General features: G+C 41.6%; 3 protein-coding genes across 3 annotated transcripts; all 3 read right to left on the bottom strand.

Moving 5' to 3' along the window:
- Nucleotides 1-827: 827 nt before the first annotated feature.
- LOC139464375 (ORM1-like protein 2) lies at nucleotides 828-8889 on the bottom strand. Its single transcript, XM_071245905.1, has 4 exons — nucleotides 8808-8889; nucleotides 7209-7399; nucleotides 3367-3518; nucleotides 828-2471 (listed from the first exon to the last, which is right to left on the bottom strand). Exons 2-4 carry the CDS (start codon nucleotides 7380-7382, stop codon nucleotides 2336-2338), a joined length of 462 nt encoding a protein of 153 aa, XP_071102006.1. The 5' UTR covers nucleotides 7383-7399; nucleotides 8808-8889; the 3' UTR covers nucleotides 828-2335.
- A 6196-nt stretch (nucleotides 8890-15085) lies between these two features.
- LOC139464890 (uncharacterized) lies at nucleotides 15086-30412 on the bottom strand. Its single transcript, XM_071246465.1, has 6 exons — nucleotides 30217-30412; nucleotides 23708-23930; nucleotides 20907-21387; nucleotides 19282-19348; nucleotides 17802-18124; nucleotides 15086-16868 (listed from the first exon to the last, which is right to left on the bottom strand). The coding sequence occupies exons 2-6, from the start codon at nucleotides 23923-23925 to the stop codon at nucleotides 16788-16790; spliced, it is 1170 nt and encodes a 389-aa protein (XP_071102566.1). The 5' UTR covers nucleotides 23926-23930; nucleotides 30217-30412; the 3' UTR covers nucleotides 15086-16787.
- Nucleotides 30413-33166: 2754 nt separating this feature from the next.
- Nucleotides 33167-60607, bottom strand: LOC139464376 (PMS1 protein homolog 1-like). Its single transcript, XM_071245906.1, has 16 exons — nucleotides 60458-60607; nucleotides 59391-59550; nucleotides 58198-58323; nucleotides 56446-56726; nucleotides 54222-54344; nucleotides 53676-53816; nucleotides 51593-52474; nucleotides 49608-49733; nucleotides 48108-48210; nucleotides 46439-46553; nucleotides 45372-45432; nucleotides 44168-44313; nucleotides 40011-40211; nucleotides 37205-37335; nucleotides 36352-36509; nucleotides 33167-35595 (listed from the first exon to the last, which is right to left on the bottom strand). Exons 1-16 carry the CDS (start codon nucleotides 60605-60607, stop codon nucleotides 35392-35394), a joined length of 3108 nt encoding a protein of 1035 aa, XP_071102007.1. The 3' UTR covers nucleotides 33167-35391.
- Between the last annotated feature and the right edge of the window lie 11482 nt (nucleotides 60608-72089).

Genomic DNA, 72089 nt, shown 5'->3' on the forward strand with positions numbered 1-72089 from the left:
TGTCTCTATCCATCTAGTTCAGTGGTAAAGATACATACTCTGTATTCTTGAACATTAGGATCGAGGCCAGGATGAATTTAAAGGATAATAAGGATATTGTAATTTAATGATAGTGACTTTGTTCAACAACTGATCCTGCCATCGCCCCTTGTCTGAGTGAGTGAGTGAGTTTGTTTTTTTCGCCGCTTTTAGCAATATTCCAGCAATATCATGGCGGGGGACACCAGAAATGGGCTTCACACATTGTACCCATGTCGGGAATCGAACCTGGGTCTTCGGTGTGACCAGCAAACGCTTTAACCACTAGGCTACCCGACCCCCCCACCCCTTGTCTGAGATCTGCCTGATGTTTTCAGATAGTTCAGGAGGGATGGGGAAAATCTATGCTGAGTATTCACAAGTATTTAACAAAACTTACTGCAAATTTCTACAATACCCAAACATAACAAATTACACTTTTCCCCCAGACATAGTATACCGGTATTTGGAAAAGCACTCACTTACAAAGATTGTTAAACATTCCTCAGGTAATATGTGGAAAGCCAATAGATCCAACAATGTGTTAATTTAACTAATAAAGTTCACGCCTAGATTTACAAGGCCACTGATTCAGTGATAGAAACTAACATTTTTTGTCCTTATATAATGATAACATATAGCAAAACCCTTCAAAATAGCAAATTTCTACTAGTCCTTATGATACCTTAACCATTGGGCAGTTTGGCAAGGACTACAGGACTAGTGCCAGTTTCTATCGCCCTGATTCCAAACACCACGTGAAGAGACCGGTTTCCTTACTGTCGCCATGGTGAAACATCCTTAAACAAGTATCTGGAAACATCTCTAGACAGTCACTGGATACAGTTACCGGTATAACAATTTGTAACGCTAAGAACGAGCTTCTACCCCTGCAGTAGCTGATACCATTCAAAGGCAAGATAACTCTTCATATCTTTGACAATCTTTCCACATATCCAATTATGTCTCCCTAAATAATTAAACTGTTCTCATTCCCTTTTTTAATTTAATTGTTGAATACAATGAAATAAAATTGAATTCGCTGCTCAAGAAAATGTGTAATGTGTTAAAACATCTTAAAAATATAAAAATGAAAAAAAAAACTCAAACCATTCAATATGCAAAGAGCTGTACCAGAGCTCATCAAAATGCTAGTGCAACTATATTCTCAAAGAAACAAACATTTCAAACACTTTCTCTTTTAAGCATTTATAATTCTTCACATATACATAATGTTATCATGGTCACAAGAAGTTGATAGACTAGGGCTGACATTACTTGGACATTCCAGCATCAATATATCAACTGAAAAACATTGTGATATACATAAATATCAACACAACATGTACCATGTACAGTGATGTACACAGAGGAATGATACCAGAGAAGATTATAATAACAATTGAAACTATAGTAAACCTTTTCGGTTTGAGATTAAGCTTCTACAAACTCAAATTAGCGGAAATATTTTCATAATTATTATCAATGCCTTTCTTATTCTATCATGTCTTTACGAAAAAACTCTTTATTACTAGAATGAATGGTGCCACTTTAATACAGAAACATGGCTCAGGTTTAGCAAATACATTCAAGCTATGAGTAAGTGAGTATGGTTTTTCACAATATTCCAGCAATATCACGACAGGGGACACCAGAAATGGGCTTCATAAATTGTACCCATGTCGGGAATCGAACCCGGGTCTTCAGCCTGACGAGTGAACGCTTAAAACCACAAGGCCCCTTCTAGCTATATCTGGAGCATATTTTTTTTATTGTGTATCAGTCTTTCTTACGAGTGAGTGAGTATGGTTTTACGCCGCTTTTAGCAATATTCCAGCAATATCACGGCGGGGGACACCAGAAATGGGGCCTTTCTTAGGAGACATATTGCATCAATATTTCAATAATCAGATGCTCAATGACAGAACTGACAGGACCCGATATTCCTTAACATTGTAGGATTGAGAGCAGCTCTCAGATCAGATCATTACAAATGATTTCCTTCCACACAACATTTCTGCAAGAGGCACATTTTGGGTAATGAATTCTCAAATATTCACAAGTGAATGTTACCAGTCTCAAAAACATAAACACAATGGATTCCTTCCAAGTCAAAACAAATCCCATAAAACAGACACTTACAATTTCATTTACAGCCACAAGCTAAAAAAATATATCACACAGGGTGAATGTCCATACCGTTCTCAAGTGCAACTAAAATACCATAAATGTGAAGATAGAATATATGTGGTATCCATGACGACTTTGTATAGCATCAGTGTTTGCTTGATCGGGAAGAAATGGGTCACATCTTCAACTAATATTTGTTGATACCAAACAGACGAACCCCGTGAAACATTGGCAGTTTGGGAATAATACTGAGTCCGAGGCAAGCTGCATTCATCATAAAATGATACCTGTCGTATCTTGTATAAAAACTTGCCAAGAAAAATCTGAAATAATAAAGAAAAAATAATTAGCTATGCCGTAAATACTTCCAGTTCAAATGTCAGTCATGTGGATTATCTGTAACATCATACTAATTACTACACACGATAATGTACACAGATGTGTTCTGTGAGTGAGTGAGTAAATATGGTTTTACTCCGCCTTTAGCAATATTGCAGCAATATCACGACAGGGGACACCAGAAATGGGCTTAACACATTGTACCCATGTTGGGAATCGTAATTCCGGACAAGTGGTTATGTAAAATAACTAGATTTTGGGATAAAACAACTAGTCGTTACTAGTCTCGGACTAACATAATAATCATGATAATGGCCGTCTCCATCCCTGGACTTATGACAATCGTAGCCCTAAGATCAGGTCCCTGGAGTTTACAATTAGAGCTTCATCCATATTCTGCCAAGTCATCATTCAGCACCTGCACTTTTCTAGCCTGGTGACATGAACTTTGAACACCATAATTTTGACAGCTTTGGATAATCATACCTTTAACTGACATTACTTTATCACACATGTACTAACTTTTGTGTAAGCACAGGTCACACTATTGGCACTAAGACTGTCATGGTGCTAGGAGCACTTTATCTAATGAACACTGATCTCTAAATAATCATGGATTTACCTATGTCTATTTTGAAGTCCATGGGACTCTAGGTATTACTTTTGATGGGTTCAAGGTATGAAAGCTTTTGCTCTTGCCTTGCAACATGTGGCATTCTTCACTTGATTTTCATGACGTTTATGGATCCCATGTCATTAAACATGCTCTGAATACTTTACAGTCTGTGCCAACAACTTTGGAGACTACTAACGTACACCGACATTGAGCAGACTGTCTTGTAATCCTGACAGGACTTATCTGAACAAACAGGTACTTACAATGCAATAGGAACCATAGTGAGAAATTTTTTAGTTGCTGTAAACTGCTTTCCATAGTCAATCTGCTCCCACTGGGTCTCCATCCGGGCATCTCCCTGGTCAGGCGTCTCCCACGGTGTGCCCTTCGTCACGTGCAGGATGCAGAACATAATCTGCAAGAAACAGAGAACCCTTCAGAGTTACAAACTAACTCACATAACATATAGAAGTCACTGGTCATTACAAACATTACTATAGCCAAACATGTATTTTATTAGAGTGAAAATATCCTTTATCCTGACTCATACTGTTGCTTATCTCACCCCATTTGCAAAATGTAGTGGAAACTTCCTCAACTGTGTTCCCGGAGAACAAAAAATCCCATCTCACCTGAACACACACCTTGTCTGCTCATGTGCACTGGAAACATGTGACCAGGCTAATAATCTTCACTCTCTTTTTACCTAATGCCCAAATCAGGGGAAGAGTGGTCGGCTGGATGGGTGCTCACTTTGTAAGATTGATGTTCTGAAGTGATTGAGTGGGTTTGGAGTTGGGTTTAACGCAGATTTTAACAGTAATCCAGTAATATCAGTTTAATGGCTGAAAGGTACATCTTAAAGGGTGCCTAGGTTCGTGTCAATTCGCAGACCCAGGAAGCTAGATTCAAGCCATTAACTCAAATGTTATGACTCCATCAGTAGAGCAGTAAGCTTGGTTTATGCTTACAATAATAATAGAGACACAATGTTTACAATGGTCTTAGTTTCACACAATTAGTATACTTTCAAAGAGCTTTCAGGTGCCAGGGAGGCTGATGTTTCTTAAATGTTAAGGTTTGTTTGACATTTCTTTCTTGTTTAAAGTGTTTAATGCCACACTCTACAATATATGATGGCAGCCTGTAAAAAAAAAAAAAATGTGTGGACCAGATAATCCAGGAGTGGATATTGTAAACAATAACCCAGTCAGTGTACAATGACATGCAGTCAACCAAGTCACCGAGTCTGACCGGTGACTATCCCATCCTCTTATGACCAGAATGTTGTTGGGAAATCCCGAAGGCTTAGGATTAGGAGTTATTACTAGGGCTGCAACGAATACATTATGAGGCGAATACAATTCATATCACCAATATAGGGTAAAGAATATGAATATTCATTCACGAATACAATAACAAGTCAGCAGTTGATGTATTACTTATTATATTCAGTGAAACAATGACAAAATAAATTATTTGACATGGTTTGTTGATTATTAATATATTATACATTTATATACTGTACTTATCCAGGTACTAGTATCTGCTCAAAAATGACAATGACCAGTGACCGCAATACTGTCAAATTAAATTTTATAAGAGTGTTGTCTTTGAAAGAAATCTATGCATATGATATGTTCTTATGGATATTTTTAGGTACAGGGTATGTAAATACACATCACTGCATATTCATAAATATTCGATTCTAGTAGCCACGAATAACGAATTCAATTCATGAATGGATACGGTTCGATTCACCGAATATGTGATCACCTATCATCCTGAACTTTAAACAATTTATACCACTGCATACATATAGAATCTCACCCAAGTGCCATTTGATATCAAACATAGCAACACAGGATGACTAAGTTAGGAAAACTATGAAGGCTACTGAGGAAGTTATCTACTCTTATCAACCAGTGTTGACATATCTCATCTCAAGAGACTCAAGAAGCATATTCATCATCCAATATCAGAAACACTACATGTATTAACACTAATTTGAAAATCAAGTTAGTGTTTGAGACCATCTTAAAACTTATAAGGCAATGTTGGGATGATCATAATACAAGAAAATCTGCCATGCCTTTTTTTCACTCAACTTTGGTATCCTACCCATCCTACTTTAAAAGTTACATGTAGCAAATCTAAATGACTGACTGACTGACTGAGTATGGTTTTATGCCGCTTTTAGCAATATTCCAGCAATATCACGGCGGGGGACACCAGAAATGGGCTTCACACATTGTACCCGTGTCGGGAATCGAACCCGGGTCTTCGGCGTGACGAGTGAACGCTTTAACCACTAGGCTACCCGACCACCCCGCAAATCTAAATGAAATCACAACCCATATCATGATAATCATGATGATGTAGTTTTTGCATGTGATCATGAGTAAAAATCACAAAGAAGAACTAAATGTCTTTCTGTGTGTGCTTTGCCATGGCATTGTGTTGCCGGTGGATATTGCAATAAAATACCACAAATTACGGCATAGGGTATTGTGACGTGAATGTAAACTTTGTGGTTCCACAAGGAGATCGTATTGTAGCGCAACGGCCGCCATAAATTTCTGTTAAAGTATTTAAGTTACCTTATGATAACCTTAGCGCTACAATAACTTTGTGAATTCTAAAGGTGGGCCGTTGTATGGTATTAAATTAATATGTGTCAACGTTTGACTTGTTTGAAGTGTGATTCTGTTAAAGTTAAACTCAATTGCATTATGTTGTGGATCATGTAGATGTCTGCCTGTTCATACACACAACAGTGAAATTCTAAAAAAGTTATAAATGGCAAGTCATAAATAAAATACTAAACTCGCCCCCATGTAATACCAATTTTAATAAACCTGTGAATAGTTCTGGTATCTTGACTTGCTTTTGCTCATCAAATAAATAAAATTGGTATTGCACGGGACCTCGTTTAGTATACTGTATGTAGGAGAGGCAAACTTCCTATCTGATGTCACACTGAATCATTTCTAGGTAGAATACATAGACTTACACCTGCTCAGATTCCCAATAGCTAAACAGTCATATGTTTGACTGCACTGATAATGTTAACAAAACCTTCAAAATAATTTGTTTCCAAGTAGAAGGTAGTATATAATAAAATCTGTGGACAGGTGGAGTTAGATTCGAACATTTACATCTTATGTAAACGATTATCATTGTGCTCAGGATACCAATCAGGCAACCAATCAAAATTCAGGATAATACATCTCTAACCCTAGATATGAAGAAATATCCTACTGTGCACATCTATAGAAGCAAGTACTGGATAAATAGAAGATAAACATACTGTGTTTTCAATGTAGAGCTAGGTTACCTGTAAATTTAACAGCACTAAATTGAATTTGGAACCGAAGGTGCAAGGTGAGGTTTCAAATGTTAAATTTAGCATGGTAATACTTCACTCGAACATGGGACAGGCATTGACAGCATATAAGCACAGCAACTTGGAAAGCTAACATGAGGTTGGCACCCCTAAAGAAAACTAAGCAAGCTTTGCAAAGCTTTCGTTCTACACCAAACATCACCATTATGGCGTCATATCGCTCATTGTGACGCAAAAGATGTGACGTTACAGTCGTACATGTATGTAGAAGAGTGCCAAATCCCAAGCTCTCTGTTGTCCCCAAAACTTAAAATACACTCTCTTTGTTGATTTCTATCATTTTTTTCTGCACGAATTGTATTGACACACATCCTTTGAATTTTGTAGAAACGGTAACTTTGCAATTTGTAAGCTATAATTGTAGGTTTAATTACTTAAATACGCTTACTGACAATGATTGAAAAAAAGTTCTATTCTATGAATATTAGCTTCCGTGATGTGGCCGTCAAACCAGCTGTTTTAAATAGAGGGGGTTTATTGTGATTTAATAGCCTCTGATTGACCAATCAGAATCGAGCAATTTCCAAATTCATGGTAGAATGAATATTAACAAAGCGTCTCAAATCACTACTGTAGCCACCCACTTTTTCCAGTGATTGTAGTGAGTGAGTATGGTTTTCACCGCTTTTAGCAACATTCCAGCAATATCACGACAGGGGACACCAGAAATGTCCAGTGATTGTAACCATGGTAACCTACCACATCATGAAAGACATTGGTGAGAGTCCAGGCCACTGCTACAGAGAAGAAGGGGACACTGAGGATGAGTAGGTGAGCAGTGAAGATGATGATGATGTATGTGATCCATATCCCCTTGCTGTTGAGGTACGAGTGGGTGGGATTAGCGTCACTGTGAGCCACACCCACATTCATCTTCAGCTCTTGGTAATCTAAAAAGAAACCACAGCCATGGCGATAATACATGACAAAACGTGATCATGTCTGTGAAAGGGGTCATGATTTCTACTGATTCAGTTATAAAATCTTCACTCAATATTTACCATTGATATTCACATATCAAATTTAAATATAAAAACTGAGGTATAAATTCATGCTTTTAACATGTTCAAATACAACTAAACAAGGTAAATTTGAACTTGATAATTATTATATAGCACAGTTCTGGTCTACACAGAAATGCAAAGTGTATTTGCAAGCTCACATTTCAAAGCTAATATTGGCAATTGTTGACAAAACAATAGTACGTGCATGGATTGAGAACAGTTTTAGGCTTCTTTTTTCTAGTTTACCATATGGTCCAAACAATATCACAATAGGGGGCACAAACACAGGCTTCACACATTGTAAACATTTGTGGAATCAATCTCAGGCCTTCAGCATACAAGTTAAATGGACAAAAGAATGAAGCAGTTATATGGACATTTGAATGTTGAGTAACAGAAGTATACAAATGCATTCAAAGATCCATGACTAAACCCAACCATTGATGTCACATAGCCAGTCTGCTGCTCATCCAGTAGCAGCCTTCCTATTCAAAATAATGGTTGGCAAGATGGTAGACAGATATTCACTATACATTCTGTATTATTTGGGTAACATATGCCTATTTATAAATTATGCTCAAGTAACTTCCTTAGTTACTTTCACACAAACGCTAAAGAATAGCTTTATATCTGAACCTGTTGGCATGAAAATTCTAATTATTTTCAGTAACGATAATGAGCAGCCATCAGTTTCAATAAATAATTATCAATCATAGTAAAGAATTATAAGAAAACTTTGTAAACATCATGAACATAGAGGAATTTCATTTGCAGACACATATTCAGTCGGTGGCGAATAAGGACTTTCTTAATCTTAAGTCTAGTAAACATAACGTAAAATGTAACGAAAATAATGTCTTATCTGAAATGTAGGCCAAAAAAAACCCCAAAAGGATATGTCACTGATATGCCACAATACATTCACCATGTATACAGATGGCAGTGCAATATTTTTTTAAGTTTGGACATTACATACCTGCGACTGAGAGTAGGCCTGTTTCTAAGGCAAAAACACGGCAACGATATTGAAAATTTCACACTTAATCAAACATGGTCTCAAATAGTGACAAGTGTGAGTGTTCTAATAACTAATACAGCGATACCATCACATAGTTGCAGCATGGCTGGGGTTTTCGTTCCGACATGTTTTGATTTGCATGAGCGTTTTGACGTCTGCACTGTCCCAAACAATGTCAAACACGATCAAATACTAAAACAGACACTACTACTATTGTCATCATTCAATAACAGTAACAGCTGTCTGTTGTTTAGGGACATCCATGTGGTTAATTACCTGCACTGACACCAAAAATATGAACGGAAACTTTGTTTATTTCACTGCGAGACCGTAGATTTGTCAAACCGGATATGACAATCACTCCTCACGACTGCACATGCGCCAAACGTGGTTTCACGCAAAAGAATACTTCATGTATTTGTGGAATAGGATTTCCCAATATTACGATGCGTCAGGAATGAGTCATGGCAACAGTGATCGCCCTACGTGATATGTCGAACTTTATTGGTTGTTTGATATGTCGAACTGCATAGATTGTTGATAAAAAATGGTTCATAATCAACAAGAATGTCTAGTAGAAATGAGCATTCTTAAAAATAGAAGATCTTATTATGGATTCAGAACACCTGTCGAATATATCATTTCATTTTGTTCGTGTGGAAATGACAAATCACGTGGTTGCCTAGAAAGTTTGATTACAAGTATTAAAAATAGGAGTACCAGTCATGAACTTGTTTGAATCTTTGAATCATTAGAGTGCAAGGCAATATTTGTACATGTCATCATGTACATCACTTGTCCCCAACTCGATTCAAATAAAACTGTTTTCTATAAAAAAAAAAAGTTTAAAAAATCCGGGTGAGGGGGGCTGGCTACGGCACTGGAGTGTAAATTAGAGATGGAAATATATTATTTAAAAGATAGTTGATAGTTTGCTTGTTGACAGTGAGGTTGTATGTCGGCCTGTCAGCTTGATGTGGGAGGGTGGACGTTAACCACTCATAAAACCCATGAGCACGAGGGAGTTGCTGACAAACCTAGAAACATGATCTGGGAGAATCTATAATTCGAACTCATGATAATCGGATCCTGCTCCACTAGGGGACACAACGCTGCACAGATAATTGCGCGAGGAGTCTTTAATAAAGAGACAAGGCAACCCAGTATCCCATAGAAAATCTATTGGTCGCGACCGTGTGTAGGTTAAAGAAGAACGGGTATAGATTCAGTTTTAAAATAGACTTGGCTGATGATTACTTACTTTTTTTGTGCGGTGAAATTCGATAATACATATACCATCGTTCTGCTATGCTGTCTACGGCGTTAAACAACATTCATTCATTCTCTCACTCACCCGTTATTATCACGCCTGATGCTGTTGCTGTCACGTGGTAATCGAATGATCGACTCGCACCAGAAAATGACGATAGTGAGTGAAGCGCACCACAAATATCCGTAAATGTTAGCTTATTTCACCTCGCAGTCGGTGAGGTTGGTTTCTTTGTTTGTTTGCCTCTTCAATACGTAAGCGTTTAGGGCCATTTTTTTTTATTTGTTGTCTTGAAATTTCAAGATACTCTTTTGAAATTTCATGAAACTAACTTGAAATTTCAAGATACTAATTTAAGAGGCGACTAACGGGATCGGGTGGTCAGGCTCACTGACTTAGTTGATGCATGTCATCGTATCCCAATTGCTTGGATCGATGCTTATGATGTCAATCACTTGATTGTCTGTTCCAGACTCGACCATTTACAGACCGCCGTCTGTTGGAATATTTCCAAAAATCTTCAAAGAGAATGTATTTCAAGTTTTGTGGACTACTCCAGGCAATCTAGGCCATTTTTGCACTCAACTTGGAACAAATTGCAACCGAATTTATTTCACCACAATGCATTTGGACAAGGTCCCGAAAACAACATACTAAAAGTCCCAAGCAGTCCTAGTTTGGGAAATATGTCTAATTTGCATGATCCAATATGGCCACCAATTATCAATATATTTTCCATATATCAGATGAAGTTCAACGTTTTGATGAAAAAATGCATATGTTGTATTGCGAAATAGCCGTATTATGTTTCTAAAAGATATCCACAACCGTGCTGAACGTTATCGACTATTGACGAAATCTACAAACGTTCAAGATGGCCGCTAAATTCAAGATGGCTGACAAGTTTCCTAAATGTGTGTTTACATTGCTGAATCTTTTAACTCTAAAACAGTGTGCTAGGACTTATATGCATATGACTTCGCACACTAACTCACTGAAGTATAGTTTACACTTTTAGATAGAAACTCCGTCACCAGAGACCCCTGGTGGCCCCAAATTCCATGATGGCCGTCAAGAGTTTGATGGTTAGACATAGAATATCAATACACTGTTGGTCTCTGATGACATATTGAGTGATTTGAACTTCTACATTGAGGTAAACAGACCCAAGGATGCATGTAGAATACTCAAACATTTGCATAAATCCAATATAACCACCAAATATCGAGGTAAAGGGTTCAATATGAATATTGACGTCATAATAGTGACGCGCGGTGTTTTACGAAACCTTTGCCAGGCTTACTAATTTTTCTTCATGGGTGCCTACCTCATGTTGCCGCGCTACATGCTTTCAGTGCCTGTCATAAGTTCTTCTAAAGTATTACGGTGTAAACAAACGGCGCCATATTTTGTTTAAAGGCTGTTGTCGGTGATTAAATAATTCAGATCGACAATTGGACTCAACCCATACCTCTCCACTCAATATATTTGCGGGAGCACGGATGGCCCAGTCGTCTGAGTCGATTCGCTGTGCAGAGTTGCGTCCCTTGGGCACGCCAGAAACCTATGATTGTTGGTTCGAATCCCGGTTCGCCCCGATTATGTTTCTAGCTTTGTCAGCACCATACCCGTGCTCGTGGGTTTCACCGAAGTGGTAAACGTCTTAGACCTGCATCACTTCGGGCTTTTCTCCCACATTAAGCTGACACGCCGCGATATAACTGGAATACTGTTAAAAGTGGCGTTAATCCTAACTCACTCACTCACTCAATATATTTGCTGACACCAAAGAGTTCGCGTTTTATACAGTCATGGTAGAATGGAGATAAACATACTGTGTTTTCAGCGTAGAGCTGCCCGTTCGCTTCCAAATTCAATTAAGCACGGTTAAATCTATGTACAGGTAACTATAGCTAGCTCTTGAAAACACAGTATGTTTATCTCCTAATTGGTTCGTTTTAGATATAGTATTTTAATTTTTTTATTTCTCAAATCGTTTTTATCAAACCGCATGTGAAGAAGTTGTATTAAAGTGTTCACGCAATTGTGTCTACCAACCTGTGCATTGTAGAAATGAACGGTTTAAATCGACCCAACAATACACACACACGTACATACACGAACATAGCCCCAGCTGTCGAACGCCAACAACCTGCAAGATTGTGTGTGTATATATTAAAGTGCCATTCTACCTTAATATTGAAAAGGTATTAATTCGGAATAAAAGTGTCAGGTCACATTTCCAAGATTTTTTTTAAATTGTCATTAGTTTCCCAATAGAGTGTTCGTAGATGAGGCACGTCTCGCCACTCTATGTTTACACATAGCGAAGACGCGGGTTAAAGTCAACATGTGACCCGTGCTGGGAACAGTAACACACAAACACAGATTGTGTTGGATCGAAGGTGTCTTTGACCGTGAAATCGTAACATAACCAACATGTTATAATGTCTGTTTCGTAGAATTTGTTTTTTACTTTTCGTTTCGAAGATCTTGATGGAAGATTCACACTATGAGTAAGCCAGTGAGTGAGTTGGGTTTAACGCTGCTTTGGTATTCCAGTTATTTCACGGCGTGTCAACTTAATGTAGGAGGAAAGCCCGAGGTTATGCAGGTCTCAGACGTTAACCACTTTGTGAAACCCACGAGCACGAGTATGGTGCTGACAAACCTAGAAACATGATAAGGATGAACCGGGATTCGAACCACAATCATAGGTTTCTGGTGTGCTCAAGGGACGCAACTCTGCACAGCGAATAGACGACGGGGCCACCTGTACCGCCTCGAGCTATGAATACTCCATTATTTACAATAATCCTTGATCATTCTGAAACATAGAGGTCATCTTTTCGAATTCAGTCCTTATTAACTCAAGTTGGTAAGCTGAATTAAAATCGTTCCTCAAAAAGGGAATATATGACTTGTCGTTTGGGACTTATCCTTATTGTGAGTGAGTGAGTGAGTGAGTGAGTGAGTGAGTGCGTGCGTGCGTGCGTGCCTGAGTGAGTGAGTGAGTGAGTGAGTAAATATTGCTTTACGCTGCATCCTTACTGCGTACCATCACTGCCAGGCTGCCACCAGGACCACAGGCATAGAAGCTGCAAGATCCTGGCTAAACTCGTCAGGCCCTCGTTTAAGAAACTGTAGCTGATTTTCAGAAATAAACCAACGATGTCGTATTGGCCATTCTCGTTATACTCATGAATATTTGTTGAAAGATGATACTCCGTTCTGTATCCCTTGTGATGAAAGAATCAGTCAAGCATGTCCTGCTTGGCTGTGTTGATTTTTCCATCACAAAGGATACATATTTCAAGGTTTCATCTATAAAGGATCTTGTTAATGATGTTAGTTCTCATTTAATTATTGGCTTTTTAAAATAAATAGAATTATATAATACATTTTTTGTGTAAAATGAATGTCTTTTTAAAATTGGTAGAATATATTTATATCTGAGATGGTTAGTGGCTGTAGGGGGTTAAAGTAGTGTCAAATTATTGTCCCCTCGAGAGGAAATCGTAATTCCATGTCATTCAAAGAATATTTACACCTACTAAGCTTTTAAACGTAGAATATCTTTGTCGTTTTAATTGTGGTTAAAATTACGTACATTCGCCAGCGACAGAAGAGATGGTGTAAATCCTGCTGGGGTCCGTGCAGGTAGGAAGGGTACTGTTAGTCCCCATGGTCCCTGGTCTGGTGATCTACCTTCAGTGGCTGGCGATCTGTAGCCCTTTTCATCCTGTATTGTTACGTATGGTGATATTTTTATGGTTCTATACTAGTTTTAAATAAAATATGTGATAAGTCTAGTTATTTTACTGCCCTTCGACGTTTTGTGTACAGTCTACATATATCTATTTGAATGTAGTACGTTCTCTTGTCACGATATTGCTGAAATATTGCCGAAGTGACGTTAAATTTAAACTCACTCACTCAATCACTCACTCACTCACTCACTCACTCAATCTTGCTCAAATTCCACAAGAAGTGGCGTAAAACCATACTAACTCATTCAATTAATAGTGACCCCATCCCTAGTCTTGCTCCAACACCGCAGGAAACGGCGAAAAACATCAAAACAGAATACAAATCAAGGTGTGTTGATCAGTTTATTCAAACACATGAAACGTGTTTGGAAACTAAATTAGAACAGCACTTAACTCCCATATCCACCTGGAACACATATAAGATCCGGTTATAACGAACAACAGCGGATCTTTACAATCACCTCGTTATAACAGCAATAACACGTTTGGAAATAGAAATCGTTGCATTTGGATATACAGTAAACTACGTTTATAACGAACACGCTTATAACGAAAGGGACGGATACAACGAACTGGTCTTTGTAGTCCGGGCCATTTGCTGTATATATGCTGAATGCATGCTTATAACAAACTACGGTTATAACGAACTAAAATTAGTGACCCCTTTGAGTTCGTTATAACCGTAGTTTACTTTATCCGACTGCGTTATAGGCGAATATTTCTGTCAGCACGGGATCTTGATCGGTTATGCAGTAGCGCTGGGCGGGTGTATTCAAATTGAAGATAAGTCGGCGGGACAGGACGCCTAACGCTGAGGCAGAGGCCACAGAAAAATGAGGGGCAAAAGAAAGTATACCAATTTTATTTTTTATGTAATTGAAAATTGAAAATATTGTTGTCAAATTTGATTACGTCTTTTCAACGATCACTCATTCCTGCAATGTTTTGTAAACATTACTATTATCTGTGGCTGGGTAATTTGTGTAAAATATAGATTGATCCAATGAGTGAGTGAGTTGGGTTTAACGCCGCTTTTAACATTATTCCAGTTATATCACGGTGTGTCAGCTTAATGTGGGAGGAAAGCCCCAAGTGATGCAGGTCTAAGACGTTTACCACTTCGGTGAAACCCACGAGCACGGGTATGGTGCTGACAAAGCTAGAAACATAATAGGGACGAACCGGGATTCGAACCCACAATCATAGGTTACTGGCGTGCCCAAAGGACGCAACTCTGCACAGCGACTGGGCCACCCGTGCCCCCTGATCCAATGCAGACTGGGGTAAGAAATTAATCTGCAACCACATGCCCCCTCCCATGTTGGAAATGCTGGAAATTATGGATCTTCAAAGATAAGATGTCTAAGATACCCATCAGCAGTTGTGTATTATGCGAATTATTTTTTTTTAATTAAAAGTTTTAATCAAATGATTTTTTTTTAAAACACGTAAAGTATTCTTTGAGTGCGGACTAAGCGTATGTACAGTTCATTTTTTAAATATAATAATATTTAAGGATATTTTCATTTGAAAATCCACCATATGAAAAAATCAACTGTGAGGTATATTCTTTTGCTCCTCAGTTTACATACGGGTATTCAACCTCGAGCTGCAGTTAATACAGAACAATTACGTAATGGTCGAAATTGCACCGGGAAAAAAGAAAATGTTTCTCTCTCGTGAGTGAGTCTGGTTTTACGCCGCTTTTAGCAATATTCCAGCAATATCACGGCGGGGGACACCAGAAATGGACTTCACACATTGTACCCATGTCGGGAATCGAAACGGGTCTTCGGTGTGACGAGCGAACGCTTTAACCACGAGGCTACCCGACTGCCCCTTCTTTTGTGATGTTTGTCAAATAAGAAGCAGATTCCTGAGAATCCTGCCAATAAGCTAGAACTTAAGCGTTCATCTGCGTCATGCGTTCACAAACGTGTGTTAGTCTTATTCGGCTACTTTTAAAATAAACTACTGTTTTAGTTCTCGCCCACTCTGTCCTACCTCTATACACTAATTCTGGACCCTGGTAGGGAGATCTGGGTTAATATTGGTCTTAAACACCAACCAACCAAACATCGTATGTGGGGGTGCAAATACAAGTATCACTTGTCCCCAACTTGATTCAAATAAAACTGTTTTCTATAAAAAAAAAATCTAGGGGGGCAACTGCCCTCCCTGCGCCCCTGCTGGCTACGGCACTGCTGGGAGGTTTGACGGTTATAGTGAGTGTGTGAGTGAGTTTGGTTTTACGCCGCTTTTAGCAATATTCCAGCAATATCACGGCGGGGACACCAGAAATGGGCTTCACACATTGTACCCATGTCGGGATTTTGACGGTAATAGATAAATTAAAAGATAGCACTGTATACTTACTTGTAAATCACGTCTATCCACAAGGCTAAACAAGTGTTGTAAATATGACATTTACAAGGATAAACATACATTTACATTAAAGATATGTTCACCCATTGTCGTTGGAAAATATACACGTATTATTATAAATTTACTTCTAAATATCCAACATTGTAAATTGTGAAAGGGTGAGGTCCACTAACGCGACACCCTTGATGAGAAACAACACGTTTATTTTATGTGGCCATAGCATTTTAAAGAATAAGGTTGAGAAATGAGATTAGGTTTTGTCAAATTGGGTTTTCAATGGGAAACTATTAATAAAAAGTGGTCGATGCCTTATATGGCAGTCTATGGAGAGGAGGGACGAATAACAGGCACATTTGGCACATGTAAAGGATGCGTTATTGTATCAGACGCAGAATATCAGAGAGAGAAACACAACGGTAAGCGAGGCCAGACTTCTTTTTTGGTTCACTCATTTTTTGTCCAAACATTCAGGTCGGTAGGTCATTTTTCTTATTTATAATTTTAAATTAAAATTTCAAATATTTCTCTTGATTTCCTCTCGCGATTAATCGTATTTGTAGTGATTTTAAGTTTTTTAAGTCAAACTGGTTTATCATAGTATTGCAAATAATTTAATTACATTGATAGCGACAGTAAATGTTTTGTTTTTAACATTTTACAATTTACTGGTCTGCGGAATGAAAAATCCAACTGCTTATATTGAAATTTTTAATATTTCACATTTCGATGTTTTGGAGTAAACCCAACTCAAAAAAACGTCTGACCCGGCGCCATCCGTCAGTGTTGACCGCGGACCTCATGAAGATAAAACTGGTAGTTCATTGACCTCTGCTATTTCTTATCCACACAGATGCCGACCTGCACGGCGTAGTGAGCCGACAGGGGCTCTCCCCTGTAACTCTCAAGTGTCCGCTGAAACCAGAACAACAACTCTATAGAACATGTTCACAAACCCTTCAAACGTATATCAAATAGCATCTTCCCGAGGTAAGGGAGTTAACTGGCTGTAAAACTCCAGCCTGGTTCCCTGGGTATGCTGCGCTGACGCTGTAGCGCCAGCGCAGCATACCCGGGGAACCTGCCTGGTAAAAGTCCAGTTTCCCGAGCCATGGGAGTAGTCCAGTACTGGGCTGCAATTATGGAGTCATATTTTGGCTGGAAACTAGACTTTTATAGTCAGTTGTATCACTGTCAAGTTATCCGTACTCGTGAAAAGTAAAACGTATACTGATCGAAAAAAGTAAGGGAACGGTCATAAATGGGCGCATCAGGTTGGTAAGGAATTGTGAATCTGAGATCGTTTGACAGGGTGACCACATCAGATCCTATCATGTCCCCATTGACGTATTTTTTAATATGTAACATAATGGGGATCGAATGGTCGGGCTTTGTGTATTGACTGGTTATATGTCATCTTACCCCAACGAGTGGTCTGGTCTCGACTCTAATAGGTATTTAATGTAGCTTTTGTTGATTGCGGCGTTAAACGACACTCACTCAAGACAAAAAAGTATTAAGGCAATATGTCGATGTGATGAGTTGCGTCCCTTCAGCATACCAGGAACCTATGATCGTGGGTTCGAATCCCGCTTAGCCCCGAATGTTTCTAGGTTTGGCAGCACCATACCCGTGCTTGTGGCTCTCACCGAAGTTGTAAACCCACAGACCTGCATCACTTCGGGCTTTCCTCCCACATCAAGCTGACACGCCGTGATATAACTGGAATACTGCTCAAAGCTAACCCAACTCACTCATTCGTTCACTAAGGCAATATTTGTAATTGAACCCTTACCGGTTCTGATCAGTATATGTCAGGCTGACCCTTACGCTTATATATTAACTCACCTTAGCGCTGTACGGTACGAACCCCTTGGTCAGTACATGGTCAAGTATATGGCTCTTGTTGTAGCCCATGCTGCGGACGAGTTTGTTGTCTGCGCAGTAGCTGCAATGGCCAATGTGTTCCACATACGGAATAGAGAAACCGGCATAGATGAGAGCGGCGTAACTTGCCCCAAACAACGGCGTTATGTTCCACGGGAGCTGTGGGCTGGTATTCAAGTCTCCCATAATCACGTGGTTTTTCGTGTCCCCTGACGACATGATATTATACACCCCCATGAGATTGTCATAGGCGCGGTTAGGGTTAGCGTCCTTCTCGCCGCAATCTGAAAAGAATTGTTGAAAACGTTTTAAATTCTGTCAACACCTTGATCAAAACACTATGAATGATCACAAATGTCTTATGTTCAGTAACAGCGCGAAAATATACTACTATACCCGATTTTTTTCTTAATCGATAACTTTACTTAATCTGTTATGTTGTGTTGTCTATCATCTTTTGAGTAGTATATAACGAAGACCTGTGAAGATCCCAGTAAAAATTGGTCTTCAGCAACCCGTGCTTGTCGTAAGAGTAAGAGCGACTAACGGGTTCGGGTGGTCAGGTTCGCTGACTTGGTTGATGCATGTCTTCATATGCCTGTTGCGTCGATCGATGCTCATGATATCAATCACAGGATTGTCTGGTCCAGACTCGATTATTTACAGACCGCTGTAACATAGCTGGAATATTGCTGAGTGCGGCGTTAAACAACAAGCAAACAAACGAAACGTGTATATTGTACAATGTGCCAGTGGCGGACCTAGGATCGGGGGCATGGGTTGGGATGGGTGGAAGTTGCAGGGTGTGTGCATAAACGTTTTGTTTAGATGCAAGTGTAAACCTCCGAGGGATTGTTATGGTGACTTGGATATATTGTGCCCCACCCATCCCTAATGTGCCCCACCTATCCCTATTGAGCCCCGTCCACCCCTTATAGGTTTTTTGAGTTAAACAACTCTTGCTCAAAACTTGTTGGATGAGGGGTACAGCGTTCAAGGCCTTAGTGAAGCTTTCAAAACGCTTTATGGTAACACGTGGAGGACATTTCCACATTTGGCCAAAGTGACCAAAATGGATGTCCTCCACTTGTCTACCAGAAAACATTTTGAAAGCTTTACTGAGGCCCAGCACGTTGTAACCCTGATCACACCAGGCATATCGACTTGAACAGGTCACCCAACAAGGGCCGCATTTGGATTACAAAGTTCATACAAAGTTCATACACCATACACCTGTAGTGTTTATCATGTCCAAACCATATTTTCATGGTTTGACCTTCAGATGTAATTTGAACTTTGATAAATGGGTTTGACCCTTGAGTCAATATGACTTTTGACATCTGTAGTAGATGTGACAGGCACACCACCGAGGATAAAGAAACAGACGCATGAATGGTGGTTTCAAACACCAAGAACCGACATTTCTACATCACCAGCATACCTTCTACGGCCGGAAGTTGATCACTGGCGTGTAGATGCGCACAAATAACACTACCGACATCCTGTATCTAAAAACAAAACAAAAACTCAAACATGTTGTAAGATACCACATATACTGAAATTGATTACACACATATATCAGCTGCGACGTAAAATACGGCATCGTTGCTAAGAACTACAGATACGAATAGTAAATGGCGAAAACAATCTCAATAAAATAAGATCTTAGTTCTCGCTATCGCTTTACAAAGATCTGATGACATCCAATTACGGGTCACGTCAGAACGACCTTTCCTCCGACCAATCAAAGCGTCGCTTACCAGATCATGAAAGTGACAGTCGGAACGTGTTTTCTAATCCTGCAACTTCGAAAACGTTAACACGGGGCATTCCGTACGACGGTTACGGCCCGTACGACTGATTCCGTCAAAATTATCGTCTAACTCTCGCTTCCGTGGGATAAACATTTGAACGGAGGAGGCGTTGCACAGTACGTAGGCAGCACTGCCATACCATATATCGCAATCGCAACCATATATTAAACGTTCCGGAATGTTCGTTTGTTCGTTAATCGAGAACTGTGTCAACATATTTTTCAAGCGTTGTCTGAAATGGAAGTCGCCAGGTTGAAACGTGTGCCGTAAAGCTCGTGAAAGCTGCTTTCTGATTGGCTGATGTCGGCTTCTTGTTAGTCGTTTTAGTGATCGGTCAAAGTTCGCGAAAGGTCGTTCTGACGTGACCCGTAATGGGATGTCCTCAGCTCTTTGTTTAGCGGTATTGAGAACTTAGATCTGATTTTAATGAGATTGTGGCGAAAAGAAACCCCATGGTACAAAAAAATAAATATGGTCGGGTACAAAATTATGCAAACAGTTTCAGTTGTATAAGGTCATTGATGGTCCTTTGTTCTTAGAATTTGCCACAATATGATTACGAGAGGAATCCTTATGTATGAATGTTACGAACAGAAAATTGAGCCAGAGTAGGGTGGCCCAGCGGTCGTCGCGTTCGTTATGCATGAAGCCTCCCTTATGAGTTTGCCTCCCTATGTATGGGTATTCCTCCTCCACATCTCAGTTATTCACTCACTGAATCTCATCAACTTACCCCTTCTCAACCACTCACTCACCCCAAAACCACCACCCACTCAGTCACTCACTCCAAAACCACCACTCACTCACTCACTCACGCACTCACTCACTCACTCATCCGATTCACCATTCTCCACGTTGTCTATAACTCCCTCAATCCAATACTCGCCAACTCACCAAGCCACTCTCTCACCCATTCACTCTCCAGGCATGTACCTGGAATATATAACAGTGCCAATGGTAGGCAAACAGTTCTGTGTGCTTATTTCTTAATGTTTGAGGTGTTTAACATTGCATTGCAACAATCTAAAACTAATTTTTGTTACAGACCCACAATCAGTGAATATTTCCCGAACATCGGCCTCTGAGAACGCATACATTAATTCCTCTTTACTCGCCAGTGATTCACTAACCCATTCACTCTACCACTCGCCTATACACATACTCATTGACTAGCTCACACATATCCTGCGTCCACAGACACAAATATGGACTTAATTCGAACACAATGATTCCAGAAACGCCATTTTAATACCTCAATCTTCAAAAATCCATGATTCCCCGTCTGCTGCCGCACCATGGTCGTCCCCGTGATGTTCAGCTTGCTCAGCATCAGAAGCCCATGACTGTTCAATCTCCCCGACATCCCCGGAAACGCTACAGCTTCACCACACTCGGCCTCGTACTTGGCATTGTTCGGTCGCCGAACTATACACGCGATACACGCGGCGCTGATCTCGTTCATGTAGCGGGCACAGTTGGACGCCATACACTTCATGAGTTCAGTCCCGAACAGACCTTGGCAACTGAACAGCAAACAGTACCCCATGGGGACGGCTTCCATCACCTTGCAGGGTTCGGCTCTCAGCATGGGGAAGTACTTCTCCAGCCAGGTCCAGATCACCATCTTCTTCACCTCCGACTCCGACTCGCCCACGGTGTAGTGGACGTTGCTGAAGGAGTGGGGGAAGACGCCCTTCACGGCTGTCGAGATATGGTCCACGTCGGAACCCTTCCTGAAAGCAATGGAGGAGGCATTTGGTTGTTTTAGTGCATTGGTGATCAGGACCAAAATGGCGACCGTGGTGCAGCGTCATAACTCCAAATACTTAAGTGGGTTAGTGAGTTTGGGTTTTACGCCGCCTTTAGCAATATTCCAGCAATATCACGCCGTGTCGAGAATCGAACACTAGTCTTCGTCGTGACGAGCGAACGCTTTAACCACTAGGCTACCCGACCGCCCCCCAAATACTTTAACTAACACATATACATACAACAGTCGCAGAGCTACGAACACTTTGTGGATCATGGACCTGGGCCCTGTCCCACAAAGCGATTGTAGCGCTACGACTTTCGTAAGTCTATGTTAAAGTATGGGACTTACCATCATCTTAGCGCTACGGTCGCTTTGTATTATGGATCTGAGGCCTGTTCCACAAAAACTCTTAGCGCTAATACTATCGTAAGTCTATGCTAAAGAATCGGTGTTCTTAGCGCTAAATCGCTTTTTGGAAGGGAGCCTTGGATCAGGTCTTCGCATTGGACAGTCTGTCAGAAAATATAGGACCCGTGAAGATCCGGGAAAGAAAAGGTCTTCAGTAACCCATGTTTGCCGCAAAAGACGATTATGCTTGTCGAAAGAGGCGACTAACGGGGTTCGCTGACTTGGTGGATGCATATCATTGTATCCCAATTGCGTGGATCGATGCTCATGGTGTCAATCACTGGATTATCTGGTCCAGACTCGATTATTTACAGACCGCCGTCATATAGCTGCAATATTGCCGAGAGCGGCGTTAAACAACAAACAAACAAATAGAGAACAAAGAAAATATAGATGCATATATTTTGGTGAAATACAATTAGTAAGCGTAGACAAAATACAGCACTCTTTGTCTCCTGCTGAGATGGGCGCTACGTGGGAAGTGAGTATTGTGTAGGAAGTGTAGGAGTGAGCGAGTATGATTTTACACCGCTGTCCGCAATATTCCTGCAATATCACGGCGGGGGACACCAGATATGGGCTTCACACATGTGGGGAATCGAACCTGGGTTTTCGGCGTGACGAGCGAATGCTTTAACCACAAGGCCACCACCCCGGGAAGAGAATTCAGAGTTCAGAGTAAAACCATATAAATCAGTGCAAGGAAGAAACGAGTAAGAAAAACATACGGATAGTTGATAAAACAAAGCACGAAACAGTAGGATATATATTCAGGCAAACTGAAAGGTGAACCGGTAATGTAGGTTGACTGAAGAAATATCGAACTACGTCGTCAGGATGTGATAGCAAACTAATGCAGCCTGGTGTAATTTAGACATTAGGTCTATTTTAGACAATTTAGATTTTCTTTAGGAGTCCATGAAACAATTGTAACTCCACGGTGATGTATTTGACACGCTCATCATAACTGTGTTTGCAGTGTTTTCAACCTAGAAGCGTTTTGTTAAAAAAATATATCAAATGCAAGTTTTAAGTGTATTCCTTTTTCTGCCACAGTTTTATGTCATTATTTCATTATTTTAGCAATGATCTCAACTAGTCGTCTTTACTAGTCCCATGATTTATTTAATCCCATGGTTTGCCTGCTCCAGGAACGATTATATGTCTGAACGATTTGAGATACAGCTGAGGTGAGGTGAAATGGGGTTAAACGTCGCGTCCAATGCACTTATATCGCGACGTGCATGTACGTGTGTGTATGGCTGCTTGTACTAGTCCGGACTGATGCCGATTTATAGTGCGAGCTCACTGAGATACCATGCCGCAGTTTAACATGAATATCCCACTCAGACACAGTGTACTGACTCCGAGCCGACCAGTCCTTGTTTTAGCCCCTTAATGCCGAGCGCCAGACAGGGTAACAACAAGTACCATCTTTTAACGTCTTTTGGTATGACGCGTTCCGGGATCGAACCCCGGACCTTCCGCTCTCCGGGCGGACGCTCTACCACTAGACCACGGAGGCGGTCTCAAACACCATTGAAGGGACCTACGTAAGTTCGAGTTATCCGAGGTTGGTCGGATGAACTTGGCATTCTTTTAACGATTGACACTAAGAGTGAGGATCACGACACATATGCAACAAACAAACAACGAGAAAATGAAATAGATGTCCAACATTACTGGAAAGAAATGACTTCGGGACAACCGTAACTTCGGCACATCAAATTAAACACATCAGATGCTAACTAATGATAAAGAAGGAATACGCAGTGACCAAGCTTTTCTTCGAGACAGCCGCAAGTTCGACACATCAAAGTTCGACACAAAGGTGTTTGACTGTATAAGTAATACTTCCATATTAAAGTCAATTTATTCACTCAGTAACTCACCATATCCCCTGGAGGCAGACGACGTCAGCATTTGTCTCCGCCAGAGCCAATGGGATCAGCTCTTTCCGTTGCTTATAATGTGGGACCAGTTGACTTAGGTCAGCGTTGAAGGTCATCAGTTGGACCTTATGGCGGCAGACGGCCCGAGCAGACGACACTGTCAGCGTCCCGAGGAATGTCAGGAGGCCGAGGAGGAAGGGTCGATGTCGGCCTCGCATGGTTACTGAAATGAAAAAAAGTCAAGCATTTCACAGGGTAAACATTGTCAGTAGGAATCGGGTTTTTTCTGCTAGACACATATACAAACGGAAAAAAGTAACTGTGCTTCATAAAAAGTGGTGTAACATAATATTTGTTCATTCGTCTGATCAATGTTTTATCATAACAAATGCATTGAGAAAGGCCATACCTGGTAACAAAGAGACAGATCGACACGCCCTAGACAATGTCAATATCGGGTGTGACCACCATTTGCGTTGATACAAGCAAGGCAGCGGCGGCCCATTGATCAAACCAGATTGAAACATTTGGATGTTGTTCCAAATGTCAACCTAAGATTGGCCCGAATGTGCTAGCATTACCCGCTGGTTGTGATCCTGTCGTAGCCATCTTATCATCTCATCCCAGACATGTACTATGGGGGAGAGACATAGCCGGCAATGGCATTACAGCAAGGTTATGATGCCTTAAAAGTCTGTTACAACCCGTGTGGGCCGGTATTATCAGTCTGCACAGTGACGTTAAGTCCTTGCATTTTCCGACAGCGTGCGCCATTCAAATTGCTATTGAAACAATGAATTGTGTTCTCCCATAAGTTGTGATGACGTCCCATAACATTACACTGCCACCCCCAAACTGACGACGTTGAGTAACGCAAGCGTTGCTAAAACGTTCTCCAGGACGCCCGTAGACCCCTGCACGACCACAAGAGCTGCCTCATCTGTGAACACATCTATGAACTCCTCTGTGGACGGTATACTGTCCCAATCTTGTCTTCTGACCCTCAGATGCTGTCTACACCAAGGTAGGTGTGCCTGACGGTGACGTGGAAGCAATATTAAGCGTATCGGTTGCGTATGTTTCTTCCACGAATTGGTCTCAACCAAGGAATTGTCCGATCTCTTAATGCGAAAGTTTGGTATCGATACTGTGGATGCACCAACCATATATGGTTGTCTTGTTGACGTGACGTTACACGTGGACGACTGGCCCGTGGCACGACAAGTGTGTTATCCTGCTGTAGATTGCGCAAATTGTGAATCACGACCCAAAAGTCGAGGGGATTTCTTCATGGATATATATTGAAAGATGCATTATTTACTTTTAGAATTAATTTATTTTTACTGAACTTTATATCAAACACAATTACTTTTACCTCATCTCATCAACGATTATACATACAGCTCGTATATCAAGGCCGTAGTTAACTTTTTTTGACAGGGGGGCAAATATTTGTACAAGTATCACTTGTCCCCAACTTTATTCAAATAAAACTGTTTTCTATCTACGGAGCAGCCGAGCTAAATATATTGTGGTAAATACCCCGAGTTTGGAATAAACGTTGTATTTATGGAGCCTTGCCGAGCTAAACATATGGTGGTAAATACCCTGAGTTAGGAATAAACGTTGTATTTACGGAGCAGCCGAGATAAATACCCTGAGTTAGGAATAAATGTTGTATTTATGGAGTCTTGCCGAGCTAAACATATGGTGGTAAATACCCTGAGTTTGGAAAAAACGTTGTATTTATGGAGTCTTGCCGAGCTAAACATATTGTGGTAAATACCCTGAGTTAGGAATAAACGTTGTATTTATGGAGTCTTGCCGAGCTAAACATATTGTGGTAAATACCCTGAGTTTGGAATAAACGTTGTATTTATGGAGTCTTGCCGAGCTAAACATATTGTGGTAAATACCCTGAGTTAGGAATAAACGTTGTATTTATGGAGTCTTGCCGAGCTAAACATATTGTGGTAAATACCCTGAGTTAGGAATAAACGTTGTATTTATGGAGTCTTGCCGAGCTAAACATATTGTGGTAAATACCCTGAGTTTGGAATAAACGTTGTATTTATGGAGCCTTGGCAAGGTAAATACATACTGGTAAATATCCTGTTTTAGGAATAAACGTATGAATGGAATCTTGGCGAGCTAAATATATAGTGGTGAATATCCTGTTTTAGGAATAAACGTTGTATTTATGGAGCCTTGGCGAGGTAAGTACATGGTGGTAAATATCCTGTACTTGGAATAAACCATGGCTCATTTTGAAGCCGATTCGAATGTCACGACGGTAAGAAATGCTGTCCAATCAAATAATTATCATGAGCGAGAGAAACTCTGTGCTCAATAACAGTTAGGAGAGATGGAGATGATGACGTCACTTCCGGAAAGAAGCTAGGGTGGTGAAAGGGGCCAGGGTTATATCAGAAAAAGATATAATATCACTGGATATATTAATAACACACATGACAGACACAGACAGACCTGAGCCCATTCCTACCCATACATGTTGTGTCTGTCCAATTATTACTGTAATAATACGCCCATTACTTACTCCTGTGTGAAAGCCTCGCGTCCAAAAGACACCAACATTTAACTATGTTTGTTATTCTTTAAAACAATAAATCATAATTCCATCCGACATATAATCTATAGAGATAGCCCACTGTATGTCCAACCACGACATGGTATAACGGGGTGTTATACAACAGATAGTGGTCAGGTTACATGCGGCCTTGGTGATAGCACTGTCAGCGGTTGTTGATGGCACTCAATTGCAGCACACGTTTGTATCGCCCTTAAACCTATAGTCTATACAGTAAATGCAGTGTACAAGCCAGTAGTTATTTCTAAAATACTTTACTGTCTCTTACAGGGTGACGGTGGGTTTGACGGCGTGGGTGAAGGTGAGTGTGTGGGTGAGGGTGAGGGTGAGTGTGTGGGTAAGGGTAAGGGTGTGGGTTTGGGTAAAGGATGGGGGTTTGGGTGAGTGAGTGGGTGAGTTTGTGTGGGTGAGGGTGAGTGATGGTGAAGGATAAGGGTTTTGGTTAGTGTGTGGGTTCGTGTGAGTGTGTGGGTTCGTGTGAGTGTGCGGGTAAGGGTAAGGGTGTGGATAAGGGTTTTGGTTAGTGTGTGGGTGAGTGTGAATGTGTGGGTGAGTGTGAGTGTGCGGGTAAGGGTAAGGGTGTGGGTTTGGGTAAAGGATGGGGGTTTGGGTGAGTGAGTGGGTGAGTTTGTGTGGGTGAGGGTGAGTGATGGTGAAGGATAAGGGTTTTGGTTAGTGTGTGGGTTCGTGTGAGTGTGTGGGTTCGTGTGAGTGTGCGGGTAAGGGTAAGGGTGTGGATAAGGGTTTTGGTTAGTGTGTGGGTGAGTGTGAGTGTGTGGGTGAGTGTGTGGGTGACGGTGAGTGTGTGGGTGAGTGTGTGGGTAAGGGTAAAGGATGGGGGTTTGGGTGAGTGAGTGGGTGAGTTTGTGTGGGTGAGGGTGAGTGTGTGAGTGATGGTGAAGGATAAGGGTTTTGGTTAGTGTGTGGGTGACTGTGTGGGTGAGTGTGAGTGTGTGGGTAAGGGTAAGGGTGTGGATAAGGGTGAAGGATAAGGGTTTTGGGTAAGTGTGAGTGTGTGAGAGAGTGTGTGGGTGGTGGCGAAGGGTGGGGGTTTGGGTGAGTGTGTGTTTGAGGTTGAGTGTGTGGGTGAGGGTGTGGGTGAGGGTGTTGGTGAGGTTGCGTGTATGGGTGAGGGCGAAGGGTGGGGGTTTGGGTGAGTGTGTGTTTGAGGTTGAGTGTGTGTGTGAGAGTGTGGGTGAGGGTGTTGGTGAGGTTGCGTGTATGGTTGAGGGCGAAGGGTGGGGGTTTGGGTGAGTGTGTGTTTGAGGTTGAGTGTGTGGGTGAGGGCGAAAGGTGGGGGTTTGGGTGAGTGTGTGTTTGAGGTTGAGTGTGTGTGTGAGAGTGTGGGTGAGGGTGTTGGTGAGGTTGCGTATATGGTTGAGGGCGAAGGGTGGGGGTTTGGGTGAGTGTGTGTTTGGGGTTGAGTGTGTGTGTGAGAGTGTGGGTGAGGGTGTTGGTGTTGGTGAGGTTGCGTGTATGGGTGAGGGCGAAGGGTGGGGGTTTGGGTGAGTGTGTGTTTGGGGTTGAGTGTGTGTGTGAGAGTGTGGGTGAGGGTGTTGGTGTTGGTGAGGTTGCGTGTATGGGTGAGGGCGAAGGGTGGGGGTTTGGGTGAGTGTGTGTTTGAGGTTGAGTGTGTGGATGAGGGCGAAAGGTGGGGGTTTGGGTGAGTGTGTGTTTGAGGTTGAGTGTGTGTGTGAGAGTGTGGGTGTGGGTGTTGGTGAGGTTGCGTGTATGGGTGAGGGCGAAGGGTGGGGGGTTGGGTGAGTGTGTGGGTGAGTGTAAGTGTGTGGGTGAGTGTAAGTGTGTGGGTGAGTGTGTGAGTGTGTGTGGGTGAGTGTGTGTGTTGTGAGTGAGTGTGTGGGTGAGTGTGTGGGTGAGTGTGTGTGGGTGAGTGTGTGTGTTGTGAGTGAGTGTGTGGGTGAGTGTGTGGGTGAGTGTGTGGGTGAGTGTGTGAGTGTGTGTGGGTGAGTGTGTGTGTTGTGAGTGAGTGTGTGGGTGAGTGTGTGGGTGAGTGTGTGGGTGAGTGTGTGAGTGAGTGAGTGTGTGGGTGAGTGTGTGGGTGAGTGTGTGGGTGAGTGTGTGGGTGATTGTGTGGGTGAGTGTGTGGGTGAGTGTGTGGGTGAGTGTGTGGGTGAGTGTGTGGGTGAGTGTGTGAGTGTGTGGGTGAGTGTGTGGGTGAGTGTGTGGGTGAGTGTGTGGGTGGGTGAGTGTGTGGGTGAGTGGGTGAGTGTATGGGTGAGTGTGTGGGTGATTGTGTGGGTGAGTGTGTGGGTGAGTGTGTAGGTGATTGTGTGGGTGAGGATGAAGGAATGGGGGGGGTGGGGGTGGGTGTGATTGTGTATTTGAAGGTGAGTTTGTGCGTGAGTGTGTGGGTGAGGGTAAGGTTGAAGGATGGGGGGTTGGGTGAGTGTGAGTGTGTGGTTGAAGGTGAGTGTGGCTGAGTGTGAGTGTGTGGGTAAGGGTGAATGTGTGGGTGTGTGGTTGAGGGTGTGGGAATGGGTGTGGGTGAGAATTATAGGGATGTTTTGCCTTATGTAAATACACGTTAAGTGCAATGAATGATGTTGTCTGTGGTCTGTCATTGTAGCAGGGCAGCTGTAATTCAAGCATCCCGTGCATCTGTCTGGTGACCTATTTCCAAGTTGTTTCACATAGTTAATGATAAAGTATTAGCACGTACTCAGTTTGTACCACTTTACCTATGTGATTAAAACGCAAAATGGACTGGCCAATGACCATTGGGATGTACGGGGTACAGACGAAATATTAGTGTACATGCAGTTCACATATACAAGCAACCTTGCATCCTCAATTACCTAGTCTCTCTCTCTCTCTCTCTCTCTCTCTCTCTCTCTCTCTCTCTCTCTCTCTCTCTCACACACACACACACACACACATAAACACACACACACATCGACAGACACACAGAGGCGTACACATAGACAGACAGCAGACGAGTAGACACTGCTTGAAACGCAATGTTAATTACAAAAGATACCATACAAGTATCACCGATAGATTCTCCTGTAACTGTCTATCATGTGAATAAAGGCAGGTAAAACCAATATAGTTGGTATTTGTCTTCCAGAACCTATTCCACAAAAAGGGCGACCATTTGAGACCCTGAAGAGGAATAATGCCGTACTGTTGAACAACTAATAGGTGTAATATACTTTGTAAAATACATTGTACACTAGACGTGCCAGATGTCCTGAAATACAGCGTGTTGTGGGTGCAAAATACGATGTGTGACTTCCCTTTTCAGAGAAAAACTATGTACGTCTTGCAGGCCTGGCAGGAATTCAGCATCAGGCAAAATCCAACCTTTTTTCCTCAACCCAGAATATGAAATTATCGGCCTTTAACAATATGAAAGGACCCTAATTTCGATATTAAGACCACAAACAACAACCTATTTAGAGACTGAAAGCGTTTTCATCAGTTTAATAATCATTACTTTCTTTCACATTATCAATTAATAAATGAAACCTACACAAATATATGTACAAACGTTCAAACGGAGTTTTCGTCCTGTTTCAGTTGTCGAAAACCTTGTAGAAAACTCACCCATACCTGCAGGGAAAATACAAATAAAACACCCCTATTGTACTCAAATATCACCTTTATGTTATGACCATCTAATAATGGTAATACATTACTCAAAAGAAATCAAGAACATCCGATATTTTTATATCGTTAATATTTCATGGCATGACAGATCAAACGTAGTCATATTAAAAAATCGGAAGTTATTTAACTTCTTTTGAGTAGTATATATATTTAAATCATGGGTATATGCTAAATTTATAACAATTCGTGATGCGATGTATTTAATAAGTACTTTCAGCTTGTAAAGTACGATGAATATACACGACTATGTAATGTGACAAAGATGTCTCACCTCGAGTCGTTCACTTTCTCAGACGGCGTACCTCCATCTTGCCACACATTGTCCGTCTACACGCCCGTGTATGAGCCGTTCTATTGACAAACCAAGCGTTTATGTCCGACACTTGCTCGATCGCTTTATGCAATGAAGTTATTGTTGAATTTAAATGGAAGTACCTGACAGATGGCCTCTGTATACAGCCAGGTATACGGTATTTATGACTCCGTTGGGAGCGGTCGATGTGTATTCCAGAATGATAACAAGTGCAGCAGCCTTATGGCATGGAACGTTTACAAAGCGTTATTGATTTAAGCACTTTCATCCCGAAGGTGGCATAACATAAAAAAATATAAAAATAATTGATAATAACAGTTAATTCTGTTATTTCAGTTAAAAAGGATTCGTCATGATAGGAAACATGGAATTTTTTTATATGTCATTTTTATGTGTCCTTATTGGCGCAACAGTTATCTTCTTGGTTGAATTTTTTTTATCGAACACCTTGCTGTTAAGATCTTTTATGGAATCCACTGTATGCAGTTTTGTTTGTTTGTTGTTTAACCCTGCAGTCAGCAATATTGCAGCTTTATGACAGGGTCTGTAAATAATCGGATCTGGACCAGAGAATCCAGTGATTGACATCATGAGCATCGATCCACACAATTGGGATATGACATGCATCAACCAAGTCAGTGAGCCAGGCCATCCGATCCTTAATCGCCTCTTACTCCTTGCCTTTTACAGCAAGCATGGGTTGCTGAAGACCTATTCTACCCGGACCTTCACGGGTATGCCGTTTTGTACATACTTTGTACCATGAGATTCATTGGCACAAATATTCATAATCGTTTTTACTATAAAAAAAAAGTCGTGGCCAAGAGACTTCACTTGTTAGAAAGATGTCAAAGGAGTGAGTGAGTTGGGTTTAACGCTGCTTTTAACAGTTTTATATCGCGGTGTGTCAGCTTAATGTGGGAGGAAAGCCCGAAGTGATGCAGGTCTTAGACGTTTACCACTTGGTGAAACCACGAGCACAGGTATGGTGCGGACAAACCTAGAAACATAATCGGGGCGAATCGGATTCGAATCCACAATCATGCCCAAGGGACGCAACTCTGCATAGCGAATCGCGGCGCCTTAGACGACTGTGCCACCCCTGCCCCCACGTGAGTGAAATAGATAAGAGAATGTTATTTCACTGGTCAGCAACCTCTCATCTTTATGATGGGGCAGCCTTGGGGTTAAAGCTTCGCTTGTCATGCGGAAGACCCGGGTTCAATTCTCCTCTTGGGTACCCATGTGAATACTATTTCTGTATCCATGCTGCGATATTGTTGGAATATTGCTAAATGCAGCATAAAAGAATACTCACTCACCCCTCACTCACTTTCAAAAGCTCTATTGACATGATAAGGTGAGCTAATAGTACAGAACACTTATATGTAGTGGAACATTTTATACACATTTACATGGACATACATCATGCAATTGATGTTTCACAGATAATTTCAGTACAATGTAGAAAAAATTGACATTAAGGACACTGGGAGTATAAAAAGGCGTACCAACTATTGATGTCAGTGCTGCACAGCTGGCTTGGCAATATGGATCCAAGAGAGGCTCATTTAAACTTTATTTGCAGAAGATATATAATATGAACAAGGAAATCAGATACAATTGCTGTTTATATACAAAAATAGTTCTTGAAACAGTTACCATCTCTGTGGTCTAGTGTTAGAGCATCTGTCCAGAGAGTGGAAGGCTCGGGTTCGATCCCCGACCAAAAGAGGTTAAAAGATGGTACTTGATGTTACCCTGTCTGGCGCTTGGCATTAACGGGTTAAAACAAGGACTGGTCAGCTCGGAGTGAGTATACTGTGTCTGAGTGGGGTATTCATGTTAAACTGCAGCATGGTATTTCAGTGGACTAGCACTATAAATCGGCATCAGTCCGGACTAGTACAAGCAGCCACACACATGCATGCAGTCGCCATATAGGTGCAATAATCTTGGACACAACGTTAAACCTCATTTTACCTCACCTGATTTTGAAACAGATATTTCGGGTGGTATGCAAAGTTTTACTGTCACCCCACTTCAATGCTGGGCTGTCAAATACTGGCTGACATCGCCAGTGGAACTGGAAGTGATACACCTAGAAACAAATAGGAGATCTTCTACCCTGTGTATAGGGCGATCCCCATTCAACTCTTTCGTGAAGTTGTTTGATTTTCGATCACAAACATTGATACTACCTAATGTCCAAGGTAATTTTAAGTTGTTAAAGATGGTAATTGTTGGTAATTGTTGCATTGCGTAATTGGAAGGTAGCAATTCGTGTACCTCTTCACCTGAACTACGGCAATCCCCTCGTTCTTGGTGCTGACTGTAAGGGATGAGCGAGAGGTACAATGTCAGTACCCGGGGGCCTTGGACCTATTACCGTAGTTACTCCAACAAGCACAAAGAGTGATCTTCGTTTAACAGCTTTTATTCCCACTTTGTGTTGCCGGTCAACCAACTCTATTTGTCACCTAAATATGAGACTTCGGCCGCAAAGCTTACGTCTCAGTCGAAATGCTGGTGCCTAAGTTTGGTTTCTGGTTCGAAAGAACGTGACAACAAGCCGAGAGCGGAGCACCAGTCCAGATGTAGTCTCCCCAGCCGCTCTCCCATCTGGGGCTTTTCCCCCTTTTTAAACCGGTACCTACATCACAGCTCTACTCATTTTTCCGTCTATGATTGGTCAGCCACCTTTCCCCCCTACACAAGCTCATTCTAACCCACTCTTGTATAATAACAAGATACTTATTAGGACTTAATGTAATGTGAACACCTCGACTACCGGAATCTGAACTACTCCCTCCCAATACCATTTATGTAACTGAGGACAATCTCATCTATTTTTCTTCTCTTATTTATTCCATTTCTGCCTTGTATGTTCCTTCTGATGTTACTCTTATCGTCCTGCTCTGATATTACAACCCTCGACCTACTACCGCACCCCCGGGCATCAGTGGCCAAGTATTTTCCAGATGGTACCTAACTCCGAATATACACCTATTCATTGGGATCGCTATTAGGTAAGATATTTCTTTCTATAGGCATTAAAACCTATTGTGAGGTTTTACTGTCCAGTTGGGTTAAATCTCATAAACAGGGACGTTGTAATGTTTTGGTAGACAGAGCATGCCATGGGCTTCGCCCCCATGGTTTTTCCCTCTCCCCAGGGCATGCTCTGTCTACTAAAACCTCGTGAGTATGTTTTCTCCAATACTTATCGCTTGTTCTTAATATATTTTCCGACGTGTACTCTTCCTTTATATATATGTCTTACTGTTTTAACCCCTCTAATTGTTCAATTACGTATTTACCACATGTGTCTTAATGAGTTGATAATTGCTGTACCTTCATGCCTACAATACTAATTTCCTTTATCCGATAAACTTGTTGAAACAACATAAATATATGCAACCAACCATGTTGGATTAACGGGACTTGACTGTATATACGATATACAGAACATAAGTATATATTCACACGCTCTAAACCCCAGGGGCTCTGGGTGAGAACAGTTTCCTAGAACGTTACTGCTAGTGGTAGAGACGACTACACAGAGTCAGGCACAGCCTCCTGACTGGTTCGTTGAATGTCAAGTACCAGACGACGTGAGAGTTACTCATAACGTCAACACTCAGCTCAGTCTATTCTAATAAATATATATCGACTGCTCAGAGGCAGAACAAGATTTATCTTACCTCAATGTCAGAATGTCCAGATCTGATTGGTTCACGTTATCTTATTATAAAAAAAATATTACGTATCCCATCTGGGAGGGAACTTAAAGTCTGAGCAGGACAATAAATCTCTCGCAAAGTGTTTACAAGTCACTGAAAGTCACCCCACACAGCACAAGTTAACCTCGGCCCAATTGAACAGCTGTTTTCTATCAATTTTTAATATGTTTTAATTGTTTTACAATGGCAAATTGAAACATGTGGTTTTATGTGTCCCTTGGTAGGCTTCATAAGTCTGGCCTCAAACTCATGGTATAAAACCTAATGTGCGATAAATAAAACCCTATCTACCCTGATGCTACAACTTATAATGTCAATTTTTTGTGATTTTCACTTTTTAGGATATTCTTGTCCGTTCCTTAATGAAAAAATTGCAAAAAAAAGTTTCATATAAAAAAGATACACTGGAATTATAAAATGGAACATTTTATATGTAGTCAGTAGTTTACATTCAAAATCATAGATTTATCGAGGATGTGTTTAGCAAACACACAATTGTGGCACGTGTACCATCAAACACCTGGTGTCAATCCTGTCTGGTCTTGGTAAGTGTATCATCACAAGCTTTAGGTACAATGCCCACATCAAACACCTGGTGTCAATCCTGACTGGCCTGGTTCAGTGTATCATCACAAGCTATAGGTACACTGCCCACATCAAACACCTGGTGTCAGTCCTGTCTGGTCTTGGTAAGTGTATCATCACAAGCTATAGGTACAATGCCCACATCAAACACCTGGTGTCAATCCTGACTGGCCTGGTTCAGTGTATCATCACAAGCTATAGGTACAATGCCCACATCAAACACCTGGTGTCAGTCCTGACTGGCCTGGGTCAGTGTATCATCACAAGCTATAGGTACAATGCCCACATCAAACACCTGGTGTCAATCCTGACTGGCCTGGTTCAGTGTATCATCACAAGCTATAGGTACAATGCCCACATCAAACACCTGGTGTCAGTCCTGTCTGGTCTTGGTAAGTGTATCATCACAAGCTATAGGTACACTGCCCACATCAAACACCTGGTGTCAATCCTGACTGGCCTGGTTCAGTGTATCATAACAAGCTATAGGTACAATGCCCACATCAAACACCTGGTGTCAATCCTGACTGGCCTGGTTCAGTGTATCATCACAAGCTATAGGTACACTGCCCACATCAAACACCTGGTGTCAGTCCTGTCTGGTCTTGGTAAGTGTATCATCACAAGCTATAGGTACACTGCCCACATCAAACACCTGGTGTCAGTCCTGTCTGATCTTGGTAAGTGTATCATCACAAGCTATAGGTACAATGCCCACATCAAACACCTGGTGTCAGTCCTGTCTGGTCTTGGTAAGTGTATCATCACAAGCTATAGGTACAATGCCCACATCAAACACCTGGTGTCAGTCCTGACTAGCCTGGGTAAGTGTATCATCACAAGCTACAGGTACACTGCCCACATCAAACACCTGGTGGAAGAAGGTCTTGTCATGCAGACATGTACAGCAGCCTTCGGGGAGATCCGCCTCCATCTGATGCAGTAGCTCCAGGAGATCATCCCGACCTCGTTCAGCCGAGCTTTGTCGCATCATTCTCACCGCCTCACCCTAGACAATAAAAAATACAGACAATGATAAACACATCACCCATGTTTCCCCCATACATAATAAAGTCTGACATTTCTCATCTACTCAGCGTGTACTCATCGAGTCACTGAGTTTGGTTTTACTCTGCTTTGAATACTATATCATAGTGTTTCTCCTTGAAGTGGAAGGAGAGACCAAACAAGTCAGCGAGTCTGACCACCCAGTCCTGTTAGTCGCCTCCTACAACAAGCATAGTCGCCTACGGCAATCAGGGTTTGCTGAAGACCTTTTCTACCCCGGATCTTCACGGGTCAAGGCAACTTGGGACACCATAGGAATCCAATGTAACAACTCAGCCATTCACAGGCATGTACCTAGTCAAAGTGTACTCATCGAGTCACTGAGTTTGTTTTTACTCTGCTTTGAATACTATATCACAGTGTTTCTCCTTGAAGTGGAAGGAAAGACCAAACAGATGGTGGTATTAAACTACAAGCACAGTATTCGAAATACTGATCACAGGATTCTGGCACACCTAAGGGATGCAACTCTGCACATCTAATTGTGGTGCCTGGAGACAACTGGGCGACCCGTGATCCCTCTGGGTCATATTACAGTTGTCCAAGTGCATGTTTCTTCTAGCCTTCAAGTAGCAGTGAGTCAGTGTTGTCACGAATGCACACACACATGCACACACACATGCACACAGGCATGCACACACGCATGAACACACACATGCACACACACACAAAGAAACATGAAGGGAAACAGGCTAACCTTGAGAAAGTTGATGACCTTGAGAGGTCTTGCCTTCTTGAGGGTGTTGGCATCGGTGTTAGTGATGAGGTCCAGAACTTCAGACAGGTCTGCCACACTGTACATGGGAATGTTGGCTGCAAGGCCAACCAGCTCGGCATGGAACTGTCCATCGACATCTGTAATACAATCTTACATTGTAGCCAGACTGATGGTAGCCACATGAAGGACCTCTACTGCCACATCTTACATGAAATCTGCCCTCTGAGAACACATCATCGACAATCCTGACCACAATATTTCCTCACATGGAACTAAAAATCTCCACACCATTATCACTGGAAAATAAGGCAACTTGGGTTGGTTGGTTGGTTTGTTGTTTAACGTCGCACTCAGCAATATTCAAGCTATATGACAGCGGTCTGTCAATAATCGGTTCTGGACCAGACAACCCAGTGATTGACATCATGAGCATTGATCCACACAATTGGGATCGATGACATGCATAAAACAAGTTAGAGAGTGTGACCACCCAATCCTGTTAGTCGCCTCCTACGACAAGCATAGTTGCCTTCTACGGCAAGCAGGGTTTGCTGAAGACCTATTCTACCCTGGATCTTCACTGGTCAAGGCAACTTGGGACACCATAGGAATCCAAAAAAACAACTCGGACATTCACAGGCATGTACCTACTCAGCTTGTACTGATTAACCCCACAGACAACTTGATTGCTGTGGTTACATTGTCATCATGTTACCCTCGTCAGTCTTTCTTTACATCGCAATATAAATGCAATAAACCCCATTTCACCTCATCTATCGATATAGTCCAATTGTAGGACAAACAATTTCAATACATCCGACAGTCCACAAACCTCTCCGACATCTGACACGGAAGCCATTTGCCGTTATCCTCTCATCCCCGACGTCAACATATGGTCCAGGGGTCCAGTTCTCATTGGCCAAACTCTCAAGGGTTGTCAGCAAACTCTCGTCGCCGAGGCTCCTAAGATAAAAAAAACCCCAATTCACATACATCCTGATAGATATTTAAACACAGACATGCTGATCTGAACCCTCAAGTCCTTGACAAGCGAGATGCTGCCAGTCTAAACCCCCTCAACCTGGTAACCCTGATTTCTGGTTGATTACTGTCTGGAACTTCCATCTATTCTCCTTGAAAAAGTAAAGGGTCACCAGATTCTTTCATATTACTATGGGGGCGGTGGGGTAGCATAGTGGTTAAAGCATTGGCTCGTCACGCAGAAGACCCGGGTTCGATTCCCGACATGGGTACAATGTGTGAAGCCCATTTCTGGTATCCCCCGCCGTGATATTGCTGGAATATTGCTAAAAGTGGCATTAAACCATACTCACCCACTCATATTACTTTGGTTAATCTGTCATAGCATGACATTAACTATGGTAATATGAAAAGATTTGGTCCTTAACTGGCTATGAGTAGTACATTAAACATGTGATAAAGGGACACTACTCCGGATAATTTCAAGATTAATGGGTTTCACTGTAGTTAAGCCATCCTACATTATCGACATGATTTGGATACATCTTACTCTATTCCAATGAGATTTGAAACGAATGAATGAAAGCACAACACCTACATTAAATAGTACAAAAGATTTGGAAATTCCATCTTCCCGAGGCAAGCCTGTCCACTAGCCTATATCAAAGCCTAGTTTCTACCCTTGCCACATCAAGGCCACTTTTCTTGACTCGACCCTGGCACCACCTCGCGTACATCACGCGTTGTGCCCCTTATAATGAAAACACAATATCCAATCAGATCGATTGCTGTTCTTATCTCGTATAGCTTCCAAAAGATGGCGATCACCAAAGGTGACGGTTTAGCCGATCAGATAATGAAAACATTTACGATTTCATCCAAAACAAAAACATGGGCAATCGTTGGGAGGTTTAAAAGATAAAAAACATATCCGTGTCAACAAAGACAGGCAACATTAGATCCCTTTCATATGAAGATGTTGATTTGGTCAAACGCTCTCTGATTGGACTATTGATATTGATAGTCCAATCATAATTAGCACAGGAAAGTGGGCTTGATGTGGTAAGGGTGGAATTTTTTTTTTGATAATAAGGCTAGCGGACGCTCTTGCCTCGGGAAGATGTGGAAATTCATACTAGCCTGAGACAATTAACTTGTACCGAGGATAAGCAAAGATCAAATGATGGTAGGTCTCATTGACTACAAGCATTTAGAAGATAAAGAGTATTTGCATCTTGGAAATTTTCATTCGAGCCCCTCAAGCTAACGCTTTCGGGTCTCGAGATGAATTTCCAAGATGCAAATACTCAATAAAATCCTGGAAATCGACACACACATAGTATTTATCGATATTGTAAACCTATTGTTTTATTCGGTTGCTTGCTTCTGGGAATGTAAATCATATTTTCACCCTTTGACATTTGGTCAAGTGACCCAAATTAGCCAATCACAACACAGAACACACTTTCTATAGGTTTACAATTAAGAGCTGAAATTCTGAACCAGCTCTCATTGCTCCATTTTGGCTACAAATTGGAATTGGAACTGAAACAAGGGCAAAAGTGAGCGTGGCTCACTAATACCCCGGCCCGCCTAGTGTGTCAGTAGTTTCAGGTGGCTGTAGACTCAGTCCATCACGCTCAACTTGCACTTTGTGAGATGCGTGATGGAAGTCACTCTGTTTCATCAGAAAATGGATAAGGTTAGGGTTTGAAAAATTCATAAAAAAATGGAAAATTAATAAACACAATTTTTTCTTTTGACTGCACCCCTCCATATGACACAGATTATATGTACTAAGTTTGAGATGAAGCCACTGAATAGTTTAAGAGAAATCGCGAGGACAAAGTTTTCGGACGGATGGACGGAACCTTGATATAACTATATACCCCCAACCTAAAAGGTTCGGGTAAAATTATTTTTTTTTGTCTTATTCATGCAGGACTAGCTTCATACTCTGAGGACAAGTGAAATAAGGTTCCACTATTCCTCTGGACTAGTCTTTAAAAAAACAACTGAATTTCTAAGTGTAAGGTTGGCATCATCAACATCAGGATGAGTGAGTGAATGTTGTGCTACGCCAGTCTGCGGTGTTCTCACTTCTTCACTGTCCCTAAGCGAACCAGGGCCAGGGTTCCTGTAGGTTACTTACATCCTAACACATGGACCCGCGAAGGTCCGGGGTAGGATAGGTCTTCAGCAAACCCTGCTTGACGTAAAAAGTGACTATGCTTGTCGTAAGAGGCGACTAACGGGATCGGGTGGTCAGGCTCGCTGACTTGGTTGATGCATCCCAATTGTGTGGATCGATGCTCATGATTTCAATCACTGGACTGTCTGGTCCAGACTCGATTATTTACACACTGCTGTCATATAGATGGAATATTGCTGAGTGCAGTGTTAATAAAAAAATATTTTAAAAAGGCCTCAGTCCAGACTTTTTTATATAATTTTGGTTAACAGATTTGTGGGTAAACATTTTTAGTTGGCTGATGGAAAAAAAATGTTTTTCAGATGTTTTCACTCTTGGGCACTATCTGTTGTCTAATCAATTTCGAATTTTCTTTAGCTCACAAAATATAAGTATGTTGAGCACATAAAAAAAGGGTCTCTCTTTTGCATTACAGTTGTTGGGTGAGAAATAGAGACAGCCATACCTTGCTGTTAGCGGCACGGGCTTGTCCAGGGGCTGCGGCGCCAGCTGGTGTTGAGTCAGAAGTCTGTGATACAGGATAGTTTCAGCCAATCGGTGAGGGTTTGCCAGTAGAATCTTGTTGCCACGGCTACACACCCAGGACCCACATGATTTCAGAGGACCAATCAGAGTTAGCTTGGAAGTGTGAGAAACTTGACTTTGACTGAAACAATTTCATCATAAAGATTGAGTACATATCACTGGTGTCACGATATGCGAACACCACATACCGATACGCTTTTCAGGAAATATCTATTTTATTAGTCATAAACATCATTATCAAGTTTTTTAATCTAGTACTAGGTCAATAACGATGATGTTTATTGCTAGCAAAATGGATGTTTCTTGAAAAGCTCACTTATTTTTTTTGGTCATTACTCTAAGGTAACATTCCTTATTGCCGGAATGGCTTTTTTCACTTCATGAGTATCAGGGACCTGTTCCACAAAGTGATCGTAATGCTACGACTGTCGTAAGTCTGTGTTCACAACAATCGCATAGTGGAACAAGGACACATGCAGCTATTTCTGAATAATAAATACTATATTCTCTGATTCTATTTCAAGGGTTGAGGGCAATAGTCATGTAAAGAAAATTGTTAAATTTGATTTCTATTCAAATTAATATTATCGCTTTTGTTCCAGATCTACATTTCAACAAATAATTGTTTATGAGTGAATATTGTTTTATTACATCAGCCTGCAACAATACGTCTAGACAAGCCAGTTAGTGCAGTCAGGGTACAAGGACCGAGAATCTTCCAGACCTCCCACCCACACACAAACCCAACCACCCACACAGCCACATACACACACACACACCACTGAATCCTCATCTAAGTTGGCTCTGATCACAAGCAAGGGTACAGGGGACCTATCCTGCCTTGATATCCCTGTGGGGAGACAAGGGTACAGGGGACCTATCCTGTCTTGATATCCCTGTGGAGAGACAAGGGTACAGGGAACCTATCCTGCCTTGATATCCCTGTGGGGAGACAAGGGTACAGGGGACCTATCCTGTCTTGATATCCCTGTGGAGAGACAAGGGTACAGGGGACCTATCCTGCCTTGATATCCCCGTGGAGAGACAAGGGTACAGGGGACCTATCCTGTCTTGATATCCTCATGGAGAGACAAGGGTACAGGGGACCTATCCTGTCTTGATATCCCTGTGGGGAGACAAGGGTACAGGGGACCTATCCTGTCTTGATATCCCTGTGGAGAGACAAGGGTACAGGGGACCTATCCTGTCTTGATATCCCTGTGGAGAGACAAGGGTACAGGGGACCTATCCTGTCTTAATATCCCTGTGGAGAGACAAGGGTACAGGGAACCTATCCTGTCTTGATATCCTCATGGAGAGACAAGGGTACAGGGGACCTATCCTGTCTTGATATCCCTGTGGAGAGACAAGGGTACAGGGGACCTATCCTGTCTTGATATCCCCGTGGAGAGACAAGGGTACAGGGGACCTATCCTGCCTTGATATCCCTGTGGAGAGACAAGGGTACAGGGGACCTATCCTGCCTTGATATCCCCGTGGAGAGACAAGGGTACAGGGGACCTATCCTGTCTTGATATCCCTGTGGAGAGACAAGGGTACAAGGGACCTATCCTGTCTTGATATCCCTGTGTAGAGACAAGGGTACAGGGGACCTATCCTGTCTTGATATCCCTGTGGAGAGACAAGGGTACAGGGGACCTATCCTGCCTTGATATCCCTGTGGAGAGACAAGGGTACAGGGGACCTATCCTGTCTTGATATCCCCGTGGAGAGTCAAGGGTACAAAGGACCTATCCTGTCTTGATATCCCTCTGGAGAGACAAGGGTACAGGGGACCTATCCTGTCTTGATATCCCTGTGGAGAGACAAGGGTACAGGGGACCTATCCTGCCTTGATATCCCTGCGGAGAGACAAGGTTACAGGGGACCTATCCTGTCTTGATATCCCTGTGGAGAGACAAGGGTACAGGGGACCTATCCTGTCTTGATATCCCCGTGGAGAGACAAGGGTACAAGGGACCTATCCTGTCTTGATATCCTCATGGAGAGACAAGGGTACAGGGGACCTGTCCTGTCTTGATATCCCTGTGGAGAGACAAGGGTACAGGGGACCTATCCTGCCTTGATATCCCTGTGGAGAGACAAGGTTACAGGGGACCTATCCTGTCTTGATATCCCTGTGGAGAGACAAGGGTACAGGGGACCTATCCTGTCTTGATATCCCCGTGGAGAGACAAGGGTACAAGGGACCTATCCTGTCTTGATATCCTCATGGAGAGACAAGGGTACAGGGGACCTATCCTGTCTTGATATCCCTGTGGAGAGACAAGGGTACAGGGGACCTATCCTGTCTTGATATCTCCGTGGAGAGACAAGGGTACAGGGGACCTATCCTGTCTTGATATCCCTGTGGAGAGACAAGGGTACAGGGGACCTATCCTGTCTTGATATCCCCGTGGAGAGACAAGGGTACAAGGGACCTATCCTGTCTTGATATCCCTGTGGAGAGACAAGGGTACAGGGGACCTATCCTGTCTTGATATCCCTGTGGAGAGACAAGGGTACAGGGGACCTATCCTGTCTTGATATCCCTGTGGAGAGACAAGGGTACAGGGGACCTATCCTGTCTTGATATCCCTGTGGAGAGACAAGGGTACAGGGGACCTATCCTGTCTTGATATCCCCGTGGAGAGACAAGGGTACAGGGGACCTATCCTGCCTTGATATCCCTGTGGAGAGACAAGGGTACAGGGAACCTATCCTGTCTTGATATCCCCGTGGAGAGACAAGGGTACAGGGGACCTATCCTGTCTTGATATCCCCGTGGAGAGACAAGGGTACAGGGGACCTATCCTGTCTTGATATCCCTGTGGAGAGACAAGGGTACAGGGGACCTATCCTGTCTTGATATCCCTGTGGAGAGACAAGGGTACAGGGAACCTATCCTATCTTGATATCCCTGTGGAGAGACAAGGGTACAGGGGACCTATCCTGTCTTGATATCCCTGTGGAGAGACAAGGGTACAGGGGACCTATCCTGTCCTGATATCCCTGTGGAGAGACAAGGGTACAGGGGACCTATCCTGTCTTGATATCCCTCTGGAGAGACAAGGGTACAGGGGATCTATCCTGCCTTGATATCCCTGTGGAGAGACAAGGGTACAGGGGACCTATCCTGTCTTGATATCCCTGTGGAGAGACGAGGGTACAGGGGACCTACCCTGTCTTGATATCTCTATGGAGAGACAAGGGTACAGGGGACCTATCCTGCCTTGATATCCCTGTGGAGAGACAAGGGTACAAGGGACCTACCCTGTCTTGATATCCCCGTGGAGAGACGAGGGTACAGGGGACCTATCCTGTCTTGATATCCCCTTGGAGAGACAAGGGTACAGGGGACCTATCCTGTCTTGATATCCCCGTGGAGAGACAAGGGTACAGGGGACCTATCCTGTCTTGATATCCCCGTGGAGAGACAAGGGTACAGGGGACCTATCCTGCCTTGATATCCCCGTGGAGAGACAAGGTACAGGGGACCTATCCTGTCTTGATATCCCCATGGGGAGACAAGGGTACAGGGGACCTATCCTGTCCTGATATCCCCGTGGAGAGACAAGGGTACAGGGGACCTATCCTGTCTTGATATCTCCGTGGAGAGACAAGGGTACAGGGGACCTATCCTGCCTTGATATCAATGTGGAGAGACAAGGGTACAAGGGACCTATCCTGCCTTGATATCCCTCTGGAGAGACAAGGGTACAGGCGACCTATCCTGTCTTGATATCCCTCTGGAGAGACAAGGGTACAGTGGACCTATCCTGCCTTGATATCCCCCTGGAGAGACAAGGGTACAGGGGACCTATCCTGTCTTGATATCCTCGTGGAGAGACAAGGGTACAGGGGACCTATCCTATCTTGATATCCCCGTGGGGAGACAAGGGTACAAGGGACCTATCCTGCCTTGATATCCCTGTGGAGAGACAAGGATACAGGGGACCTATCCTGTCTTGATATCCCCCTGGAGAGACAAGGGTACAGGGGACCTATCCTGCCTTGATATCTCTGTTGGGAGACATCCAACCATGGAATGCCCATCGGGAGACCTGTATCACATACCTTTCTCTGAAATCTCTGGTGTATTTGCTTTTGAGGTCTTCCAGGTTGAAGGTCAAATCTCTGACCTTAATGTTCTCCTTTCGATTGTTGGATTTCTTCACATTTTTCGATGAAGAAACAAGGTTATCCCTCACAGAGCTGCGTCCCTGGAACAGACAGTACAGCATTCACTCACCTTGGATCAGTGGTCAAGTGTTTAACATAGCTCTAAGGAGCAAAATCACCCGGGTCTAGTGGTAGAGTGTCCGCCTGGAGAGTGAAAGGTCTCGGGTTTGATCCCTGGCTGTGTCATACCAAAAGAAGCCAAAAGATGGTACTTGTTGTTACCCTGCCTGGTGCTTGGCATTATGGGGCTAAAACAAGGACTGGTTGGCTTGGAGTCAGTATACTGTGTCTGAGTGGGGTACTCATGTTAATCTGTGGCAAGGTATCTCAGTGCACTAGCACTATAAATCGGCATCAGTCTAGACTCGTACAAGCAGCCACACCTACACACACACACACACACACCACACACTCACGCACGCACGCACGCACGCACGCACGCACGCACGCACGCACACACACACACACACACACACACACACACGTCACTATAAGAGTGCAATAATCTTGAACACAACGTAAAACCCCATTTCACCTCACCATTATTCATGGCAGCCTGCACAAAGAGTAGTGGGGGTGAAGTCAGCGAGCCCGACCACCCGTCCCCGCAAGTCGCCTCTGATGACAAGCAGTGTGGGTCAGGAGCATCTGCCTGACGATCTCAAAGACTGGGTGGCACTGGCTGGCATTGCGATCTATTTGTCCCAGAATCTCTAACGGTTAGCACAGTATTGGGTGGATCAGGATCATAAATAAAATTAAATTTAAATTACATGACCAGTGCTACAGAAACATCACTGGTCCCTCAAAATGTTCCTGCAAAATTACCAAACTTCTGAGTATGTTTTCACACATTTTTATAAACCAATTATATCACCATAGTCTGTTCTTAAATTCTGATAAAGAATAAAAAGATGAGACTGGCAATTCAATTTTCCACTTGTCAGTCGGACCATGTCACGTTTTGATTCACGTTTAATGCATTTGTCTCGTAGATCAGTGTCCTTGTAGAATCCATCTGTCATGGAATCCTCTCAGGCACAGACATGACAAGTGAGAGGGCGCTAGTCGCTCATCACACACGTCTGTCCGTACTTACCTTATCCACTTTCTTTCTGACTCTGGTTGATAATTCCTTCTCTCTTTCTTCATTCTTGTACCTACACAAAGAGAAAGCCTAGAAGTTGAGAGCAGGAAGAGGAAGTTCTTACATATAGAGTAACCAACATGCTTTTTCACAAGACTATCTCTTGCCACAAAACAATATGCCTCTTTGGTATAATGAAATTGAAAAGATGTGATATCTTTTATACCAAAGAGGCATGATATTCTGAGCAATCTGAGAGTAAAGATTCACCGAAGTGTCTGTACATATCCTTGTTAGTTTGATATTACTGGGAACATCAAAACATATTTATATTTATATAACATATTTGTTACTATGTAAATTATTCATCTAGACGATATCAGGTATGGTACAGTCTGGATTAGACTAACATCTAGTCTCTGAAATGAACATATCTTACAGAAAAAGACAGTTGTTAAATTATCTTTAAAAAATATAATAAAAAGGAACCCTGAAACTCATCATTTTCACATACAGTAATCTAGACTTGCTCACTATTATAGTGAAGATCCGGGGTAGAACAGGTCTTCAAAAATCCATGTCTGCCGTAAATCCATTCAGGGTTACCCTTGAAGTTTCGGGGTGGAACTGGTCCTCAGCAACCCATGCTTGCCGTAAAAGGCAACTATGCTTGGCGCAAGAGGCGACTAACGGGATCGGGTGGTCAGGCTGGCTGACTTGGTTGATGCATGTCATTGTATCCCAATTATGTGGATCAATGCTCATGATATCAATCACTGGATTGTCTGGTCCAGACTCAATTATTTACAGACCGCCGTCATATAGCTGGAATATTGCTGAGTGCGGTGTTAAACAACAAACCAACCAAACACTATTATAGACTTGCACGGGCTGTTATGGATATATTTGTTTCAGGGTCTTAGGACAGACTAAGTCTGGATGAAATCATAACATCTTAATTCTGTCTATTTCCTCAGCATCCTTCTTGTAAATAGTGATGATAACAGTAAATGAAATCGCTAAACGCTTAACTCCCAAAGTCCGACCTTCAACAGCTCCGCCCCTCACTCTGTACTTACATGTCCCACACAGACGTCCTGTACTTCTGTTTCCGGGACTCTGGCATCGTGCTCCAAGTTTCTTTCAAAATGGCAGCAATTTCATCCTCATCAGCATCTGGGTGGTCTTCAGCAACTTGTGGGAGAAAGGTGACAGAGGTTGAAGCCATGTTGCCATGGTTACAGTGAGATCAGTATAAAGAGTGTGGTGAATCATTAGTCTTGAATTACTGAGGGAAAACAGTCCAGAGTTCCTGTTCCTGGACTGTGAACATTGTCAAGATGGGGGGTTTACCTTACTTATCACAGAATATCCTTTATATCATGGCAACAGTGTTGCGATAGTAGTAAATCAACTTTAAGGCTTGATAATTATACTAATCAATGTATCAGAAATGAATAAAGAATTGCTGATAATCTCAAAGACGTCATTTTCTTCTCTGAAAGTTGTTTGTTTGTTGTTTACCGCGCAACCAACAATATTCCAACTATATAACGGCAGTCTATAAATAATCGCGTCTAGACCAAACAATCCAGTGAGTTACATCATGAGCATCGATATACAAAATTGGGATACAATGACATTCAATAACCGAGTCACCCCGCCTGACCACCCGACCCCTTTAGTCGCCTCTCACGACAAGCGTGGGTTGCTGAACATCCATTCTGACCTGGTCCTTCACGGGTTCTAAAAGAAAGTAACTCTGATTTGAAGTTATCATAATTCTTAATAATCAACCACACAGGCAGGTTTGAAATTCACATTATATATCTATTATTTAGAAGTAATTGCAACTATTGAAACTATTGACGAAATAATTGGCATTTTACAATTCTGTTCGATATAGTAGGGCAAACAATTGCAATAGTTTCAGTGTTTGTATTGGTTTCCAAAATAATGTGGTGAGTGAGTGAGTGAATTTGGTTTAACACTGCTTTTAACATTATTCCAGTTATATCGCGGCGTGTCAGCTTAATGTGGGAGGAAAGCTCGAAGTGATGCAGGTGTTAGACGTTTACCACTATGGTGAAACCCACGAGCACGGGTGTGGTGCTGACAAACCTAGAAACATAATCAGGGCAAACCTGGATTCGAACCCACAACCATGCCCAAGGGACGCAACTCTGCACAGCAAATCGCGGCGCCTTAGACGACTGGGCCACCCGTGCCCCGGTTCCCCTTGCTGCAAACGGCACAGGCCCAAAGCTATCTAGGGGGTTCTGGGTGCATGCCCCCACTCATGTCATTTTTACAAATGTAAACCTGATGTGGTGTATTTTAAGCCATTCTGTTTTTATGTGTGTATCACATGGATTTTGGGAGGCAAGGGAAACTCGAAACAAAACAGCAAGTTACGCGTAAAGTCAACTTTTTTTAAAAATGAAAAACGCATAAGGGGATGCATGTAGGTTTCTTTTTTAGTGTCCCGATTTTTTTCAGTGTGTACTTTTGTATATGGGACATTGTAAACGCAGAGGCAGAGTCTGATATATCGTTACACTCCTACCTATAACAGCATGTCAGCTTAATTTGGGAGGAAAGTCCCGAAATGACACGGGTCATTGATCTTCCCCACTTTGGGGAAATGAAGAAACGCTTCTGTTAAACCAAGGATCATAGTAGGGACATTAACACATCAAGCTAAGGGAGGCCACTGCAAATATATCTGAAGAAAATATAACATCCTACCATCATGAGTTCTGTCCTTGACAAACAACTGGAAAGCTGACTGCCGCTTGACGGGTTCATTGTCTACCAGGTCGTACAGAGTTGTCTGCCCTTGAAGCATCGTCTGGAACAGCAATTACAAAATACTGAATCCTGCTTATGCCACTGAAGACAATTTTTAGAAATCTGAATCACCACATACCAATGAATGTTGGCTGAATTTGAAAAATGCCTGGATTTCTTGATTATTCAAAACAAAAGACATGCCTTTGGGCATAATCATACTCTATTGATGAAAAACAGACTTTTTGTAAACCCTTTTGTCATACTCATATTCCATTGGAAGTAGAAAGAGTAATTTTGGATCATAATGTTGCGTCCACTTATATAGTGATGTGAGTGTGTGTGTTGTGTGGCTGCTTGTACTAGTCTGATGCCGATTTATAGTGCTAGCCCGCTGAGATACCATGCCACAGTTTAACATGAATACCCCACTCAGACACAGTATACTGACTCCAAGCCAACCAGTCCTTGTTTTAGCCCCTTAATGCAGAGCACCAGGCAGGATAACAAGTACAGTCTTTTAACACCTCTTGGTATGATGCTGAGGTCGACCCAACATCCTTCCGCTAGATGGGTAGACACTCTATCCACATGACCACAGAGGAGATATCTGAGTCATGGACATGATTACATTTTTGTCTGTATGATATTGGTAAACAAAACACTGAATCACACGACATTGATGTGATTGTAGGAAGTAGTTGTGTAAAACAATTATATCAAACAGGCCTCATAGAAAATATTAGAACCATTTGGAACAAAAATTGCATCAAATACGCAGGGTTCATGCATCATGTGAAACCCTCTAACATAAAATTGAAAGCTACTCTTACTAGATATTCTGTCATGACATTGAAGAATGTTTAATTCTCTTCGTGAAAATAAGATTAAATTCAGGTATCTATTCCATTCAATACCTCAAAATTAATATGCCTTTTCACACAAAAAACCTTACATATGAAAACAATGTTTTACAGACAGCCTATGCATCGATGCATGTAACAATGGACGCTGATAACCACTTTTAATTGTATACGTTTGGTATCAGAACAGCTATCAAACATGATGAAATCTGTTTCATAACCCACACAATGAGTGAGTGAGTGAGTTTGATTTTACGCCACTTTTAGCAATATTCCAGCAATATCATGGAGGGGGACACCAGAAATGGTCTTCACACATTGTACCCATGTCGGGAATCGAAACCCGGGTCTTCGGCGTGACGAGCGAACGCTTTAACCACTGGGCTACCCAACCGCCCCCCCCCGACACAATGAAGTAAAACACCCACAAACTGTGTCAGGGCCACACAAGCACAAACATTGAGCTGTCTCTAAGACTTTCTCGTAACGTATAATGCAGACATCTTAAAATAAGAGGTATCTAATCTACAGTTAGACTACCTCAAATTTCAAAACAGAGTAGATTATCACCTCGCTCTACAGCTGCTCATCTCACCTTCTCCCCCACAGCTCTCTTCTTCTCGGGAGGTCCTAACTGTTTGATGAATGATGCATCGTGGGAAGGCGATGGTGGACGTTTTCCTGGTGTGTGATTGGTTGTCGGTGGCAGCAGCGTCACGGGCTGTATACACACACAAGTCAGCTTCATGAAAACTCCTTCAAAACAAAGCTACATGGTGCTACCCGACTAAAGAAACACCCTAGATGGTTGGTTGTTTGTTGTTTAACGCCCCAAGCAATATTCCAGCTATATGACGGCGGTCTGTAAATAATGGAGTCTGGATCAGACAATCCAGTGATTGATATCATGAGCATCGATCTACGCAATTAGGATATGATGACATGCATCAACCAAGTCAGCAAGCCTGATCACCCGATCCCGATAGTCGCCTCTTACAAGCATAGTCGCCTCTTACGGCAAGCATGGGTTGCTGAGGACCTATTCCATCTGGATCTTCACAGGTATCCCTGAATAGATTCATTTCAATTTTGGAGGACAATACATCTTGCCGTGATATAAGTATTGTCTTGATAGGTCCTAGGTCAATACAAACTTTACTGTCAAAAGGCCACATATTTTTTATTTTTCGTTTCACAGGGCCTGCAGCCCCTACAGAAAAGCAGTCGGTCTAAGAAATAAAGTATACATTAAATATTATATAAATTTTTTATTAGGCTAAAAAACATTTTCTCAGGCGCTGCCCGCATCATCATAAAGTTTGCTGCACGTTTCATTTTTATTTCCATTTTTTAAAAATTATTAAAAAATCCTTAAGTCCAACGGTAAGGAAATACTGTATTCCAGTATTTTACTTATCAAGGAATACCTTTATGTAGGGAGGCCCTTGCCAGGTTGTTTGTACACAATTGTTTATTTGGTTACACAACTGTTTATTTGGTACATGCTTGTTTCAAACCACCTCCCACCCCCCCAAAAATGACATCGCCCGCCCGCACTATATTTTAAAATATCATCGCCCGAGAACCAATTCTTTAATTTTTTTAAGCCTAACATCTCACATTAGTAATATAGTCCTCTTATACAACATAAAATGTTATAATTATACATAAGTTCCATGTCTACTATCAGCGATTCCAAAGGACACCTGCAGTTTTAACAGAATGACTTTCATATCTATAAATAGATAATTAATATTTTTACGTTTTCTTGTATCGACCGACCTTGCCAAACTGAACTAAAAAAAAGTCAGGGATCATTAATTTTGGGAGACATTTTTAGGAAGTTGTGTGCTTGGTCTTCATGGAAAAAACATATCTCCAAAAATATTCATGAGCCATAACTTTTTTTGTTCTGTATATTTCTGAACATAAATACAAGACATCAGCAATTCAAAGACAAAACCAAGCTGACTTCATGTGATTTGGTTGGTCTTGAGTGAATGAATAGCAGGGTTAGACATATCACCTTATCCAAAACTTGTGGAAACTTTGCGACAAGTAGCTTTTTTATTTTTATTTTTTTATTTCCCAAACCTTAGCAGCTTAATTAAAGTTAGACAAGTTCTATGGATGAACAACTTCTTTATTACAATTAGTGCGATGTTTCGGTGTAGATCCTAACACCTTTATCCCCAGAAACACCCTCACTTGCTTGATAAAGGTGTTAGGATCTACACCAAAACGTCGCACTAATTGTAATAAAGAAGTTGTTCATCCATAGAACTTGTCTTACTTCATCACACCAACTTCTAAATGCCACTTAAAGAAGTCTTAGCAGCTTAGTTTAGCCATATTGTCAAAATGAAACAAACTGCAGACTAATTGTAGTTTCAATAATCGTATGGTGTCTAATTCTGTTTTGATAATCTCACTGCCTAGGCTGGCCAAAATCTTAAAAATGTGATTCATTTCATGGTTGATAGGCAAGCACAGGTTACTTCCCCATGAGAAATGTGAAGATAGTCCTACTCCTGGGCATCATGTGGCTAACATAGACATGAAGAGGGCACACCCATTTACCTGAACAGGCCGTCCACTGGTTGACGCCAACCCTCTACCTCTACTCCACGACTCCCCAGAAACACCTTCCTCAGTCAGGTCAATGTCAAGGTCATTACCTGGGTCAGGTGGCACACCATCACCAGTTTTCTTTGTAGACGTATCTGAGGGAGGAGGGTCGACTCTGTTCTTCTGTTGTGTTGGAGAGAATGTATCGTCTAACACATCATCACTGAGGCTGAATTCCCCAACACCGAGGGGTGCCACATCTTCGCTGATGTTCAAACACGATTCAGACCCGACTTGACCTAAAGCACCCTCTGTAGGGTGTTCAGAAACGACTACATCCTGTTCCCCATCTGTAGGGTGTTCAGAAACGACTACATCCTGTTCCCCATCTGTAGGATGTTTAGAACCGACTACATCTTTCAGAGATGTATCTGAAACAGGGTGAGACACATCTAAGGCATGTTGTTCCGTACGTTCAACCTCAGCATGTTCAGAGGAAGGATGTGAAGCAGATCTTGAACCTCTTGGATCTAAAGCAGGAAGTTGCTTTTCTTTTGAGGCACTATCATCACCATACTCCATGAAAGAAATTTCAAAGTCACTGTCAGAGAAACCATTCTTATCTTCATTGTTATTGTTCAGAGATTTGTCATGGGATGGAGCGTCTTTGATTTCATTCTCATCAGAATCAGGAATATTCTCAATATCTACCACATCCTCTTTGCTCAGCTTTTGTGAAATGTATTTTGTGACCTTTTCCTTGACCTCTGATTCTTCGACCTCATCAGTGTCCTTGACCTTTGGATCTGGATCTCTGTACTTCCAAGATGGCTGATTGTCTAGGGGACCATACACATAGAGAAGTTCAGTTTCGATGCACTTCTTGACAACATCCTATAATTGAAACATGTCACATAAACCTAAGCATGTAGAATTTCAGGTAAAGTACCCTGAACAGATACATAGTAAGGAAGGAAAAGAATTTATGGATGAACAACTTCTTTTTTACAATTGAGGGCAACGTTTCGGTGTAGGATTAATTGTAATAAAGAAGTTGTTCATCCATAAATTATTTTCCTTACTTAGTACTTCAACTTCTACATAGGCATAGCAGTAGGGAGATCAAAAATAATACAATTAGTCTCGATGAGATTTCTTGATGACTAATTTTTCAGATGTGGCGACAATTTCTGAATCCCAATTGAAATGAGTCTGCTGAGACGCGGTGTGCATTACTTTTAAATTAAATAAAAATAAATTAAGAATTTGTATAGGGCATTTACCAATTAACAACTGCTCAAATGCATTTAGACCATGATTGATCTATGCAAAGGCTCTCTTGAAGAGACAGGTCTTTTTAAAGTTTGTCCGATTTTCTGTTTCACGAATTTTTTGTAGCAGATTGTTCCATAGCAATGGGCCTGCTAGTCCTATAGTCCTTGCCAAATTGCCCAATAGTAAAGGTATCCTAAGGACTAGTAGAAATTTGCCATTTTTTAAGGTTTTGCTATATGTTATCATTATAAGGACTAGTGGACTGAAACTGTTAGCTCCTACCGCTGGCCTGCATGTTGAAATGACCTATTGATATATGTTTTGACCAAATTAGGACATGACTTCAATGAAAAACTCTAGAAAACCGCAGCAAATCTAGTTTGACATATCCTTTTGAAAAGCAAAATACTCTAATGAAATAAAAATAATGATAAATCCAATTGGAACCAGATTTAATAACTTCCTTAAACATGTTAAATCAAGTGAGTGAGTGAGTTGGGATAAACGCCACAACAGTATTCAAGTTATATTGCGGCAAGTCAGCGAAATGTGGGAGGAATGCCTAAAGTGATGCAGGTTTCAGACGTTTACCACTTTGGTGAAACCCACGAGCACGGGTAAGGTGCTGACAAACCTAGAAACTGGTATTCGAACCCACAATCATAGGTTTCTGGCAGCCCAAGGGACGCAACTCTGCACAGCGAATCGCGGCACCTTAGACGACTGGGCCACCCGTGCCCCCTGTTAAATCGAGACAAATGAGTAAATATCTAATTTCACATCACATTGAAAAACATCTACAAACAGCCATTGCTCCTACCATATGCTGCAGCATCACTTTGGTTTTATTGGGGTCGATGTTGACGTCCACCTGGCTGGGTGGTATGTTGACGGAGATGTAGTAAATGGGGTGACGTGGTGTGTCGACGCTGTGGCAGGTGCAGTAGTACTGGCGGACAAGCTGCACAAACAACAACATGAGAATTGATAGTCAAACAAGGCTGTGGGGTTGCCGGGTTAGAATTGCCCCCCAGCACCCTGTCATAAGAGGCTACATAATGGACGGGGTGGTCACTGTGACCCCAGAGGCCTGGATCGATGTCAGCCATTGGATTGTCTTGTCCAGACTCGATAATTTCAAGGCCAATATGATATAGCTGGAATATTGCTGCGTGTGGCGTTAAAATCAAGCACACACATATACAGTTTCAATGGTTATAACTGCCTTTATATACTATTCAATAGAAGTGAAAGAACATCCAATTTTTTCATATGATAATAGTTTATCTGTCATGGCTGTATACTGCTGGAATATGGATGAGTTCTGAGTTAAAAACTAAAATAAATAGCTTCACCACTGTGTTACCTTGTGTATTTCCTTGACATCTACAGGTCTTGCATTGACGGCCATGAAACACCTGTCTGTGGACGTCCTGCTCATCACCTGGACATCCGAGCCGGGGGAGGGGATGTACATCACAACGTCTACCTGAACAACAATCAACATCTACCTGAACAATCAACGTCTACCTGAACAACAATAAACATCTAACTGACCAATCAACGTCTACCTGAACAACAATAAACATCTACCTGAACAACATTCAACACCTACCTGAACAACAATCAACATCTACCTGAACAACAATAAACATCTACCTGAACAACAATCAACACCAACCTGAACAACAATAAACATCTATCTGAAAAACAATCAACACCTACCTGAACAACAATCAACACCTACCTGAACAACAATCAACATCTACCTGAACAACATTCAGCATCTACCTGAACAACAATCAACACCAACCTGAACAACAATAAACATCTATCTGAAAAACAATCAACATCTACCTGAACAACAATCAACACCTACCTGAACAACAATCAACATCTACCTGAACAACATTCAGCATCTACCTGAACAACAATCAACACCAACCTGAACAACAATAAACATCTACCTGAACAACAATCAACACCTACCTGAACAACAATAAACATCTACATGAACAACATTCAGCATCTACCTGAACAATCAACATCTACCTGAACAACAATCAACATCTACCTGAACAACAATCTACACCCTCCTGAACAGCAATCTACACCCTCCTGAACAGTAATCAACACCTACCTGAACAGCAATCAACATCTACCTGAACAACAATCTACACCCTCCTGAACAGTAATCAACACCTACCTGAACAACAATCAACACCTACCTGAACAGCAATCAACATCTACCTGAACAACAATCTACACCCTCCTGAACAGTAATCAACACCTACCTGAACAACAACAAGTATTTGTCACAAAGTGACGAAATGTCCCCCGCCTGTATATGCACCATAGTACCAAATATGAAGACAATCAAGCGATTAGTTCTTGAGATATCGCGGCAACACCGTTTTCCAACTCCAAAAGCAGATTTGCCTGCTGTGACCTTGAAAATGGGGTCAAGGTCACCAAAACCGACTGGTGTCTGGGGAGTCTGTATATGCACCATAGTTCCAAATATGAAAACAATCCAGTGTTTAGTTCTTGAGATATCGCGGAAACACCGTTTTCCAACTCCAAAAGCAGATTTGCTTGCTGTGACCTTGAAAATGGGGTCAAGGTCACCAAAACCGACTGGTGTCTGCGGTGTCTATATATACACCATAGTTCCAAATATGAAGACAATCCAGCAATAAGTTCTTGAGATATCGCGGCAACACCGTTTTCCAACTCCAAAAGCAGATTTGCCTGCTGTGACCTTGAAAATGGGGTCAAGGTCACCAAAACCGACTGGTGTCTGCGGAGTCTGTATATACACCATAGTTCCAAATATGAAAACAATCCAGTGTTTAGTTCTTGAGATATCGCTGCAACAAACAGGTGGGATGTACGGACGGACGGACGGTCGTGAATACTATATCCCCCGCTTCGCGCTTTCGCGCGGCGGGGGACAATAAACATCTACCTGAACAACAATCAACATCTACCTGAACAACAATCTACACCCTCCTGAACAGCAATCTACACCCTCCTGAACAGCAATCAACACCTACCTGAACAACAATAAACATCTACTTGAACAACAATCAACATTTTCCTAAACAACAATCAACTTCTACCTGATCAACAATCAACATCTAACTGAACAACATTCAACATCTACTTGAACAACATTAACATCTACTTGAACAACAATCAACACCCATCTGAACAACAATATACTTCTACTTGAACAACAAACATTTACCTCACAATGATCAACATCTACCTGAATAACAATCTACATCCACCTGAACAACATTCAACATCTACCTGAACAACAAACATTTACCTCACAATGATCAGCATCTACCTGAACAACAATCTACATCCACCTGAACAACATTCAACATCTACCTGAACAACAAACATTTACCTCACAATGATCAGCATCTACCTGAACAACAATCTACATCCACCTGAACAAACAATCTACATCTTGCATTATATAGTCTTTCTCCCAAAATTATGATATTTACAATCAGGAAACACACTTTCTACTAATCTCTCCATACAATATATGACAATGATTCCGACGTTTCCTTTACCACAGGATCTGTGTCGTGGCATTCCTTCCTGATGATGCTATTCATCACACTTCTTCCCAAGACACTCAGCAGCACAGCCTTGGGGTCGGGCAGCACATTCTTCTGCCACACTGTCTCCTTGTTGTGCCGGAGAGAGAGTCGGACATCAGGGCGAATCACCCCGTAAGAGATAAACAGGTCTTCAATTTTCTTTAACTCTTCCTTCTTCTTCCTGGCCGTGCTGTGGTACTGTTTCCTGACCGGGAGGTTGCGGAACAGCTGGCTGGCTGTCACCGTGGTGCCTGTGGCGGGAGGAGTGATCGTTTCATAAACATTTGTCTGTTTGTTAGTTTAACACCATACTCAGCACTATGTCAGCTATATACCCGGTAGGATGAGATAGCAATATGGTTGTTAACCTTCTAGCGCCTAACAGGCAGCATGGGTTGCATACTCCCCATGGAGCTGAGAATGATTCTTGAGTGCACAGTGATCAAGTGACCGGATCTCTTGAATTCCGTGGCTCGATCGTAGCACAACCAGTGGCTATTACGAGTTATGTCCCTTCTAAGCCTCTCCCATGGACCAATCAGATTCCTCCTCTCGTATCACTTGCATTTGCTTCGAACAAAATGACGGTGCCCAGTCAAAACGATCTTATCGATAATCAAGATATATATTGTGATAAAACGGGTCTTACATCGCTAAGTGCATCAAATCATGTAAGCACCTTGATTAAAACATGAAAATTTGGAAAATATCTGTTGACAACGAGTTGGCGGTGCACATGCTTTGTAAATCCTGCAATCGACCAATATCTGCATGATAGTTTACGAACCAGATGTCAATTTCGTTTCGTGATTTTGATTATACTATGCATAGACTCGTTAGTCCAACCATAATGTAACTCCATAATACCAGCCTAGTTCGGCAAGGAAGGAAACTGGACTTTTATAGTCAGTTAACTCTCTTGCCTCAGGAAGATGGAGCCAACAGATGTGTAGGACAGAAAAACGACTAATCAGGTACTTCATCTTATGTTGACAAACACACAATGCATCGTCAAATTTCAAAGTTAACACCAACGATCCTCATACATGACTGGGGACAACTAATTATATTTTCCTACATGCACGGCTCTTTATTTTCATGGTCTAGGCAAGTTGGCATACTAATTGAACAGCCACAATCGAGGGGAGAGATGATCGTTTTACAAGCATCTGTTTGTTTATTTTTTGTTAAATGCTACGATCAGCAATATTCCAGCTATATGAGCCTGGACTAGACAATCCAGTGATTGATATTATGGACAAGGATCCATGCTGTCGGGGTACGAGGGCATGCTGTCAAAGAAGTCACCCAGTCTGTCCACCCAATACTTTTTTCGACTCTTACAACCAGCAGAGGTTACTCGGGACCAAGTGTAACCTGGAATTCCCTGGTGATTTATATACAAGTAATGATAAACACATAAACATACTAAACCAACTGGAATGGATATCAAGGCAGTTGCTAGAACGCCAACGTACAAAGGGTAGATGTGGCGTCTGTATTGAAAATCTTTGGGACAAATTGTTGTTTTTTTATCACTGGTGGGAACAGGTATGTGAGGTTTGATCTTTCTTTGTCATTGGTGGTTTCAGAGGAGAAGATGTGCCAGACAGATGCCGGACAAACAGGCCTTGACGCCAGCTCACTTGACTTTCAACCAGGTGAGGTAAAAAGTCAACTATTTGACAATATGTATCAACAGTTGACTTGACATAGCTATACCTTGTCCAAGGTGGGATGGCTTCTTATCAGAGATCTGTCCCTGGTTGGTCAGACTGTAGGTCATACTGACATCATCATCAGCAGTCTTGGTTGTCACCGAAACCTCGGATACAGCACACAGAGAGGCTGAAAAGATCAGTGGGTGAGTGAGTGCTGTATGATGGCTGCCGGGAAAGAATCTGGGCCAGACATAGTGAGTGAGTGAGTGAGTGAGTGAGTGGGTGAGTGAGTGAGTGAGTGAGTGAGTGAGTGAGTGAGTGAGTGAGTGAGTGAGTGAGTGAGTGAGAGTGAGTGAGTGAGTGAGGTATGATGGACACCTGGAAACAATCTGGGACAGACAAGCATAGTTCAGTGAGTGGATATTTGGGGGAGTGTGTGTGTGCGCATGTGTGAGTAAGTGTGAGTGCATGTGAGCAAGGGGTTGGATGTATGAGTAGGTAGAAGTGAGTGAGACTGAGTGTGTAGTTGGGTGAGTGAGAGTGAGTGAGTTAGTGAACGAGTGAGTGACTCATACTGATTGAGTGATTGATATTCCAGATATTGTTACATTAATTTGTGTTGAAATCTAGAACTTATCATGATAAACAGTGTTAAATATGAAGGTCACGAGTCCTTGAGAGTTGCTCTTATAGTATTTGAATCCAGAGACCCCATCAATCTTTAACTTTTAGCATGTTTAGCATAACTTGAGGTCAATGACAGGGGCCCCTTGACCATGTTGACTATGTTCTTAATTTCAAACACTGTCAACTTGTGGTTACAATCCCTAATGTTGACTGTGTCATGGTGAATTTAATACAACACATTGAATCTAGTTGCATATAGAAGTATTATTTAGATCAGATATTTCTCAAAGACATTTTCGGATTGATATGGAGATTTCTTTTTTCACTGGAAGTTTTAGTATGAGAAAAACTCAGCCTTAAAAAATCATCTTTTAAAACTATTTCCCTAATCCTCAGAGTTTGGCGCTAGTTCTGTTTGGTCAAGACAAAAATGTTGCTATGAATGCAGTTCCAATGTGAAGCAAAGATAAAACATTGAGAACTGGTTCAGAATTCTAGTCCTCGAATACAGCTAGTCAAAGATGACTACCATCATAATGATGTTGGATTTTTACAGCACAATTAAGTAGTCTTGGGCTACCAGACCAGTGTGAATTTCGAAGGCTGAAAACTTAAGATGCTAGTTACCTAGAGCCTCCCCTCTGAAGCCGTAAGTTGTAAGAGCCTCCAGATCAGCGTGGCAGGATATCTTGGATGTGTAATGTCTCTGAGCCATAAACTCCACATCTTGTAATTTAATCCCGCTCCCGTTATCTCGTATTTCAATCTTGTCAAGACCATAATTTTCCTGAAAATCAGGATCAACTTGGTTAATTGCCTTAATTAGGCGTGTTTGTACTGAAACAGAGGATTCGGAGTTTGAAAAAGGATGATAGAAGCAGGCAAGACAACACTGCATAATGACATCACTCTGGGAGGTTGAGTCAGGGGACTTTTCTCGAGCAAGCTTTACTTTGATGAGCATACTATATGAACTTCCATAACAGGGACACAGGGGTGCATTTGATTTCATCAAGCATTTTTTTTTAATTTTGCATCCCACCTTTCGAAAGAGCTGTATGACTATATGTCTAAAAATCATGGTAACCATTAGATTCAATTTCCATTTGTGTTCAGCATCATTATTTTAATTTTTAGGAGCTCAGTTATTTTTCCACCATTTGCAGCTAAATTAAAAACAAACCTCACCCTCACAAACTGTGTTCTTTGGACACATTCATAAAAATTTGCAAGACAATGGCGCATTATAGTTTTTTCCAACAATGCGAGGCACATGTATTTTCTTCAGTAAAATATGGGCTTGAATATGTATTTAGAAAAAAAATCTGACCCATGAAAATCAAATGGTTCCTCGTTTAGATACATTTGTTTGTTGTTTAACTCAGCAATATTCAAGATATATGACGGTGGTCTGTGAATAATTGAGTCTGGACCAGACGATCAAGTGATTGACATCATAAGCATCGATCTACGCAATTGGGATACGATGACATGCATTATCAACCAAGTCAGCGAGCCTGACAACCCGTTCCCGTTAGTCGCCTCTAACGACAGGCATGGGTTGTTGAAGACTTATTCTAGCCCGAATCTTCACGGATCTAGATACACGTATGTACCCCACTATATAAACATTGTTCAGATGACGGGACACAGATCAGTGAGCGGGTGAGCGAAGGGCTAATCAAGCATTATACCAATTTGACTTCGATACTTGTTGATCCAGCATCATAAGAATTCTCTAGTAGTTCTTTGATGACGCTGAAAACAGATGTTATCACTTGTGTACTGCCAATGAGGCGAACGGTACTTGCTGGGAGGGCTGAGAGGGTGCCCGTTCCCGCCATCTTGTTTCGGAACCGGAAATCAAATACGGTTAAAATCCGGAACAATCCTTCAAGCAACTCCTTAATTTTCTTACCTGGTTTGTTTACACGTGTTCCTTCTACAAGAATAAAATTCAGTAATGTAAGATTCTATATAAGTCTACGTGGACTCCCTGGTATAAAGCAGTGACGATAAAACGGTTCCGAAATGTAATGTACTGCAAAAGGCCATTATTATATTTTGTTCCGCTGTGGTGAGTGAGTGAGTGGCCTTGATTTGTGAGATAAGAGCTTATCCTTGTGTTGAGACCTGTGAAGCTAATTTGGAACCTACCGCGTTAGCATGAGGGATTAACGAATATATTAATGTAACCGAACTCGATATAATGAGGATCTGAATCAAGATTGTGAAGTAATTGATTTTTTCCTTGTTTTGAGATCTCTAAATCAAATTTGGAACCGAACGTGTTAGCAAGGGATATTAATTGATAGTACGGGTTGTTTGTTCGTGTTTTCTGCTCAAAATTTAAAGTAGGCCTTTTGCCAAGTATATCTAGATAGGAACCACAACATGGTATAATGAGGATCTGAAACAGGATTGAGAAGGAAATGTTTGGTCACGAATGCAGCCATGTTGATTGTTCTTTCAGTGCGTCAAACGACTCAAAACTTGTTTGATCAGGTTATATCTAAAATATTCAAGGCCTCGGTAAAGCTTTCAAAACGTTTTATGGTAGACATTTACAAATTACATTCACTGCATCAGTGACCAAAATGATTTCCGATGCAGTTCTCTATTTTGACTTACATAATTATGTTCCCGTGTTTTTTTTTTCAGATGAACGATTACCTTGATTTTGCATGTGTTGTGACGGGTGTCACTTTTTCTCGAACACCCGGTATCATAATTATTTGATAGTGATTCCTAAAGACATGCATATGATGCATTCGGAATTGTAAATGGTCTGTTTTAAGTAGAGATTTATGATGATTATGGAATTGCTTTGCCGTTTTACATCATAGTCGGTAGCCATATTACAACCTGTACATAATCGAGCCTGTCCACAGCATGATCTAAACTATGGTACACGATATCCATATCTGTTTATATTTATATCAGTGGTTCCTTCTTTTGTTGAGTGTGTCTCGATTACAGTTATATCTGGGCAGTTAGTAAATAAACAAATCTCTTCGTCGACAAACAGTGACTGATATCTCAAGAGCAAAACAATACGTTCCACGACAGAATATTTTCGCATCTTCCCGAGGCAAGCGTGTTCTCTAGCCTAAATGTCAAAGTCTAATTTTCGCAAGCCTTTAATAAAGGCTAAAAGGGACACTTTTGGGTCGGGAAGATGGTTCGGCGACATTCGAATATCCGGAATCAAGGAGAAAAAAAATAAAAACAAAAATAAAGTAGTTATCGCTTCATTTTTACGACAATAAGTGAGACGTGCGTAAAGGCCCTTTACAGGCCTCCCTGTTGGTTCCAGGTCAGACTAGATCATCAGTAACTCTGGCCTGTTATTAGAACCAACTATGAAATGCTTGCTTGGCCAACCGATCCCGTTAGTTACCTCTTACGGCAAGGTTGCTGAAGACCAATTCTAACCCATTCACTGGCCTAATTGCGTGGATCGATGCTCATGATATCAATCACTGGATTCTCTGGTCAAAACTCGATTATTTACAGACCGCCGTCGTATAGCTGGAATATTGCTGAATACGGTGTTAAACAACAAACCAACCAACCAGCCAACCATTCACTGGAATACTGTCGACTTATGGATTTCATCATTCCAATGCGTTTCGTGACAGATGGTAGTAAAGCTTGCTTGACATATAAAATGTCCAGCATCTGTACCGAATCATTACATTGAAATAATTAAGAAGTTGAAATCATGTTAACTCCGTCCTTAGGTCATCACTCCGCTCGTCAGTCGCCTCTTGACCGGTGAAGATCCGGAGAACAGGTCTTCTGCAACTTATGCTTGCCGTAAAAGGCGACTTGTAAAACGGCTTGTGGTAACGGATCGGGTGGTCAGGCTCGCTGACTTGGTTGATGCATTTCATCGTGTCCCAATTGCGTGGATCGATGCTCATGATGTCAATCACTGGGTTGCCTGGTCCAGACTCGATTATTTACAGACAGCCGTATAGCTGGACTATTGCTGAGTGCAACGTTAAACAAACAAACAAACAAACAAACAAACAGTCCCATCTTATGCCCTGCACAGGGCGAGGGAACGAATGTTTTAGGTCACAAACAGAAGTATTCCAGCTACTTCATGGCAGCCTGCAAATACTGAACCTAACAGGTGATGTGAGGTGGTGAAATGGATCGCGCCCATAAGTGTCTTGCGCTTATATAGTGACGAGCGCACCTGCGTGTGTGTATCTGCTTGTACTAGTCTGGATTAAAGCCAGTGTTCTGTTTAATACGAATACCCCACTCAGACACAGTATACTCCGACCAGTACTAGTTTATCCCCTCAATGCCGAGCGCCAGGCAGGGTAACAACAAGTGCCATATTTTAGCGTATTTTGGCATGACACTGCTGGGGATCGAAACACCCACCTTCTGCTCTCCTGGCAGACGCTCTATCTACAGGACCACGGAGAAGGACATAACCAACCAGATGATATTACATATTGTAACCGAGTTAGTTCTAACATGTACTGGATACTGGGGATCTTTTCTGTCCCTGAATCACACCGGGTGAGCTCTAACAAGTATTGGCAAATGGGGGCCTGTTCTGCCAATGAATGAGTTCTAACATGTAATGGGTACTGGGGATTTTTTCTGTCCCTGAATCCCACCGAGTGAGTTTTAACAAGTACTGGGTACTGGGGATCTTTTCTGTCCCTGAATCCCACCGAGTGAGTTTTAACAAGAAATGGTTACTGGGGATCTTTTCTGTCCCTGAATCCCACTGAGAGCTCTAACAAGTATTGGCAAATGGGGGTCTGTTCTGCCAATGAATGAGTTCTAACAGGTATTAGGTACTGGGGACCTATTCTGTCCCTGAATCCCACTGAGAGTTCTAAAAAGTATTGGGTACTGGGTACTGAGGATCTATTCTGCCTCAGAATCCCACTGAGTAAGTTCTCCAAAGTATTGGGTACTGGGGACCTATTCTGTCCCTGAATCCCACTGAGTGAGATTGTGAACTATAGGTTCAGCGCTATAGGTCGCTAGTACCCAATTCTGCCTCAGAACCCCACCGAGTGATTTCTAACATGTATTGGGTACTGGGGACCTATTCTGTCCCTGAATCCCATGGAGTGAGTTCTAACAAGTATTGGGTACTGGGGACCTATTCTGTCCCTGAATCCCATGGAGTGAGTTCTAACAAGTATTGGGTACTGGGGACCTATTCTCTGTCCCTGAATCCCACGGAGTGAGTTCTCCAAAGTATTGGGTACTGGGGACCTATTCTGTCCCTGAATCCCACTGAGTGAGATTGTGAACTATAGGTTCAGCGCTATAGGTCGCTAGTACCCAATTCTGCCTCAGAACCCCCCCCCCCCCCCCCCCGAGTGATTTCTAACAAGTATTGGGTACTGGGGACCTATTCTGTCCCTGAATCCCACGGAGTGAGTTCTAACAAGTATTGGGTACTGTGGACCTATTCTGTCCCTGAATCCCATGGAGTGAGTTCTAACAAGTATTGGGTACTGGGGACCTATTCTGTCCCTGAATCCCACGGAGTGAGTTCTAACAAGTACTGGGTACTTGGGACCTATTCTGTCCCTGAACCCCAATGAGTGAGTTCTAACATGTATTGGGTACTGGGGACCTATTCTGTACCTGAATCCCACTGAGTGAGTTCTAACATGTATTGGGTACTGAGGACCTATTCTGTCCCTGAATCCCACTGAGTGAGTTCTAACAAGTATTGGGTACTGGGGATCCATTCTGTCCCTGAATCCCACGGAGTGAGTTCTAACAAGTACTGGGTACTGGGGACCTATTCTGTCCCTGAATCCCACTGAGTGAGTTCTAACAAGTATTGGGTACTGGGGATCCATTCTGTCCCTGAATCCCACTGAGCGAGTTCTAAAAAGTATTGGGTACTGGGGACCTATTCTGCCCCTGAATCCCTATGGGTGAGCTCTAACAAGTACTGGGTACTGGGGATCCATTCTGTCCCTGAATCCCAAGGAGTGAGTTCTAACAAGTATTGGGTACTGGGTACCTATTCTGTCCCTGAATCCCACTGAGTGAGTTCTAACAAGTATTGGATACTGGGGACCTATTCTGTCCCTGAATCCCTATGGGTGAGTTCTAACAAGTATTGGGTACTGGGGACCTATTCTGTCCCTGAATCCCTATGGGTGAGTTCTAACAAGTATTGGGTACTGGGGACCTATTCTGTCCCTGAATCCCTATGGGTGAGTTCTAACAAGTATTGGGTACTGTGGACCTATTCTGTCCCTGAATCCCTATGGGTGAGTTCTAACAAGTATTGGGTACTGGGGACCTATTCTGTCCCTGAATCCCTATGGGTGAGTTCTAACAAGTATTGGGTACTAGGGACTGGTTTCCCCCTGAATCTCCATGAAGTAAAGTGTGTGTTTACTTTTACTTTGCCCCCCACTGACCTGAAGTTAAGGGCAAAAAACACAAATCTGGCCAAAGCACTTTTAAAAAAAGAGTACAAATGAGTGATTATTTTTGCATCAGTTTATTTCAGTATTTTGATAAAATGACCTGAAAACTTGCACAACAACATAAGAGACATACATACATAAATAAAAACATATACTCTGTTGAGGAGCTGTGGCTCCTATAACAAACAAGTATAGCAAATCAACGACTGTCTGGCAACAGTAATAACAAGCAAGCCCTCAGGGTCCACAGCGGTCTAACACTAATGGTAAGGGATAAAATATCATCATTTCCTCTTCGTGAGATTATTGCCAAATACTGTACATATTAATTCCCACAAGTAATAGCAAACTTTGTCCGCTGTTTCTAATTTTATGATAATTTGTCCAATAATACTCATATCGTAAAATAAGGTTTAATTTCAGATTCATATAAATTAATCAAACTGTACATAAGACCTATTTTTATGCATTGTAATAGAATAGTATTTCCTAAATTGCCCTTCCAATTTTGTTTTACATTTTGAAATAAAGTACCCGTGATGTGCCCTCAGTCACTTACATAAATTATAACAAGCTCTGATGAATCTACATGTAGAAGTGATAATTGAACTGTCTCTACGACTTGTGATGGTACAATGAGTGAGTGAGCGAGTATGGTTTTACGCCGCTTTTAGCAATATTCCAGCAACATCACGGCAGGGGACACCAGAAATGGGCTTCACACATTGTACCCATGTCGGGAATCGAACCCGGGTCTTCAGCGTGACGAGCGAACGCTTTAACCACTAGGATGGCCGACCGCCCCGATGGTACAATGATGTGACAGCATGCACAGGTATCTCTTATGTTGATTCAGGCTAACATATACTACTTAAAACAAGTTAAGGACCACCTGATTCTTTCATATTACCATAGTTTTTTTTCTTCCAGGGAGAGGCATGAAAAGAATGTACAAGGGTCATAAAAAAATATGAGCATTCATGAGGGTAATTATTTTCAATACATTAATGCATCAAAACATTCTTACATATTCGTAATAGTGAGAGAGTGAGTACGGTTTTTACGCTGCTTTTAGTAATATTCCAGCAATATCACGGCGGGGGCCACAAATGGGCTTGACACATTGTACCCATGTCGGGAATCGAACCCGGGTCTTCGGAGTGACAAGCGAACACTTTAACCTCTAGGCTACCCGACCGCCCCCACATCCATAATAAATTACCCTTCCCGAAGAACATATTCCTACTGTTCCTTTCCGAAAGAGTAACCTGACCTTGAATGATTTGTTGATTTGAAGATGGCACAGGAAAAATTTTTATTTCTCAGAGATGTTCAAGGCTTAATCTATCTGTGGCTACCCATATGGCAGATTTACTATAGTAATATGAAAGAGTTTGTCCTCAGCTTTTTTTTAGTAGTATATGATGATATATATCATTTATTTCCTTTTAGCAAAATTTTCTGTCAAAACCAGTTGATATCACTGAATAATTGGCAATTCAATGTAGGAATTCAAAATACTAATTTTTCCAAAAAAAGTTTTCTCCACAAGTATTAATACACGCACCGATTCTCACGTGTCTGTTTCCTAAAACAAAATAAACGTTACAATTCACGTCACCAAATCTGTAGAGATACTATGATGTTTTTCCCAAACTGATCACTGAACCTTGGGTCATCAGGTTTTTTCATTCTTCAGAACAATTCACTTCTACTTGGCAGCATGATTTGTACAATGGATGATAGCCAGCGAAACATACACACAATCATATATGCAAATATACACAAAATGTACAGTCATGGCGATACCTGGAATGTAGATGTAGGTGGATTGTCACTGAAAATAACTACAGACGAGGCATAATCATCCTGAGTACTCCACTATCAATATCATGTTGCCATGGTTACAGAAAGTTGAAATATACAGAATTTCTATTTAATTTCATGACTCAGAGTTTAATATGTAAGTGAATGAATTCCCTGATCACTTAAGTTAATCATTGAATAATCACAGGTTAAATATCTTGGTTATCTATGAATGCATCATGATACATGAATTTGCTGGCACTGAAGAATCAAGCACCATCAAGTCATTTCCAGATAAACAATTTTTATATCTGATGATAATTAGTTTTTCAAAATGAAAACAACTTTAAAGAGATGTAACTGCTGAAAATGAAACATACTTTGCCAAAATTTGTGAGAGTAAATCCGAGAATGATAATTAATTTCAACGTTTTGATGCAGCAAGATTATGAAAGAAGAGGGAAGATGAGAAGTCAGGTTTCAGTAGGACTTATCAGAACCTCCTTGTAGAGGTTTGTTGAAAGGACAAAGATAACCTCAGCATGTAGTGTGATGAAGGAAGTGAGCTCTCCTATAGTTATGTTAAGTGTTCACGTTTCACAATATTTGTGTTTCACATGTTAACCCTATGTTCTAGCAACTGCAGGAGGATATTTCCATCACTGACACCCTGACACACACAGGGTGAAAAAGCTCAGCTGAAAGTGCCATACATATCTGCTCTTCAACAGAATCTATGACTTGCATTATTACAGTTAAAAGCATGTTCTTGCCAGTACTTAACCAAACAAATTGATACTTCATGCTATTCTAATCTGTTTCATGCATAGATTATTCCAAAGATAGAAATGCAGAGAGAGCGTTAACTGGGAACATCCACAATTCATCTCACCCAATACAATTGGTCCAAGAAACATACAGCTAAGTAAAAGTAGGAGAAATATTGATGTGAAAATCCTAAAACAATTTAATTTTAAAAATAATTGCATTTCTGCAGATATGAACAAATAAAAGCATGTACCTGAGAAAAAACAGAAGAACACTGATAATTTAACGGTCCATCCATATTTCAATGTCACCACTCAGATGCCCTAGATGATCTGTACAGCATGAATGTATTCACTACAGTGCAAGTCCACAACCGAGAGGCTGCAGTGCAAATCTTGGTCCGCCAAAGATGGTCATTAATATGCATATCAAACCACCCTATAGATTCTGCCTGATATGATGGGTACATTGAGTTGTGTTTACTTTGGACCAGCCACTTGATATTCTGTAGGAGTGGGGTGCATTGATTAAGAATAAAGCATTCTATGGTAAATGAAATTTTTATATTTTGCCCATGTTTGAAAAAATATTGTGTGCTGGATATGTTGGATGTCCTGAAAATTATGATGTTTTTGGAAGCAATATACTATTACTTGCACAACTAATTATGGACAGTTGACATTGAAAAGGCCTTCTGTTGAAAATACAAGTATATGGCACTGATATAATAGAGGGTATTGTATTCGAAAGAAGTTTGTATGTTTTGGAACTGTGACTGACAAAATATCAGGTCTCTAACAAAAATCTCAGGCTCCCTTTCAGATTATAAATATTGAATCCCTCTACAGATGAGCTTGTGGATTGTTAGGAGCCACATGCTCAGGCCCATCATGATGGGACCAGCTTGCACGCAAGTCAATAAATTCAAAATACTCTCCAAGTCATGAATACTTTCTATTCACTGCATTATCATCATAAAAGGAAACAATAACATGTTTAACCTCGTTTCATATAGACATTGTCAATATTGAATTGTTGATATGAAAGAATATACAACATTTTGTGATTATTTCAGATCAACTAACAGAGCAGAGTGTTAAATGCAACCTGCACAACACTGCAAAATAATTCTTACAGTACTTTAAACTATTCATTGGTAATGTTAAGAATTAGGTTCCAAAATGATCAGTAGAAGAATCCTAATTAACTCTGCAATTTTCAGCATTGAAGAGAACTCTTACAGGAATCACATAGTGCTGTTAATTTAATATCCGAGTTGTCCTCCAGTCCTTTGACCAACAAGTCACAGGGTACAACTGTTGGCATGACATCCAGGTTACTGAGGTACAAGCAGACATAGTTAGAGCTACCCACTGGTTGCTAAGGTACAAGCAGACATATTTAGAGCTACCCACTGGTTGCTAAGGTACAAGCAGACATAGTTAGAGCTACACACTTGTTGCTAGGGTAACATACAACATCAAGCTACCATGGACGGAGCATATAAGCTTAATGATACTCGTAACTGTTCAATAATATGAACAAAACCTAAGAAACAATAAATAAAGCTGACTTCTCTATACAAATTTATAATTTGTGCAAATTAATAAATACTTATTTTGATATAAGATATTTACACATAATACCCTAAAATAAGACAATTATGTTTGAAAATAAGGTGATACACAGCCATGGCTACGTCATCTGCCTTACTTATTTCTTTCTTCTTTTCACAAAAAAAAACTTTATCCAAAACAATTTTACAGATATTTCAAACATTCAAACTTCGCAAATTCAGATAAAGCTGGACAGTCAAAGCAAAGCACATCTGAAAGGACAGCAGGTCATTGTTTATCCTTAAAACAGTCACACTCATGGCAGTTGATGTAAGATGGACTTAATGTCACTTTGAACAGTATTTCAGTTTTATCAGGGCATGTCTGATTGATTTGGGATGAAAGCCTGAAGTGGGAAAGATCGTAAACGTTTAGCATTTACAGCTAAATGATATTTATCGAAGATCGAAGTCGTATTACGATCCTCAAAGCATGAACATTTAGAAACTGAACGTTATGATGTTAGAATACTGTTATAACACAGAGTTGTAAGTAGGTCAAGCTGCTCCATTTAGTGGACGATGATTCTGGTTGAGATAAATATGCTGACTGTGCAAATATACCCGGGAAAGATCTTGACAGGGTGGACATATAGGTACCGAAACCACTCTTTGGATTGGTACCCAAACCTTTAATACATAGTTGAAAGGTAAAGATAAGATGATATATATAGCAAAGACGACCTTGCCCTTGGGGAATATGTATCCATAATCTAGTGTTATAAATAGGTAGGATAAAAATAGGAATAAACATATGTAAAAAAAAGAGAGAAAGAATTATGTAGAAAAAACAGTCTGACTTTTGGAGTAGCTGACATGTTTTCGCAAGGACTAGTCATACTTTCAAACACAGGCTGAATCTAGTCAGGTTTATTGTGGTATAGTTTTTTTTAACATCACACTCTGCAACAGTCCAGCTATATGACGGCAGGATGCAAATAACTGAATCTGGACCAGGCAGTGATTGATATTATGAGCATCGATCCAAACTGGTTGGGTACAATGAAACTCATTCAAACATTAGTAACCGAGCCTGACCACAAGATCCATTAAATTGCCTCTTACAACAAAAATTTATTGCCAGGGGCCATTTCTAACTCAGAATCCCCAGGGATATTTTGGGTCAGTAAGCAAACTAATAACAGACAATATGTTAAACATCCAAATTTGAAATAGTTTCCCTGCTGGATGAGCGTGTGAGTGAGTTGGTTTGACTTAGCAATATTCAGACATATCATGGCAGGTGACACTAGGAATGGGTTTCACACACTGCACCCATGTCAAACCCAGGTTTTCGGCATGGCAAGCCAACACTCTAATCAGAAGGCTTCCCCAACCCATTAAATTACAAACTTGTCATCCAGTGTTAGTCATTCCATACCAACTTATGCCAAAATGAGATTACTTATTGAACTCTCCTCACCTGCATGATATTTGTGTTTGTTTGTTGTTTGATGCCGCACTCAGCAATATTCAAGCTACATGACGGCGGTCTGTAAATAATAGAGTCTGGACCAATCTAGTGATTGACATCATGAGCATCGATCCACACAATTTGGATACAATGACATACATCAACCAAGTCAGTGAGCCTGACCACCCAATCCTGTTAGTCGCCTCTTACAACAAGCATAGTCGCCTTTTATGGCAAGCATGGGTTGCTGAAGACAGACCTATTCTACCCTGAATTTAAGTGCAATTCGGTGAAGCACTGTTCATGAAGTTTGACAGCATCCTGAACTATTCTGAGTCGACCTACAATTCGGACTGGTCACTTTCAGTCTGATTGGTATATGGTGCCCTTAAGTACCTAACAAACTTTACGGGGGGCACGGGTGGCCCAGTCGTCGCGATTCGCTGTGCAGAGTTGCGTCCCTTGGGCACGCCAGAAATCTATGATTGTGGGTTCGAATCCCAGTTCGTCCCGATTATGTTTCTAGGTTTGTCAGCACCATACCCGTGCTCGTGGGTTTCACCGAAGTGGTAAACGTCTGGGACCTGCATCACTTCGGGCTTCCCTCCCACAACATGCTGACACGCCTTGATATAACTGGAATAATGTTAAAAGCGGCGTTAAACCCAACTCACTCACTCACTCAAAAACAAACTTTACAATTAGTCTCTCACAGAGGCAACAATGTTAAGTACAAGTATCAAATAGAAGATAGAAGAAAAGACAAGAGGTGTACTTGAAAGGTGAAAATAAGGTGAAAAATCACACAATGAAAATGATGAATGTGCAAACAACATACACTGAACACAGGAGAAAATATCACAACTCATTTCCCTTGACCCTATTCCCTCACATTCAACGTGGAATAGCCCATGACAATGCTTGGAAGATTCCTCTTTGTGAGTATAGGTATATTTTACAGTGTCACACATATATTCATGATTATCACTCGCAGACAGGTCTGTCAGCTTCACCATTCTGTGTCAAATACGGAGAGTATTTGCCGGTCTATGTACAGGGCTTGAATTTCTCAAGCAGCCATCAACTGAATGGCCATATTGACTTGATATATCTACAATGAATAAATTAATGTATACATGGAAATAAATATCTTCAGTATGCCTCACAACACTGCAGATAGGATGGAGCGTAGTGTGTACATCCTCGCTAGGCAGGGATATCATCTGCCACACTGCTCCTCGGTGACTGAAAGGAAAACCTTGAATTAAATGGCATGTAAAATCTTC

The sequence above is a fragment of the Haliotis cracherodii genome, unplaced genomic scaffold (assembly GCF_022045235.1).
Source record: "Haliotis cracherodii isolate W230 unplaced genomic scaffold, xgHalCrac1.p SCAF_17, whole genome shotgun sequence".
Classification (NCBI taxonomy): domain Eukaryota; kingdom Metazoa; phylum Mollusca; class Gastropoda; order Lepetellida; family Haliotidae; genus Haliotis; species Haliotis cracherodii.

Bases quoted from the DNA above. Each gene is read 5' to 3' on its own strand.
- LOC139464375 (XM_071245905.1), bottom strand. From the start codon at position 7,382: ATGAATGTGGGTGTGGCTCACAGTGACGCTAATCCCACCCACTCGTAC. The intron at 3,519-7,208 runs GTAGGTTACCAT...TGTTTCTTGCAG, and splicing joins CCAATGTCTTTCATGATGTG to ATTATGTTCTGCATCCTGCA. The intron at 2,472-3,366 runs GTAAGTACCTGT...TTATTATTTCAG, and splicing joins ACTATGGTTCCTATTGCATT to ATTTTTCTTGGCAAGTTTTT.
- LOC139464376 (XM_071245906.1), bottom strand. From the start codon at position 60,607: ATGGCGGGAACGGGCACCCTCTCAGCCCTCCCAGCAAGTACCGTTCGC. The intron at 40,212-44,167 runs GTATGTGATACA...AAATTGTTTCAG, and splicing joins ACCAGAGATTTCAGAGAAAG to TCAAAGTCAAGTTTCTCACA. The intron at 35,596-36,351 runs GTTAGCCTGTTT...TTTATTGTCTAG, and splicing joins AGGTCATCAACTTTCTCAAG to GGTGAGGCGGTGAGAATGAT.
- LOC139464890 (XM_071246465.1), bottom strand. From the start codon at position 23,925: ATGCGAGGCCGACATCGACCCTTCCTCCTCGGCCTCCTGACATTCCTC. The intron at 21,388-23,707 runs GTGAGTTACTGA...CATTGCTTTCAG, and splicing joins GTCTGCCTCCAGGGGATATG to GAAGGGTTCCGACGTGGACC. The intron at 16,869-17,801 runs GTGAGTTAATAT...TTCTGGTTTCAG, and splicing joins TCGTACCGTACAGCGCTAAG to CGGACACTTGAGAGTTACAG.